The sequence below is a fragment of the Fundulus heteroclitus genome, chromosome 9, assembly GCF_011125445.2.
Source record: "Fundulus heteroclitus isolate FHET01 chromosome 9, MU-UCD_Fhet_4.1, whole genome shotgun sequence".
Classification (NCBI taxonomy): domain Eukaryota; kingdom Metazoa; phylum Chordata; class Actinopteri; order Cyprinodontiformes; family Fundulidae; genus Fundulus; species Fundulus heteroclitus.
Genome location: NC_046369.1, coordinates 20,594,489 through 20,666,577, shown reverse-complemented (window position 1 = coordinate 20,666,577; position 72,089 = coordinate 20,594,489). Strand labels below are relative to the sequence as shown.

The 72,089-nt window shown below is 39.6% G+C and overlaps 1 protein-coding gene and 1 long non-coding RNA gene across 2 annotated transcripts; one reads left to right on the top strand and one right to left on the bottom strand.

Moving 5' to 3' along the window:
- Nucleotides 1-12,825: 12,825 nt before the first annotated feature.
- LOC105936852 (acyl-CoA-binding domain-containing protein 6) lies at nt 12,826-54,136 on the bottom strand. Its single transcript, XM_012877856.3, has 8 exons — nt 53,677-54,136; nt 52,237-52,301; nt 51,780-51,876; nt 48,551-48,624; nt 42,518-42,623; nt 38,124-38,213; nt 17,644-17,674; nt 12,826-13,510 (listed from the first exon to the last, which is right to left on the bottom strand). The coding sequence occupies exons 1-8, from the start codon at nt 53,953-53,955 to the stop codon at nt 13,356-13,358; spliced, it is 897 nt and encodes a 298-aa protein (XP_012733310.1). The 5' UTR covers nt 53,956-54,136; the 3' UTR covers nt 12,826-13,355.
- Nucleotides 54,137-54,155: 19 nt separating this feature from the next.
- Nucleotides 54,156-66,630, top strand: LOC118564158. The gene is made up of 3 exons (XR_004931681.1): nt 54,156-54,230; nt 61,206-61,835; nt 66,561-66,630. It is a non-coding gene; the product is annotated as an uncharacterized LOC118564158 (long non-coding RNA).
- The last annotated feature ends 5,459 nt before the right edge of the window (nt 66,631-72,089 follow it).

Here is a 72,089-nt window from a genome sequence, read left to right as displayed (position 1 = left end):
TGAACCTAGAGACATGCTCGTGTTTTTTTTTTAAACGTATTACTGACAAAGTGTTGTGGGGGAGTTGGGTTGATCTGCTGACCTTTGCGTCCCCTGTCTGTTGCAGCGGCTCTTTTGGGTGAGGGTGTTTGTGACCCAGCAGGTCTCCGGTCATATTTACAGGCTTTTAGTCTTTGTAAAAGATGCTTCAGAGAAGAAACCTGTCAGTATTTAAAAAAAAAAAAAAAAAAAATACTTTTACATCAGGAATTCCAACTTTCAGTATAGATCATACGTCTGAGTTAATTTATTCTTGAGATGCAAAGATGTGAAACGTACAGTTTTCGGAACAGCTAAACCCGACTTGTACAAAACACCGATAAGTTTTAAGAGGAACCCCCCCCCAGGATAATCTCCTCAGTCAGCAGCAGCCTCAGCTTCGCCTGCTGTCAGCCTACTTCCCCCAACTCCAGATGTGCAGTCGGCCTGTTGTCCAGCTGCCCGGCCCTTTGTACCAGAGGGATTAACACAGTCTGCCACGTTCAGAGCTGATAATTCAGCGTCCGAGCTGGATCGGCTGCGGAGATCAGTCACTATCGCCTCCGGCTTCACAAATTATTCGCCGCAAGGAGAAAATATCTTGGTAAATCCTTTCTGAGCTACATTAAGTTGTAAAGGCGTCTAAGAGTTTCACGCATTTGTTTTCCATTAAACACATACACCCCCCCCCTTCAAATCTCATCTCTACCCCTGAAGAGAAACCAGTCCACGTGAGCACCTTTTTTGGAGAATGAAAAACCATGTCGTCTTTTTTCATCTTTTATCCCACTGCAAATCAAATAACAGACTCTGATACAGTTAAGGAAAAAAAAAAAAGATTACAGCCCACAAATTACTGTGTAATTACCTCCTAAATCACACGATTCGTTTATCTTTTATACCCATGTAGGTGAAATGGACAAGACAAGAAAGGGGGGGGGGGGTTATTTCTTAATGTGCTTATTTATGCATAATTTGTTATGACTTATTTGAAATAAATATTTATTAATAATTATCCCTTTAAATCTTATTTATAAGCATGAGTTAGAAAAAGGAGAAATGCCGGGTAATAATCTATTTTAACGATGCCTGGTAATCCTAATTTGTTTATGCCAGGTAAATTAAAAGCATGATCCCTCCAATTAGAGACGTTTCAAAGCCTTATTCCATGCACAAGCCAGCAGATAAGCAGTAAATGCTATGCTGCTCACCACCTATTTATAAAGGCAGAGTAACTTGTTGGCTGCAATCTGGGATTTTTAGAGGAAAACAACACAGAAACCCATCGGCAGTTTTGTTCAGTCTGTTTTGCCTCACAAGTTTGCATCCTATTGTTGTAAATTTTGTACAGTTTGAAAACGTGTAGACCGTCCTGTTTCATGAGCGCTATTTATTACTCTTGCCATGTGTCTTTGAAAAAGATGTAAAAGAGAGCACTGAGTTTATTCATTTATGCCTTCTGTGTAATGGTACGAACCGTGTACAGTTAAATCTATATGAGGAAAATAAAGCTGAATTGTCTTTGGGTACCCCTCCAGTGAGTTTTATTCTTCTTTTTTCGCAGAGCAGGCTCGCGGTGACAAATGTGAGCGCTAAGATTGTCAGCCCGGCTTTATTTATGACGCGTCCAAAGAAAAATACGTCCTGTTGGTGTTTTTATTATTTTGCCTTATCGAAACGCTCTTAGAGCCAGTTAACCCACAAATTCATTTACCCATTGAGAGCATTTACCACACACTTAGGCCTCTATTCAATTGTGGAGATCCATTTAGTACCTCCAACAGGCACTGGTCAGTCATTTAACAGTGATCGATGCTGTTTTCCTCCCTCGCTCCCGGAGAGTGGGGGTGACAAGAAAGATGCATGGAAAGAAACTATAAGGGAGGACAGAGGGGAGGGGAATAAAACATGCACACAAACAGATGCCTTGCTGGCTGTTTCTCTGATCCTATCAGTGCTAAAGAGACACTGGAGCAGATTGCAGCACAGTCAAATCTACCCTTAATCCCTGGACTGTTAACTAATCGTAGAGTGATTTGTGAAATATGGCTGAACATGCTTTGTAGTCCATCAAAAAGAAAACATGCCTCTTCTTCTCTTTGAAAAAGGCAGTTATCTTGACAGAATGCCAAGCTCATAAATGCATATCATATTAACGCACAGTGTTGATTTTTAAAGTACAATGTTGCGGGGAATTCCTCAAAGCTGATAAAAACTATTTTCATTTACTGGTGCATTGTTAGGCATGAATCGATTTATTTTCTCAAGGTTTTTGTGGCGTTTGTGGCCTTTATTTGCAAAATTCAGACATGAAGTGGGCAGAAAGAGAGAGAAGAGGTGTCCTGTACGCAAAGGTTCCTATAGGTTGGGAATCAAACCCGGGACGGCTGCATCAAGGATGTATATGTGGGCGCCTGTATATGGGGTGCTTGCTCTACCTCTACACCATATGCTGCCACAGACATAACTATTTAATTTATAGCGACGTACACATTTGAAAGGTTTTCGTACTTCTTGAATTTGTTCAAGTATTATCATATGACAAGCAAACTGCTCTATGTATTTTGTAACGATCTGACATGTTGGAGTTAAATAAGAAATTCCTTTATTGTCCGAACAACAACAACATGATGATGACCAAGAAAAGTTTAAAGTTGGATTGTTGTCCACTTAAACTGATGAGATCATTAATCCGAAGAGCAGTCAGCAAGGCCATGGTTAATCTAGAGGAGATGCAGAAGTCTCCTTGTCAGGTGGGGGAATCTTTCAACAGGACAACTGTCAGTAATGCGCTCAACAAATCTGGCCTTTATGAAAGGAGTGAGCCGTTGTTGGGGACACAGAACGGTGAAAGAAGGCGCTCTGGTTGCAGAAGGCCAAAATGAAATGTTGGGCTTGCATGAAGAGCACCATGTGTTGAGGGAAACTATGACTCTATCATCTCTACAGTGAAACGTCGTGGTAGCAGCATGGTGCCGTGAGAGGCCTTTTCTTCAGCAGAAACTGGGAAGCTGGTCGGGATCTGCAAGAGACTCGATACAGTAGCGGAGGTTCACCTTCCAGCAGAACAACAATCAAGAACGTGTCGCCAGAGCTACAATGGAAGGACGTTGATCACCGCGTACTCATGTGTTTGAATGTCCCATCAAAGTTCAGACCTAAATCTGTGGTAAGACTTGACAATTAATCACTGATGTTTCATCAGCTGATTTGTTAATTGCTGTTTAAAATTGTAAAATCCTTTTGGGATCAATAAAGTATATTTTAATTGCATTGAATTGCATTGAATTGAATTGAATTGAATTGAATTGAATTGAATTGAATTGAATTTAATTGGATTGAATTGAATTGGAAAGCCAATTGTTTAGGAATCTCTCTGGTGGTCTAAATCTTGATTTCAAGGGAACTTTGGAAAAGATAGGTAGAGGAATTTTAACAGAGGACCACCTGGAGATTCAGCAGGTGTCTGACTTCTGACCATGCAAAGGTAAAATTTCATTGTATAAACAAATTTTTTTGTGGCACAAGGAGCCTTAATTTGAAACTACAACGACAAGAAATGTGGTTGAGAGAGGTGTGGAAAAAGGTCCACACGCCAGGACGCAAACCCAGAACAACTGCATCAAGGACTGACGGGTCGTGTGCTCCCCCCCTGCGCTGCCAACTCATATAAAACGGTAAAAACTAATTTCCAGTCTGTAAAAACATAAGCTTTGTGAAAGAACAAAACACAAAAAGCTTTGGTGAATAAAAACATTGCAACCATATTTTAACTTTAATGCTGATCCAAGTTTGACTTCTTCTGTGCTGCTGCTGGTTCTGTGACTGACTACCATGGTCCGTCCATTATCGTCGTCAGGCTTTCTTCTTCCTTCTCCAAATCAGCATTGAGCGCTCCCAGAAATGAGGAGGCACTGAGGAGTTTACAGCTCCTGTCTTCACTATTTTACCATCCACAACAAAGACGTTACCAGCCGGAGCTGGAGAAGTCAAAGACTGAGACTTGTCCTGAAACATTACAACAGCTCACTGAGTTTTAAACAAGACTATTATTTGGCAGATATTGATGCCGGTTTATCTGAATAAACAGTTTATCATAACTTCTTCCTAGCTATAATAATTGGATGTGGACATGGTTTAACAATGATCATCCTCTATGGCAGAGGTTCCCAAAGTTTTCAACTTGCAACCCCAAGAATAACAGTGCCAGAGACTGATGGCCCCGTTTCAGTGGGTGGGATTTCCCCCCCCCCACACTTTTTTTTATTTATTTTTTGTTGGGGGGAGGGAATTAGAATAGAGTTATAATATTACAACAACAAGGTCATACAATTATGAGTATAAAGTAGCATTTTTATGAGAACTCTTACAAGAAACAGTGCAACCCTCCACCTGCGTCAAATGAGGAGCGTTGAGCACCTTGTAAAGTTGTACTTTGGAACCAGTTTGACAAATAAAAGAATAAAAATCGTTTTGGCACATCAGCATCAAATCATCTCACGACCCCCCAGCGAATCCTGACCCCCACTTTGGGAACCCCTGCTCTGTGGAACAGTAGATGATTTCAGCTCAGTGCTGTGTCATGATGAACACGTGTTAGTCAGAGTGGCAGAAATAATGCTACACATCCATCTTCCATGCTCTCCCCCTGATCAGCAGGTAGGTGGTGGTGCTAAAGCCTCTTTCTTTGGATCAAAGGGCACATCCCAGGCTGGTTACCAGTCCATCACATGATCCTCATAAATCATCTAAAATTGTAAAGCAAAAGCCAAACTATGGCTGGTGTGTCATCAGTTGTGGTTATTGACCTGGTCATTCATGGACATTTTCCCTCAACCTGTTTAGACTTATGTGTTATGTGATGATTCTAAATTTATAATAGATGTGAGTTTGCATGGTGGTTTGCTTCATTGCTATTTTAAGCTGCCTCTGTTCTTTAGATAAAAACCCTCTTAGCGTGGTGGAGAGGGTTATTAATCCCCTTGATTCATGGTGGACAGTTCTCCAGGGCTTTGGCTCCTGATTGGTGAGCCCAGCCTAAAATATATGAAGATTGGAGCACCTTCCTGATGCCTGACCTGAGTGGAGACCTTGTAGAACAGCCTTGGGTCCTGGAGCTCAGATTGGCTCTGAAACAGCAATAGCAGGCCCCTCTCATGTTGTACGTCCACCTGTGGGAATGGACATTAAAGGAATATTGAATGCCAGACATGTGGCAGGTGAGAACTGGGATGAGGAGCACCATCATCGAGGGGGAACTTGAAGCAGAGCTCCTGCGGCACCTCCACACAGGATGAGCTGAAGGGTGGAAAGTCAGATGTTTTGGTACCCCACAACACCCGATAAATAATCTTGGATACGAGAAATAAATCAATGGACGGACGGATGGATGGACGCATGGGTATGCAGCCTATCCAGCGTGTCTTCCACTCCTCATCTGGTTGCTTGGACAGTGTCCAGCCCCTCTGCAACACTGATCAGGATGAAGTGGATGTGAAGGATGAATGAATTATGATCTTGACTAAGCATGTTTATTAGAATTAAAATAATTAGAAAGAAATGAAATGTGTTATAATGAAATTACACCACAGCGTACATCTGTATGAAACTCATTTCTGTGTAGGAATGCGGAGCATTTGTCTGAAAGCGGGCCAGTGTAACCCAAACATAAGTGCTATCGATTGCTCTGTTTTAGCTATTCTTTGAGCATTATAAAAACAAAAAGGCAAACACTCATTCTGGTTGGAGTTTGCACGTTTGCATAAAATGCAACAAATCGAGCTGATTTTTATTTAAGCATTGATTGGATGGGCTATGGGCATTAATGGATAGGGTCTAATAGAACCAGCTTACAAAGATAAAGAGCCGCACAGACAGTTAGGATAATTTACACGCCACTTACAGCACTAGTATACATATAAATCTGAGGAAACTCCACCACTGTTGCTTTTGCAAAGATGACAAACACAAGCGTAAATGCCATTATCATCGATCGCAAGGCTTTTATTACAAACTTCCTAAAGGAAACTGCGTGTTTTTTTTTTCTTGCATGAAGCAAAAAGGAATAAATTAACATGCAGAACAGAGAGGATTTGTTTTAGACCGAAAGTCAATCTCAGAGCATTGAGAAAGGACATTTTTCTCCTCAAGTGATTTCAATCTAGCCCTGCAGTAAACAATGATCTGCATGATGGCTGAGTTGGCTGGAGTCAAGCAGCAGTCTTTTAATGACACATTCAAGGTTGTTTTAGAGGAAAACTGTGACTTTTCCACCAAATAGCTGCCGGAGCTGCAGAAATAAGGAAGAGGACGGTTGCCTCTAGGCATAAATGGGCAAGAAGTTTTCAATCTTTTCATGCAATTTATTTTTAGTGTTGATGTATTTAAGTGACACAGATATAATGCAAAGAATCCTACAGAGTAGCTAGTTGTCATGTCAAAATCTGGAAACTGTTTATTGTTCTGGGACAGCAGAAACACCTTCTTCATCGTCTGAACTCCACAAAGACTAATCCGCTATGATCTGAACCACAGTGGCTCTGGCTGCATGTTTAGGGTGGTTGTCCTGCTGGAAGGTGGATCTCTGCTCCAACCTCAGGCCTTTTGCAGCCTGTGAAATGTTTTCTTCTAGAATTGGCCTATACATCCATCTTTACATCAATTCTCACCAGCTTCCATGTCCCTGATAAAGAAAAGCATCCCCAGAGCATGATGCTGCCACCACCATGCTTTGAGGGCAATACTTTCAGGGTGATGTGTAATGTTGGTTTTCCTTCCCAACCTGTTTAGCTTTGGTCTCATCTGGGTACCTTATTGGGTACCTTGACAGAGCAGACTGCACGTTTTGAGGAAGCTAAGATCCTTCAAGGTTTGCTGCAAGATACTGTTTATCTATCTAAGTCTGTTATTGAGAGTGTCATCTCCTCTGCCATCACGTTGGGGCAGCAGCATCAGAACCAGGGACCTAAAAAGGCTCAACAACCTGATAAAGAGGGCTTTTTCTGTTCTGGGGACGATAGTGGAACCTCTGGAGACAATGATGTAAAGAAGAATTTTGCATAAAATCAACAAAATTATGGACAATCCTGAACATCCCCTTCATGACTTTGGGAAAACAGAGTCTCTTCAGTCAAAAGCTTCTTCAGATTGGTTGTAAAATGGACCACCACAGGAGATCTTTCCTGCCCAACATCTATCATAACTCCTTGACAAAAGGAATTACATCAACATTTAATTTCCCTTTGGGATTAAATAAATTATTTTTCAATTTGAATTTGTATTCTCAGTTGTTAGCACTGCCAAACGGCAAACAGCACTTGCCACAGCTTTATGTCCACACCAGCTTTCCTTTTACTACTCGCTCATAAAGCAAAGAGTATTGCAGTGTAGGATTAATAGTTGAACTGTAAACAAGATCATTCTTAACTTTGCAAGATATTTAACGTGATATGTTGTACAATTTAACATTAAATAAATGTGCTAGGTTTTATTTTTAAGTATGTTAAAAAACTTAGCTACAGTAACATCATTGCATCGGTGACTAGAAGCTAATAGTTTCTGGAAGTGCCTTGATTCAATTACAGCATTCAGTCATGTTTTAAAAACAGGAAATGCACATTAAAACAATCTTTTCAGTCGCCCTACACACCTCAAAGGTTATTTTAGGAAATGCCTCTGATGGCCGTGCCGTTTAGTAAAAACAGTTATTATTTCATTATGTGTTATTATCATCATTGATAGAAAAGGTTTGATTCTCTATCGATGATGATCTCTGAATTTCTGCTTTAACCTCATACCTTCTGTAGCATGTAACATATTTTCCAGGATTTCCCTGTATTTAGCTACATCCATATTAACATCAATTCTTACCACTTTTACCTGCCTCCATGTCCCTGATGAAGAAAAACACCCTCAGAGCATGATGCTGCCACCACCATGCTTGGAGGATGATATTTTATTATAAGTGTTATTATCATCATTGATAGAGAAGGTTTGATTCTCCTCCAAATCCATAACACTTTGGATTAAATTAGCTACATGGAAAAAATTACTTAAAATAATAACTCACACACATCTTGGACATCATCGCGTTTAATTTCACATATTTTATGTTACACTCTTTTGTGTCTTTGTTTTGGACTTCAGGCAAACTCTGAAGAAGATCGAAAAAGCCTCATGAAGCTCTAAAGTGAAGTACATGCACCTAAAAATGCTCTTAATACTACTTTATTCCTTTTCACCTGTATAGAAAGCAGCATAAATATTCAGAAGGGCTTCTTACGATGAGACTGTGGTGCATGTGAGTCTGAGGCTTGCAGAGGGAGGGAGCTGCAGTGTCACAAGTGAGAAGCTCAAAGGAAAATTGAAGCTACATAATGGAAGCATAATGGGCTTAGCGTCAGAGTCTTGCAGACAACACGGGAGGAAAGTATGACTGCTGTCAGCCTCTCTTACCTCTATCCATTGTTAACAGGGCTCAGGAAACAACAAGGAGACAACATTGGGACCAAAACAAGCTTCAGAGGAACACCAACAGCCTAATGGCTGCATGTGGATGGAATTTATAACAGTGAAATGGTCTCCTCTCCTTTTTGTGGGATTGTAGATCATCACATCTCAGACTTGCTTTGAATAGCCAAAAGCTTCGTTCTCAGCTTGTGTCGGGCTCAGGAAAAAATCCTGAGCACAGACATAAAAAATCTTTTATGATAGGGTGAACTTACTTTGGTTGGCTTTCACAAATTCAGACAATGATACAATCAGGAAAAACAACAGCTGGTCTAAGATCTTTCATTCTCTCAGTAAAAGAGGGAGCTTGTGTGTTTGAATAGAAGTATAATGAAAAGTATGTTTTTTAATAAAAATGGGTCTTATACAGAGAAAGTAAACAGTTTAAAACAGTGGCAGTGTTTTTTTCTGTAGTTTACTACTTCTTCACAGGTGCTGGAGGAGAGACTGGTCAAGGGCATTTCTATGAGAACTGCAACTGGGTCCATAACACAATGAAAATATAAAAGATTTTAATAGTTGGAGCCCAATCAAGAAGAGTTTCATGTAAATATTTAGATTGGTCTTTAATGCTTTTTGAAAGTTTTGACTCTTTTTCAGTCTGCTATTTGACTTTGTTCAGATGAAATCACTTAAATCCAAAATTGGAAATTATTTATTCATAAAAAGGCTCCTAAACTCAGGAGATGAACCAGACACTATTTCTGTAGCTTAAAAATATCTGAACATTAGCAAGCGGTTAGCAAAAATACTGATACCCCTTGAACTTTCCCAGGTAATGTCACATTAAATTGCCTTTTGTTAGGAGTTTATGTTTTAGACCCTACACAAAAAAATATTCTTTTTTTGCTCAAAGGTGAGGCTATCATGATGTGTAGGTTTGTGAAGGATCCAAATGCAGACAGAATGGTGAACATAGGATTTTAATAAATAAATAATTATAAAACAACTTAAAACAGACCGAGACTAACCATGAGGAAATATGACGAAGAAGAAACCGGCTACGAGCAGTGAAAACCAGGGAGCTGATATACAGAGGGAGGAGTGGAGAAAGGCATGGGAGCAACAGGTAACGGCAATCAAGTGAAGATGAGGAACAGCTGATAATAATGAAGAAAGAGGAGCTGATGAAACGAGAGAGAATGAGCTTGAGCTGAATATAAAAAAACACAGGGAAGAATCTTACACAAAATGTACACACAGCACAAGAATAAACTGAATGGGAGCAACCAGAGAACATAAACAACAGGGAAGAAACAGAGACATAAAGAAATCCAAAAGCACAAACACCTACGGACCATGACAACGACGTTGTGAACAGTGCTTTTCACATTTGTGCCATTTAACATGCTTTCATCTAAAGTAAGCATTGTAGCTCTTGCTGCCTGATGCACTGCTGTAGAGTGAACCATCGCGTTTTCTTCCAGGATTGCTCTCCAGTCATCTTCATTCGCCATCAACTTCTGTCAGTTTCACTGTCCCTGCTGAAAAACTGTGATCTGCCACCACCATGTTTCATCATTTCACTGCCAGGATGGTGTGTTTAGGGTGACTTGTAGCGTTAGCTTTCTGCTACACAGAGCCTTTTTACAAGTAGGCTACAAACTCTTTCTTCCACAGGTTCTCTGTATCTCGCATGAAATCACAGTAAAATACAATGCAGGCAGAGACAGCTATGTTACAAAATTAATGCTTTTACAAAGTACTGTAACAGAGTAATATGAAATAGTATTTCAGATGATTCTTTTTCTTTCTTCGAACATTTATTTCATCCTTTAAACTTTGCTATTTTTAATAGCTCTACATTAACCAACACCAAGACTAGACAGAAAAGTTCAAAAGACCTTCAGATCTTCAGTGTCAAAGATTACAAGAACATCAGGCTCCTTGAAAGCAAAGTTATATAAAAAAAAAAAAAACAGGCAGTAGATTAAATTTTTGCAATCCAGTTTAAATTTATACAATCCTGTTTATTTGGAGGCTGAGGGAATGGCAGCCTCCCACCAGACATGTTGACAGTTATCTAACACCTTGAGGCGGAGCAGATTTTCAGTGTGACACTGGGCAGAGAGGGGGGTTGAGAATAGGGTCAGAGTGAACTTGTGCGTTAGATAGTAAAGGATTAAGCTTTGTCTCAACTGCTGTGCAGAAAATCTGCTCTGAGATCTTCATGAATGTGTAGTTAAAAATCCGGGTCAAGGTTTAGTGTATTTTCAGCCGTCTGTAATATGAGTGTGTGTTTGAGCTGAGGCTTGACGACAAGTAAAGCAGATTTAGACTCCGAGCGTGTGTTGGTTATGTTTGGAGAACCTCCAGTTACGCTCATCTATGACATCAGTCCACAAGCAGGGTGTGTATGAGTTGGTTAGCTTTAAACCTGTGCAACATATCACAGCTGTAGACGAACATAAAACATTAAAACGCTTCATATAACATATCAAGCAGCATACACATGTCTTTGAGAGCTACGAGAGCTCAAAAGTGTTGAAGTTATTCAACATTTAATGTGACATTTATCCTGCACAACTAAAAGAAACAAGAGTGCAATAACTGGAGTGTATCTTTAAATGAATACTGAATTTCTGTTGTCACAACACTCTTTATTTCACTAATATTTTGGCAAACTTAATTCTGAACTCTGGCTCCTCTATTCGTTTTCTTCTCATAAAGTTTTTCATTTGTTGATTCTGTTGTATGGCTGGAAACAAACAGTGATGCTGATGCTAAAATTATAGAAAATTGCTGAAGGTTTTGGGCTAAAAACCTCATTTAGCATTTCTACAAAAATACTTGTTCCATATAAAGAAAAAGTAATCCCAGAACATGATGCTGCCACCACCGTGTTTCACTGGACATGATGTTGATGAGTGGTGATGTTTTAAGCATGAATCATAAGCATTTTTCTCTTGGATTGGACAAGATATATGGCACAATATACGTATATGGAAAAACTTCTCAGTCTATTTATCAAAGTCCAATTTTTTTCCCCGTATTTCAGTTCTCATTTAAGCCTAAAAGTCAAGACAAACATGAAGGCAAGATTACCCTAACTCTTGTCTGATCAGTCATTATAGCCTCCACACTGTGACCCTGAACAGCATGAAATTCATTAAATAATAATAAAACTAAATTCAAATTCTAAGTTTCTTATGAAATAAACCATAAACTTTCAACCTCTGGCGAGTCCCACCTGTGTAGTAATCCTTGCTGGGCTGTTTTGCACTTATAAAATGAAATATCTTAGTAGATTCAGTCCATAGATAAATCTCTAACTTTGGGATTTACATATGATTTGCTTGTTTAAGCCCTTCCACACAGTGTGTTACAGATTCTGCACTCCTCAAACCTAAATGTTAATAAAACCGCAAAGATTCCTTTTAGGCCTAAAAAGCATGTTTTTTCCCTCCAGAAATCTATTTTTGCACAAAAGTCTTTCGCAAAACCAAGTCAGAAGAAATGTCTCCTTGCAAACCAGCAAACCGCTGCAGTTCTGAGTTCAGTCTAAGAACTCCATGTCATTTACATTTTTCATAACTTTTTGGTTCTGCAACAACGTATGGTCCTATAAAAAGTTTGTTTTATCTATAGGTAAATACGATATTTGGATCCAAGTGTTGCTTAGATTGAGCATTTGTGGTCATTTCTACTCATATAGCCCAGCTTCTGTAATTGTAATAAATGTAACTTTAACATCTTCTAAGGACCCTTTTCACTTTCTGAGAGAAAACCCCTGTTTAACCTCGTGTGCACTTTTACATTTTCCTCCCTGTGACGGCGGATAAAACGTGCAAATCCAAGGCCGAGTCATCTCTACAGCAGCTAGTATGAAACAGATGCCGCACATCTTAAATAGAAAAAAAATTATAACAAATACATGAGATTTTCTGCAAAAGTTTAGTATCTTTGTATTCTAATTTTCTGGACATTATTGCAAGACAGAAATCAATTAGCTGACCGCTCTTTCTAATGGGGGGTGGAGGGGGGATTCATTTCCCGACACTTTTAAGCAACCCGATAAAAAAGCAGACACAGGTTTACTGAAGACTTTAATGATGGAAACGTTCAAATGAATTAAGCATTCATTGCTATGTAACAGGACTGAATGGTGAACAAACCATCAGAGAGGACCAACTCAGAACAAAAGCCTGTGAGGTTGTCAGACCTCAGCAGGGGGAGTGGCTGACATGGAGTGTTTGCATGGTACAGTACATCATGACAATAAATTATGTGATATTGTGAATTTCTCTGAATTGATAAGTACGTTTAGAAGATCAACATTTTTAATCTGTTTCCCCCCCCCCCCCCAAGTGACAGCTGATACATCCAGATGTGCCACATCAAAATTATGGAAAAGTCTTTTTAGTAAAATGTTGCCAGGATGTTATCCAGTTTATTTATTTGTCATACAGTCCACATGGATGCTTGTTTAACAAGAGGTATTCTGGGAACAGTTTCCTTGGTACAGCAAAAATTATTTTCAACAGGTCTTTACTGTCTTGCAGTAACTATCATGTTACATCAAGCTCTACTGTACAATCAATTTACAGTTTTACAAAGAACTGAAAACAAATGCGGTGCCCTTTATTATTTTTTTTATTATCTTATCAAATGGGACGCGCGATCACAGATGAACTCCAAAAGAGCTAAATCTGATATCAGACTCACCTTCAGAACTAAACAACAACAAAACAACGTATCTGCATTCATGGCCACCAAACCGCAGAGCCTACAGAGTCTCTCCTAGGGTCAAGGAGGAATAATGGGAATGCTGGACAAATGAGTGGAGTAGAGACCAGAGAAGACTTGCATAGTACTATTGAAGGGGCGATCTAGCCTTTCGGAGCGGTGTACTGCCGCAGGAGTGAGGAAATTGCGCTGGATTCAGTGACCTCCTCGGGTAGAGAGCCCTCCATGTCTTTGATGGATGGGTCAGCGCCGCTGTTGAGGAGGAGCTCTACGATGTCAGCAAACTCACAGGCAGACGCTGGGAAACATACAGGAAGTAATGAAGCAGAGGTTAGGAGCAGAAACCATGAGGAAGAGGAAAAATAAAACAATTAAAACGACATACAGTGAATTAGTTCAGAGGGCTGGTCATGCTGTGCAAGAACAGAGAAATGTGTTCTCTCTCTCTCTCCCAGGGCTGCTAAAGAAAAATGACTTAATTGTGTCCTTGCAGGCCTGGTTTGGGAGTTGTTGCAGCTTGATGTTCACACATCATCTGGGCAGAACAGTCTGCAGTCTGACAACTATACAAACTCTGCAGAGGGAAACACCTGTGAGGACTTCCTAAGATTGATGCAATTTAGTTTTTGTGAAACATAAAATGTCCTAACAAGAAACACCTTTGTTCTTGCCCCCAATATATATTTTTGCTCATTTTGAGCATGTATTGGCCCTAACTTTAGACCCAAAAATATTCAAAGCAGTGATTTAACTTACAGAGGTGGAAAGTATTACTTCTTCGAAAAAAAAATGTAGGATGGGGGTGGAACAATTTAACTTAAAACAATCCTAAGCAGTCACACAGTCTGGTGTTTTCCTCCATATGCCATAAAGAAAAGTTATGCTTCAGCATGTCATCAGTAGAACTGTTACAGAACTGAAATATAAAAGAAAATCACTCCTATGTGGATGAAAAAAGAATTAAAGGGGAAGTCCGGTCAACAAGGAAAAATCAGGGTATCATTAGCTATAACTAAAACTAATACGTTTGTGGTTATTTAATGAACTTATCTTTAATCAATAAGAAAATAAAAACATAAATTGTCGTCTGAATCACTGTGTATGGGGGCTGACATTACTGCCCATATTTGGGCAGTAAGGGGCGTTTGACATCACATCCTGGGGCGTGGAAAAGCGGAAGCGGCGACAGCATTTCTCTCCGCTTTCCATGCAAAGTCAATAGGAGCCGTTCTACACAGCTGCAATCATCAATAATTTTTTCGGATTTCCAGAGGACTTCACCGCTGACATTCCCACGAGCAATTGCTAAAGGAACAATGCCCACGTACATGGCCATCGGATGTTCCAACACAACTGGTAAAAGTGGAAAAAACATTGCTTATTTCAACACAGTCACTTCAGCGATCTCTCCTCCGCTGTGTGTGTGTGTGTGTGTGTGTGTGTGTGTGTGTGTGTGTGTGTGTGTGTGTGTGTGTGTTTGTGTGCGCGCTCCACAGCTCAAAGCCGTGCTGCGCGGAGCGCGCACATACACACACACACACACACACACACACACAGGCGTGTATAGATATATTCTGTAGGACCCGACTGAGTTTGCAATGGAAAAAGGTGCGCTGGATTCCGTCAAAAGTCCGGTTTCTGTCAAGAAACTCTTCTAAAACATCCATATCGCTATCAGATGATGATGACTCCACAGAACTCTCATCACTGTCACTAAGTACTTCATCACTCTCTGCTTCGTACAGAGCACCAGCCCTCGCCATCTTGGAAAATAGTGCGCGTGACAAACAGAGCGTTGAAACTTGCTCAACAGCGGGTCCGCCGAGTGACGTCAAAAAATGGGAGGTGACAGTACTATTCTTGACCAAGATGGATTCCTCCAAATAAACATGATTAAATGAGAATTATTATTAATTAAAAAAACTTATAATTTTTTGCACAGTATGTAGTAGTTTTATATTTAAAGTACTTTCAGCAGTTTGAATTCTGATTTTGACCGGACTTCTCCTTTAAACAGACTGAATAACTTACACAACTCTTGACAAAAATGTGAGGAAAAAAAGATTTTATATGTCTCACCACAGAGCCTTTTAGTGAATAGTTAGTAAACACGTGTTTAAATAAACAGGAAGTCTTGAAATTAGTGAACCAGTAATTGCCTTAATCAATTTCCGTTGCAATAAGGAACAAGAGAATATTGATTGGGACATCTTTACACGTAAGAAATATCTAGAGACGTCTGCGTGGAGTCTTAATTTCCCAGAAAAAACCTTTTCCTGTATATTTTGTCAATACACGGCCAACAGGAAACTCACTGAGAAACGTTACAAGGAGAAATATCAACAAGTCATATAACAACAGAGCATAAACATGCTAACATTAGACTAGCGCTACAGCAGAGAGATCCAGGTGAAATCATCGCCAGCAGGCTTGAGTTTATTCAAGACGGCAGCTGTATTTGTCATGCCAGATGTATTCTTGAAAATAGATAATAAAGACATGCAAGTTTTAGGGTTGCATCTGAACTTGACCTAGATAACACTGTGTTTAGGGTCACATTGGACTCTGTCGGGAGAAAATACTTTTTGCAGTCAAGTAAGACTAACATCCTGAACAAAAGTGTGTTGGTTGAAACAGCATTTTATTAACTGGAATCTAGTATTGCACTAAGACTCTTGCCACATTTATTTTGTTCTTGGAAGTTTGGCTGGAATAACGGCGAGCACGAAAGATAAAAAGGCTCTCTAAATCAAACAGGGGTATGAATCATTTTATTTTTAGATACATTTTCTGAAACTGCAATAGTTATGAAGTTAGACTTTGCACTCGTTTTAAGCTGTAGTGGTGGTAGGTTTCCTGCTTTAAGTAAACATGCCAAACACCTTTTTCTATGGTTTAATACAGAACATGTGCGGCTGTGCAGTTAATGAAAAGCCCATCTGCAGACCCTGCACTGCCACAGACCTGGACCTGAGCCTCCTTGCAACACTTCATTTCTGCCCCATTGGCAATTTGTGGCCCGCTAAAAGGGTCTTCTCTTCTCTCTCTCTCCCTGTTTCAATGCAGAATAAAGGGGAGAAGGGACAGCTTGCACTTTCTTAACCCAGTTAGTGAATCCCTTCATTCCTGATGCACCTCTATACCCTGTGGCACCCCCCCCCCCCCACCTCCACCCCCACCACAACCACCTCATCTCCTCTCTCCCTTTCTTGTTGTGAGTGCTCTTCTCTGTCGGTATCAATCGCAGGCCCCTTTTAAAAAAAGCAGACTTTGTGCTGTGCCACGTTGCTGATGTCAGCAGCTGCGGTGATTGACAGCCAGGCCTTTTAACCTGCAGCCCAGAGGTGGCTGACGGGCCTGGATGCTGGTGGGCGTCCAAGAGCACGAGATGTGATGATACATCGGAATGCATGCGGGCGCGCAGGAAAATGGGAGTGCGCGCTCGCATCGCATTTGCGAATAAGGCGGTGTGCGAAGTGCTAAAAGCCGCCGATCCAGACTAACGAAAGCGGGCTGTTTGTCGTTTTTTTTTTTAACATTTTTATCAGCTATGCTTACAGCCCTCCTCTATAGTCGCTCTAAACTGTATTTTATCTGGCCTGCCGCGTGTGCGCGTGGCGGGTGTCTCGGCTGGGCCTTGAGCCGTAAAAAGTGGCCAGCCCTCGGGGGAGCAGTAGAGGAGGAGAACAATTTATGGTGAGCAGTAAACCCTCAATTAATCACTTGCCAGCCACTGTTGCCCTGTGCAAAGAGAGGTAGGAATGAATTTTCATTCTCTGCTATTTGTCTCTTTGAGTTCATCGCTTATGTTTATTAGTCATCTTTTTATACCATATCCTCAGGGGCTGCTCTGATGAGTGCATGTATAGATGTGTGTGTGTGTGTAGCTCGCTGGTAGGTGATGCAACATGCCCACTCCAACGCCACAAAGCTGGAGGACAGATGGCGCAGCAGGACATGCACACATATATATATACGCTCATAAAGAGGCTCAGAGGACGTGAGCACCGCCCATCGGGGACACGTGTGTTGGGGCATGAGAGGGTCAGGGGAGTCTAAGGACCACTGCTGATTTCCTCTGGGAGGTCTGGCGATTATTACACGCACACAGGACGGCGTACACACACGCAGCCAGGGAGGCACAGGCGCGCATACACACCAAAAGGACACATGCGACCACGAGAATGAAACGGGGAAGAATCCCACAGACTCGGTGGGGTGAAAGAAAAAAAAAAGGTGTGGAAAATTAAGATGACGAATAGAGCGGAGAGAGTTGGAGGAAAAGATGATAAATCTGGGACAGAGGCAGACAAAGAGTGGGTGTGTGCGGAAAACAAGCTGCTGTACATAAAGGGAGGACACATGCAGACAACATAATCATGACAATGTACTTTTTTCAATCGCTGAGATGAATAGAAGGGGCCTTCTTACCATAATGTAGTGCTGTCTGTCCTTCATTATCCTGAAAAAGGCAACAAAAAAACAACAACAAGTTTTTACTTCAGCAGACCCATGACAGAGGAGCAATAAAATACTCCAGAGTGAGCAAATTTAGAGAATAATCAGGGAGAGATGCCAAAGCTGCATATTTGCATGACATATAGTAAAAAATTTGGAGCAGTCGATGTCTATACAGACGTTTTAGTTCATGATGCAAATGTCTTGCCCTTCTTTTAAGCCAAGGCATAAAGCTTTCTTTTTTGAGTGGCTTACGTTACCCTATGGTATCTCTGTAGTTATGTTCATATGCCCCAAGGAGGCTGGAGGACGTACTGACCACCTTATTTCACTTTATTTTCTCCTGCAATGCTCCTCTTATTCGTTATTGCCGCCATTGACTTTAGATTCTTATTTTGTTTTACTCTCCCACGGACAGGGATGTCCAACTACCACCCTTAGAGGTCGGTGCTTTGCAAGTTTTAGACATGTCCCTGCATGAACACTTCCTCAGTGTGTCACAAACTTCTGCAGAGTTTGGGTTTTGAACCATTGATTGGATTCAAGTGCGCTTAACCAAGGAAAAATCCAAATGCAGGACACCAGCCTTCAGGAATGGTCATAGATCATTGCAATAGAAAGTACTCCACGCTCAGTGCTTCTGCATTTAGCCAGAAATTAGGTGTCTTAGAGTCTCTTTCCTGGGCAAAATCATTAATTTAGCTGTTGTTGACATTAATTCTGTGCAGGTCTGGGTGATATAACGCATATTTAAAGTGTAATGCACTTTGTGCCGTATGTGATGTCTAAATTGACAATATTGTGAGTATTTGAGTATCAATTTCCATAGCAACCACCACCTGTCTGCATCTAACTGATACATCCAGTATCAGATGTTGGATTAATAGGCAGGCACCATCTTTGTGAATAAAAAACAGAGAGGTGATAGAAAAAACGGGATAGAAAACGGGACTTTTAGGGTAAGAGAGATTTTAGCTTGTCTCCATCAAAACTGCTTAGGTTTAAGGAAAGCAGATGAAATGAGAAAAAGATGATAAAATGTACAGTGCAACCTGAAATAAGTACTTCCTCTGTTTAAAAGGATGGTCATCCAGATTAAAATTCCTGAAAATTGGTCAGAATTTGTATTTATGCTCTTGGCTGTTTTCAGAGTTTATCTGTGTTTGACAGGTAATAGTCAGATCCTGTCTCAGGTTAGCAACTCAGTGGCCTGATTATTGATCAGAGGGATCTATATTTGATCTTAGGTCATGACTTATGGCTCGCTTTTGCAGACACGTTCATCAGTCTGATGTACTTTTTTCACAATGAGGAGACAAAGCGCAGCTTTGTTTTGGAGCTGAATTTTTTAAAGATCACATCTAATGCTCGGTTGAGTGGAAAAAAAAATGCTGCAAATTTTGTTGCCTCTGTCCTGCTATTAAATGGACATCTGAGAGTCTAACTTACCGTTTGCATCTGCATTAGAAAATTGCACATTATATACATCACATGAAATGCGTGTATGTATATATATATATATATATATATATATATATATATATATATATATATATATATATATAAGGCCATGTTGCCTGGCACTAATTCAGTGTAGTCTTTGTTTTTCTGTATAATATATAACACTCCCAAACCAGCGCCTCGCTTTTTGCATCTTATTTCTGTTTGTCTGCAGGTTTCTTCCTGTTAAAAGAGCTAGACTCAATGCCAGAAGGTATGCAGAATGTATGGAACTGTCTCGCGGCAATGGTGCTGTGCCTTTAAAACAATACAAATGGCTCTTGTGGTCAAAAGTTCAGAGGTGGCGATATAATTCTCGTATAAATTGTTTGACTGGGGACAGGGATGGGGAAATATGTTTGTGCACAGGTGTAAAGAGACAGAATATACAAGAGGCATCATAATCAACAGATTCAATTCTTAATCGCCGCTTCAGATTAAATGGTGTTCAATGGATCAAACTGTTGCCACTTGGTTCGAGAAATGAAGCCCTTCTAGAGTGTTTTCGGATCGGGGGGAGGGGGGGGTGTCAAGTAGTGATCGTTTGCTGTGATGGAGTGGACATGGCATACAGTCTTGCTTCTCTCAGTTTAATGTAATATACTTGCACCTCACACTTATTTCTCTTTGTTTTGAGGTTTCTTTAACTTTCAACTGGTCAGGCTTTTCTGTGAGACCATGCATATCTACCATGAAAACCAAATGTTATTAAGAGTCCGCTGTAGGCCCTGTGATAACATCTTCTCCAACAGTTTTTGGAGACTTCTCTTAGCATCTTGCGGCCTGCTTTCACGGTGAACTCGCTTGGATAGCCACTCCTGGGAATAGAGGAAGTTGCTTTGAATGTCATCCACCTCTCCACATTTTCTATACAGTGGAAAAGCTGATTTCAGTTTCTTTTGACACCTCTTTCAATTCCTCAACAGACATAAACTGCTAGAATCTTCTTTCTGAAGGTCTCAGAAAGCTCGTTTGATCTCACTAAGGTGCTTGCCCTTTGGTTTAATCAGTGCGAACCGTTCTCAGAAAACCGAAGATGTTCTAAACATGTACACCTAATCTGATGCACCTTCAATGCACCTTCAATTATTCCTTACCAGAAATCACACTTTACAGAAATTCTGCAAGATATTTTTACGTTATTATTATTACTTCAGTTTCTTAGCATTGTTAAATTTGATATTAAATGCCAATTTCTAAAAAAACTGTTTCAGAAATACTCAAGAGCTGTCGTAAACTGTCCTCTTTTATTCATTTATTTACAGGACTGTGTTCCTTCTACTTTCCCCCCCTTTTCTTTAACCCAAACATCCTCCTTTCTCACTCTCGTTCTTTCAGTCTTCTCTTTAGTTTGGTGTCCTTCTTTTCCACCAGCTTTTTCCGACTGAGACTCCGCGCATAGTGATCCTATTGTTGTGCTTCTCCTCGTCTCTCAGGGACAGCACTTTGGGGACCTGCTGATTGGATTAGAGCTTGGTATTCCCTCTGGGTGGATTTCAAAACACAGATGTGAATCACCACCAACAAGGAAAGCGGTGCAGTGGTTTAACCCAGAACACAACGCTGTCTGTATGCAGGTAAAAAATAAATAAAAAATCACAACTTAAGATGATGTGCGCAAATAGTTCCTTTGCCCTTCTGTTAGGATACATTTAAAGCGGAGGAAAGTGCCTTAGAATGTCAGATTTTAAATAAATCTAACTGGCATGAAGTATTGGATATAAATGTAAAATTTCAGCAACAATAAAAAAAAAGTAGTCGTCAAAAACAAAGCTCAAACAGTGAGGTAGAAATTTAAAAGCTAAAAGGGGGCTAAGTCAAATAAACAGAAAGTTAAAAAAAAACACAACTTGTGATGTCTTAAAGACAAAACACACAGGACTTTTTTTAGCTTTTTCATACAAAAAATTAGTGATATTGAAGGATTGTGTTTACGCTTGCAAAGGACTATAATGTATGTTGAGCATGGTAGTGAAAGTGCAGCCTAAAGCCTTCTTGCATGCTTGTGAGGGTCATTCTCAGCAAACCCTAATGCCCCTGGATCCAGGAAGGAAGCTTGATGGAATCACAGGAAATTGGATTGTCTTCCATTTGCTTTGGAAGCAGACACTCCCCCTCCAACCCTCTTACCTGCAGTCAACATCCCCCACCCCTCGCTCTCCTGTCTCCGGTGCGCCCCTGTTCCCATCCCATTATGGGAGCATCCAGCACCAAACCTCTGCTTTTACATGTCATCCAAAGTTTCCTCGTGCAAAGCAGAAACGCCAGGCTGGATGTCAGCAGAGAGCTCAATAAAGTACAAAAGTGGCAGAGGAGACCCAGCCCAGACTGGTAGTGTGTCGCCCCAATGGGGAAGGAGGGGGGCGGGAGCAATATGCTTAGAAGCTGCATGGATCTATCAGTGTGATTACTGTTTTGCTGAATTCAGGTTCCACTAATCTATCATTTCTACCACTCAAATGATGTGAAGCAAGATGAATGTAAGGAAGAGAAAGTGAATTAATGGGATATAAAGAGAACCCATGCTGTTTTGTTCTTTAGCGGATAGAAAAAGGAATCCCTGTAACTAGTCCAAAGTTGTTTGAAGAAAGTGAGGAGCAAAGAGACCAAGTAATCATTTTAACTTCAAGGAATGTTTTCTGATGAGATTATTCTAAAAGAGCAAGAACAGCATTGCTTTTGTTTTTTTTGGGGTTTTGGAGATTTTTCACGGCTTTACTGGCTGGCTTTTTTTTAACACAGTAGGCTGAAAGGAAGGGGGGGTGGAAGAGGGGGAAGACATGCGGCAAAGGACCGCGGGTCGGAGTCAAACCCGGGTTGACCGCGTCGAGGACTTTACATGGGTACATATACATGCCTCCATACATGTTCATACAACTGTAACTTAGGCCAGCAGGATAAAAGTTTTAGAAATCTGTTCAGCTGTATAATTAGACACAAATATGCTGGCAAATATGTGATTTTTAATTAGAGTTATGATTGTGGCTTAAAATGTTTTGTTCATTCTTCCTTTTCATATTGAAATCATTCAGTTGTGGTCTATATAAAGTGGAAGGGCATTGGTCTGAATCCCTTGTTAATTTACCCCCAAATTCCCCCTTTTACATTTTTACTTGTCCACTTGTAGCTTTGGCATCCTTCAGCTTGGCCTATATAATCACTGACCTTGCTTAGCAGTTTCACAGCAAATACTGTGGCCTAAGTGTTAAAAAACGTAATAGAAAGCAAAGAAACTCAACAGCTTGAAAAATATGCCCCAAACAGAACATAGGTAGATATCTATGCAGCTCCTGGAAAGACTACATTCAGATTTCCTGCACTCCTGCAGACTCTTTTTTTTAACATATTGTAAAGCTTCACAGCACTATAACTTAGAAATGTTTGATGTAAATTGCACATAGTTGTCACTGCTATGAAACTGACTGAAATACTTTGCAAAAACCTCCGCAGTGACTCAGAAATAATTTTGCTCCATCAAATAGTACAACATGCAAACGCTCTATCTGCACTTATGAAAATAAACTTAATCTTGGCATGTTGAACGCTTGGACTGGCTGCCACGGTAGGACTGTCTGACCTAATAATTATTGTACCAAATGTTGGAACTCCAGACTCTTAAATATGGAGCTTTCATTGTACATTTTTAAAACTCATTTAAAAACGTACTTTTACACACTGGCCTTCAAACCAACTGAGATTTTACTTTACTTAATTTTTCCTGGTAAGATTTTTATCTGTATATGCATTTTTTATTGTGTTTTTTAGCAAGTTTCTAATTTATTATTTTGTGCTTAGTTTTTCCATTTTATGGAATCATTTTCTTGCTTTTGATGTTCAGCCCTTTGTGCCAGCTGTGACTGGTGGTAAAGTGCTTATAAATAGAGGTGATGATGGTTCAAATCTTAGCCCGAGATGTTCGATTATTAATTAGGCACATTTTACACTTCTCATCTGAATATTCAAGCACTACACAAAACAAAATTTGACGTTATATAAAATGTGGTTAATTTTTCCACATTTAGACCACAGACATGGCCAGAATTTCTGGCAGAAACATACGTTGGTAAGACGAGGGACATGACAGAGTGAAGACATTATCCAACATCAAACAGTGACATAACTTGATGATGAGTAAATAGATATACTTAAAAAGCAAAATCTGACTTAAACAGGTGTATAGACTCTCTCTTGTGTCCATGTTTGTCCAAAAAAAAATTAATACAGAGGTTATAAGTTGCACACAAAAGAAGGGTAAAGTGTGGAAAAAGGGTTCACAAGAAAGCAACTATAACAAAATATATTAGAAATCAAAATTGGTTTGAAAGTAATGTGAACAGTTTACACAAACAAAATAGCCTTTTTATAAGTTTATGAGACGTATTTAACACTGTGTGGCTTGTAATGCCTTTAAATGATAGCCAAGACAATACAAACTGCAGCCATTTTAAAACCTATGTTGGGATTTGAGTTTCTTGATGTTTTTTTCTGAAAGCATAAATAAGTAACAATAATAATAATAATAATAATAATAATAATAATAATAATAATAATAATAATAATAATTTAGATCATAATAATACAGACAAATGTTGGGACATTCAATAATCCTGATACATAAACATAATGAGTTTATCATTAAAATATTTTTTGTTACTTTGTAAGTTATTTATATGTTATTAAAATGCTACATAAATGTATTGCAGTAGCATAAAAATGGTGACACATATGACTTATGAGTAGAAAATGTATATGCTGCTTAAATTTGACATAAATATCTGAACTAATTTAGAGAATGACTAATACATTTAACTGAACCTGTAGGCTGTCTAATGGGAGAGTTGTTTTTATATTGTTTAGAGGAAAAAAACAAAGATTTGGTTCATAGTTAGTGTTATAAAAATAACAAATAAAATGTTTTTTTTTTAGGTACTAACTAACAAGGTGGAATGGCGGCACACATACACGCCTATCTAAGTACAGTCATTTTTCCTGTAGCTCTCTTTTCTTAGCTCATTTTTCTTTGTCGCAGTAAACTTTCTTTGGTTTTCTTTTTTTCCTCCCTTCCTTACCCGCCTCCTCCTTTTCTCCTCCTGCTGCCCCTGACAGCAACATTAAACAAGTAGGGAAAAATGAACAAGCAATTATGATTTATGATCAATGCATGCAGCAGCTGCTGACTTTTATAATGACAGTGGTCGGGGGGAGGGAGGATGAATGTGTGCGCGGGGTGGATGAGGGGGAATCAATAGGGGACTGGGATCATTGGTATGCAGATTCCAGCAGATAGGGTTATGACGAGTAGGTGCCATTAATCAGAAAGCCGAACACAGATCGGGATGGAAGAGATGATACTCCTAAAGGGCATCACAAGTAAATCCACAGCAGCTACTATTGAACCAAAATCAAAACTCAGACACAATACGCATAAAATACAGAAATCTGAGCCAAATATACCATTTATGCATGTGGCCTCCAGTTTTTTTAATGATAATTTGTCTGATGAAGCTATTGTAGGCACATTTAGTGCTCTTTATTTTACCCTCTTATTTTTGTCAGTCTTTAAATTAGGCCGATGCTTTCAAGGGAAAAAGTGATTTAATTAACATTCACCTTTTTTTGCTAAGTCAGATTTTTACCAGTTTTATATGCTTTCTTCTTACGTTGTTTTCATCAAGAAAGTTTACTCTCCTAAAACTAACATTAGCTATATATGGTCGTCATTAAAAGCACAATTAGACTCAACAGATTTTGTGCTGATTGCAAGAAAGCCTTTAATTTTGATACCGGATCTTCTGTGCCTCACACTGAGGGTTTGAAAACACTTGGACATAAAAGAGACGCAAAAGGTTTTTTAAGGTCTGACATCAAATTTCAGATTTTGTCTGCTTCACCCCAGCTAGCTGAAAGATATCCCCACGCAAGGTTTATTCAAAGCAACAGGCTAAGGGCATGAAGCAGGAGAACAATTCCCATGCGTGTTTTGTCTGTGCACATTTAAATGGAACTGCATTAAAATAGGTTACGAGCTGCACTATCAATAAGTCACATCCAAACGTATAGTAAACCTGCCGATGCTAGCTAACAGTTCAGCGACCTTTCGAAAACACTGCCGACAAGTGCAAATCATCAGCCTGTTAAAGATTTTGTATTCCAGAAAATATGTTCAAAAGTAAAGAGAGCTTTGCACGTTTTGTGTGCTCCAAACTTTATAGTAGCTTTCTTAACTGCATTTACTTTTACTTTTGTCTTTGGCATTTCTAATGAAGCTCATTTTCTGTTGCTTTAGGACTAACTTTAGATTATATTAGCTTGTTTTTTCACTACTATAAACTGTGTGTAACACTGTCTGTGTATTTACCATTGTCATACCCAAATTTCAACATTGTGGGACAATAAGGGAATTTGTTCTCTTAGCATAGTTAACCTCCATGTTATGGCACATATTAAGGCTATCTTGCTGGAACTCAGATTGGGACAAAATTCACACACACACACACACACACACACACACATATACATATATATATATATATATATATATATATATATATATATATATATATACATATACACACACACATACATATATATATAGTTATATACACACACACATATTATATATATATATATATATATATATATATATATATATATATATATATATATATATATATATATATATATATATATAGTACTGATCTGAAAGAAAACTTTTGATCGGGACATCTCAACCCTAACCACAACTTTTACTGGAATAATGTTACGCACCTACAATGCGATTGCGAAAGTAGGTTTGGCATTTTCTTGCGCATGAATTTACCCTTTGTATTTGTCTGCAGTTATCCTGCTGGTGAGCGTCTGAAAGACCCCCCCTCTTAAAAGGATCTGGGGCCAGCTGTAATCAGATTTAGGCATCTGTCTGTGTGCAGGGAGAGGTGAGTTTACCATTCAGCATGTGAGCACTGCCACCCACGGCCAGATTAGCCTGACACCAACTCCCTGCCCTTCACGTGTTCAGTAAGTGTCCTTCATTTGCCTGGAAGTTCGCCCTGCCCCCTCTGACCCAAAGCAGCGGTGAGAAACACAACTTCTAGGAATAAAACAGTAATATTCTGTTGGATGTTTAGGATACTTTCAGTGTCTTGATGGAAAATGCCTCACACTAAAACCTCTGTCCGTCTAGGACAATAGCAATGGCTTATTTAGGGCAGATTCATCGAGAATACCTTGTACACGCCATTAGGTTTGGACCAAACAAAAGGAACTGCTTATTTAAAAATCAGATTTCTAGCTCTGTTTTTCCTTCATGCACATCGTCTCCCCCCACATGTTTCTCTTCCCCCTCCATGTCACTGAGCTTGCTTATCCTCATGGGACACCTTAGCCTCCATTAAAGCCATCAAAAGAGGAGGATAGGGCTGAGGCTCAGAATTAACCCCACCAGAGGCCCCGTCTGTCCTCCTGCGGCTCATCGATGATGTTTAAAAAGAAATATATGAAATAAATAAATACATAAAAGAGTGTAATATGAAAATCAATGCCAGCAGCGGGGGCTGTGGCTGAGGCATTTGGAGTGAGGGACTCATAAAGCTGAGTACTGCAGGAGACTGATGGAAGGCAAAACACTTACTTTGTTTATTCTCTCTGCTCGGCCCCATCCCCTCCCCTGGCTGTCTGAATCCAGCTCGCACTCCCTCACTCTGCCCCCTCTCTCTGTCTGAAACAGTCGAGGACAGCTTTAATGCTCCTGACAATTTATGTGGATGGTTAAGAACGATGGAAATCAAATAGTTGAGTGTAGGGAAGGCCCAGTGAGTGGCCAATAAGAAAGAAACAACAGCTGATGATGGCAAAGAGGACTGTTACCTGCTAGAATGGCTCTTTAGGCTGCACTATTACTGTCAAGTTGCTGGCTCTTTTCTGAGTGCTCATATTATAGATTCATAACTGTTTCTGTGTCTGATAGGCGCTTTTAACACAGCTTGGCAACAGCTTTTTCATTTCATCGAGTTGGACTAATGTGCAGCAAGTACTAAATATGAATCCCATAAGAGCAGCTTATAGTGTGACTTATAAAATGTCAAAGGCGGTGTGAGGTGGAAGCTGTGCCTTTTGTGTGTCTGTATGAACTTCTACAGAGGTATGTTTTCATTCCTACCTGCTAGGAAAGACTCGTCTTAATCATTTTCCAAGTGGAAGAGCCTGTAAAAGTAATATCGCCTGGAAACCAGGATAGGAAATGGGATTTGCTTGCAGAACTGCAGGCAATCTTTGAAAATAAATACGACAGTCAACCAAAAAGAGAGTATAGATGGACAATTTGGACTGAACACAATAATTTCTGAAATTTATTGTGAAGTTGATTTAAAAAAATAAAATTAAAAAGAATTTGCTTTATTTGCTCTAGCTCCATCTTTAATGGAGTTAGCTCCATCTTTAATGGAGTTAGAGCCTCACAAATTCCAATATTAGTCTAAAAATAGGTGTCTTTCCAAAATAAGTTACATCAAGTAGTGTTACTAAACAATAGTTAAATAATTTGAAAATTATAGCATTAGTTATGCACTCATGGATCAAAGTACCTAAATCATAGTTTATGGTTTAAACCTTGCAAATCTCCTCATTTAAATATTACAGTGACTATCAAACAATAAGTAATAACGCAAATCTTTTATTTTTCTCTGTATACAACAAACAATATTATTTTGCCAATCCCCCAAAAAAAATTATTTCTTGAAATGTTGCCAAAAGGCTGTGAAAACTAAAGCAGGGTCCCCTTCACAATTACCCATATTCCATACTTCTATACTTCTCCACACTTTTGGTCCTTTTTAGCCCAGTCTTACAGTATAAATCGCCTGACGGGTGGATGATTGACACACAGATGGATAGATGGATAAACAGACGGATTGATAAAAGGATAAATGGATGGAGGGGCTGACTGATGGCTGGACAGATGACTGACGAACGGATGGAGCGATGGATGAATAAACAGAGGGCTGGATAGAGGGATAAATTCGACACAAGGGTAGATGGATGGCCAGGGTGACTGAGGGGTGGATTGACAAACAAACAAAAGTACGGGCAGACGGACGGATAAATCAACAGATGGCTCGATGAATAAACATCTTAATCCAAAATAGTTCATGTTTGGTTTTATTTCATTTCCTGATGCAACAAAACCACATTTGATGTTTGCATTATCTCAAGAAAGATGAGATGTTAGCTTCAATTACTTTGTCATGGGGTCGCACAGATATGACTTCATCCACTTGAAGACAGTGGTGCTGAGTTTTTGCAGAGGCTCCCTCCTCTATATCATTATTATTATTTATTTTATTTTATTTTTTAGAACCAGGACATTTCTAAACTTCTACATTTCAGGAGAGGAGCCTCTTGGCATCGCCTGCCGCCTACCAGCCAATGAGAGCACAAAATGTCTATTAAGATCCCTCCATAACACTGTGTTCTCTTTGTACTCTGTGTAGGGATGTCTTGTACTGATTCTTTTGAAGACTGGACTGGCTCACACAAATCCAGCAGTACTAAGTTTTCACAAAGTGGTGAGCAGATGACTTTTCCACTTTTTTACAACATAAAATTTACTGTTTTGTACTATTACAACTGACTACTGAATGGGCTTTTCTAAAAAAATTTCAGCAAAGATAAAGAAAGAAGTATTGTGCTTAAAAGTAGTCACTGCTTAGTCTGCATTTAAATAAGCTGTTATGGATTTTATTTATCTTTCCATGGATCCGTCACATTATTGTGTAGATATTGGCAGATCAATATGCATCAGATTTTTTTTTATTATAATGTTATGGAGAATCTGCAAAGACCAAACAGAGACTTAAACAGAAACACAACTTTTCCAGCCTTAGGTTCCCGCCTACCTACCTTTCTTCTCTTGACCCTTTACATTGGAGAAGATGGGCTGCACTGTTGCTCACACACAAACACACATGCACACACAAACACAATTATGACGAATCTGGCTGGATATTTGTTATGACTGGGCTGACTGAGCCATTAGTTATAGGAGGCAGTGCTGGGAAAGGGGAGGGATACGAATGTGTAATAATGCCTCAGCCGTAGAATTTTAATCAGCCCCCTCGGTGTGTGTTGTGCCGATTTTATCACGCAAACAGTTGACACCAAAGAAGAGGACACGGATGAGAGGATTAGGTCATCTCTGTTTGCAAAGAAACAGGCCGAGGGTTAACGGAACAGCTCATTTGCAAATCAGACACCAGATCAATTTGAAAAAGTAAAAAAAAAAAAAACATATCTTTCAAACATTTTTTAATTAAACATCAAATCGAATTGACTTAATATCGACCAACTTTATTGGAACAATAAAACAAATGTTGATGATCTGATATGATTGTATTCAAACCAAAACAATATGACTTAACACCTAAAATGACAACTTAGTAAATAAGAAGCAGTGGGTCTGATAAGGGCTGGCCGTCTTGCTTGGTTAGTGTGCAATTGTGTGTTTTTGAGACAACATGGTCAAAAACGGCACATCGCTTTATCCTAAAGCCTCCAATATCGGGCGTGCTGCTGTGGTGCAGTGGTTAGCGCGCACAACCCATGTACGGAGGCCTTAGTTCTCGACACTGCCGACCCAGGTTCGGCTCGGACCTGTGGTCCTTTGCCGCATGTCTCTACCCCTCTCTCGTACGCCCTTTCCTGTCAGCCCACTATACGAAAAACGAGCCACTAGTGCCGTAAAAACCACACAAAAATAAAATAAAAAAATAAAGCCTCTGGGTGTATTTGTATATTTAGTTATGTTTGTTTTTGCATTGTGAGTCCTTTGGCATTATCATCTTTGATATGTGGCTATTAGGAACTAAGATAAACAAATAAACTATATCGCCAGACGTATTTGCTTGCCCAGACAAATAATCAAAATCAGGTGCTACAATCCCATCCATGGCCACAGGGGTGTAAAATCAAGCACCTATGCATACGCAGTCTGTTTCTTCAAACATTTGTGAAAGAACGGGTCGCTCTCAGGGGCTGAGGGGATTCCAGGGGGATTCTGTGATAGGACGACCTGTGCACCAAAGTCCAGTCATCAAATATTCCACAGTCAATTGTCAGTGGTATTTTATCAAAGTGGAAGTGATAGGTAATGACAGCAAGTCAGCCACGAAGTGGTCGGCCATGAACATGGCAGTTCATGGATGCTGAGCTGCGCAGTGAGAAGGTTGCCAACTCTCTGCAGTTGCTACAGACCTCCAAACTTCATGATGCCTTCAGATTAGCTCAAGAAGAACATAGAGAGCTTCATGGAATGAGTTTCCATGGCCAAGAAGCTGGATCCCAACCACACATCCCCAAATGATGCACAGCATCGATGCAGTGGTGTAAAGCACGCTGCCACTGGACTCTAGAGCAGCGGAGGCGCGTTCTCTGGCGTGACGAATCACACATCCCCATCTGGCAATCTGCACTGCAAAAAGGGAACTAAAAGTAAGTACAATTTTCTAGAAATTAGTCTATTTTTCATTGATTTGAGCAGGTAAATAAGGCTATTTGCCAATGGGATTAGTAGTTCCACCCCTAAAATAAGATAATTAGATATTCTGCACTTGAAAAATGATGATGGAGATGAATTGTTCCTACTTTAAGGGCAAATAATCTTATTTACCTGCTCAAATCAAGAAGAAATGCACTAATTTCAAGAAAATTTTACTTAATTTTGGTTCCCTTTTTGCAGTGGGTTTAGAGGTTTCCAGGGGAATGGTACTTGTCTGACTGTATTGTGCCAAATATAATGTTTGGTAGATGGGATGTTTTGGTGTGGGGATGTTTTTCGGGTGCTGGGTTTGGCCCTTTAGGTCCAGTAAAAGCTGGATGCTAAAACTCTGAATGCTTCAGCATACCAAGAGATTTTGGATATTTCCATGCTCTCAGCTTTGTGGGAACAGTTTGGAGATGACCCCTTCCTTTTCCAACATGACTGCGCACCAGGGCACAAAACAAGGTCCAAAAATAATTGGATGACCTTGACTGGCCTGCGCTCAATCATGACATAAACCTGACAGAACACATTTGGGATAAACTAAGAGTTGAGACTAAGAGCCAGGCCTTCTCGTCTAACATCAGTGTATGATCGAGCAAATGCAGTCAAACATTTCAATAAAAACACTCCAGAACCTTGTGGACAGCATTCTCAGAGGAGCTGAAGCTGTTCTAGCTGTTCAGGGTGGACTAACATCATATTGAAACATATGGATTAGGAATGGGATGCCACTTCAGTTTATATGCAAGTCAAGGCAGGTAAGTTAAGATTTTTGGTGTGTAAATCTGTAATAGTTTACACAGTCGTCATTTTAGGACATCTTTAAACATTAAGTAGTTTTATTTTTATCTGCTGAAATGCTTTCAATAATTGTTTGGTTATGTTTGAGCAACAAAACTACAGGATGAGTATTTTCCCAAGATGTCAAGATGAAAGTGCCTCAGCAGTCGCCGATCTACAGGTGAAATGGCTAAAGGCCAACTGCTCTATTAAATAGGAAGGATCCCAGTAAGTAGATGCTCTGACTTATCCCCTTTGTCTTGTGTAACTTCTCAGTTCTGAAGGGCCTGGTCGGTTGCTAGATGAAAACATTTCCATCAATTTGACAAGCGGAGAAACTGAATGGACTGATGAGTCTGAAAGTGGATCGTATGCTGGAGTATTCACAGGTAACAGATCTGTACCTTGTAAAAGCCTGTTTTTCCTACACAAAGCACTCTTGACTAAGTGCTTCTGTGCTTAGCCTTGTTTCTACCTGGAAAAACTCATTCATAGAGATGTTGATGTTAATTAACTACGTGTAGCCTCTGTATTCCTGCCCTGTAGAAAGTACCCCTGACTCAACCCTCTGTGTTTAGCTGTGTTTTTTCCTGTCCTTTAATCCCCTAACTGGTTGAGGCAGATCGCTGTTCATACTTCTTTAGATACATACATTTCCCCCCCAAATCAATACCATAAAATAATTTGGATTGAATTGGACTTTATGTAATGGGAATCTGACTATTTCATTGGATCGCCCAAGTTGGAAACATCAAATGAGGGAACTTTATAAAGGGCAATCTTTCAACATTCATGCACAGATTCATAGAGAAAAAGCAGGGCTATAAGGTGTGGTATGGCCCCACACCTTACAATCACATTTAAAGGCTTCTTTTTTTTTTGTTTGTTTGTCGAAAGATTAATGATATACACAGCTTTTTAAAATGCAATGATAAAAATCTGGAAAGACCCATTTGATACACATACAAACCATTAAACTGTCCACATTTCTGTCTGGGGTTCAAGTGCAAACTGTGTGCACGGGACTTGTTGTGTATTCTCCAGCCACCAACCGAAGGCCACCCAGTCAGATATTTATTACTATTGATCCAGCTGGTCCTGGCTGGAGACTTTTGTTCGGCCGGCTTGAGGCTCTGACCTCAATTAAGTTATGAATTTCTATCTGATAGACTGAGAGTGCTTGGGGCCTGCCGTGGCCGAGCCACCACGCTGGATTAATTAGAATTAGCGGTGCTGTGAGTGGCTCTCCCCGCCTCATGGATCATGTTGTTTTAATACAAAGCAGGGGCAAAGGCAGGGGAGGGTTGCACTGAAGGGAACTGGGGGTGCGGGGGGGGCAGGGGAGAGTTATGAAGAGTGGAGAGACAGAAATGTGCAAAATGCAACCAACCAAAAAAAAAAAAGACAGAAAAATACCGGAACAAGTCAGGTGAAAGCATGTGAAACACAGACATGTGCTTAACAGCGGAACTGCCTATTCTACCCATCAGCTCCCCTTACGTCAAGCCTTAATATTTCCTTCCTTCCTGGCATTGGGTTTCTGTTGGGTTAACCTGTGTCTCACCTGTCTATCCTCTTTGTCAGCCTAATCCCCCCCTCTGTCACACAGCCTCTCTGTAATCACAGACTAACTCACACATTGTGGATGTCTACTGCGGCCCATCGTTGTTATCACCTCCAGCGCCGCTGCGGTGCCTTTTTAACCCCCGTTTCATATTAATTGGCATGTGAGATCTGCATATTTCCATAGCAACCCAGAGGCTTGGTGGTAAGGTTAGAAGATGGGTTGGGATTTCCAACTCTAAAACAAAAGCGTGTGTCTGTGTGTGCGTGTTTGTGAGAAAGTTGAGGATTACAGCATCTGGACAGCATCGACCACCAGCAGAGCGGACCCACACACACTTTTGTTTTGGAGTCCCTCCACTGACAGAAAGCATTTCCAAGCCTCTTGCCTTCGCCTTTTACCATTACATTTATAGAACTAATTATTTAACCCCAGATCTAATTGTTACACTCATCTAATCGGTAGCCTTACCCTAAAACCAATCCTTAACATGAAGTTAAAGAAAATCTAAAATGTTTTAAACCTGATCATGAAAAAAATAAAATAAATGCACAAACAAATCCAATTAAATATCCTTTAATCCTAAATTATAAACTATTTACTACCGAAAGCAAACTTCAGCCATGCTGCCTGGTAATGAGTTTTCTTGCATTTACAGCTGGTTTGATTCCAGCAAAGTTAAAATTAACTCTGATCATAAGTGTTTTCCTTGTCCACATTACTTCTTCTCAAAAGAATCGGTTTACTCAACTCTTTTCAGATTGTACTGATGCACCAAACAGCTTTTAACCCACATCGCTCTACTTTTAGGAATCGACTGAGTATTTTTGTTTGCTTAATATTTTTTATCCAAAGCAGCATCTTCTCCACTACATTAAGCTGTGTATTTCTACATGGTTGTTTAGTCTCATAAAAAGCCTCTCATCACATCATACAGTGTTAACTGAATTGTTGCTGGTGCAGTTTTATTTTAGTTTTACGTTTGCTTTTGTTAAATATAGGCTTTATCAAGCCTCCATAGGAATTTAACACTGGTAATTATTTCACAAGAAATGGGAAAATACGATTACCATAATGATTTTAGATCTACTGTAGTTTACTTCTTAATTATATAATTTAATCAGAACCACCTTTGGTTAATGACATGTTTATATATCAGCATAGCTGAAGCCAGAACACTACATATTTGCCCGCATTAACTTCTTTTATTTACCTAAACTTAATATAATAAAAGCTAATGACATAACAGAGAGGGGCCAAACACCTACAATTTCAAAACAGCAATTTAGCAAAAAGTCTGCGTCTAGCTGAATGAAGGGCACACCTGGTAAATATGTGTAAAAACGTTTACACAAAGCGACTAATCCAAGCTCGTCAGGTTGATAATTATAAAGAATAAAAAGCTGGACCAGTGAACAAGGCTCGGACCAGGATCCCAGCTGGCCTTGCCGCCTTACACAGTTAAATGTGCAAAGCTCGCTGTTAGACAACTGCACCAGACTCTGGACTTTGAGAACATGCTGCTGCTATTTAAAGGCTTTTTATACACATTTAACCACAGGAGCGAAGCAGCATGCAGTCCATTATAGGAGTTTTAAGGATTTTTGGCCTGTATGTAGGCACACCTGCAAAAATGCTGCAGTTGGATGGCTGGAAAAGGACCATACCAACACAAACGTTATAAAACCCTAATTACTGATGATTTTTATGCTGCTTGGATCAAGATTTCCCTGTTGCTATGCAATGATAGCACATACACTCTACTCTACATTATTTTGCTTCTGTCTAGTCTAGGCTGAACAGCAGGTGAACTATTTACATTTTAGTTTACAGGATTTTATGAAATGAGGTTTTACCGCCCTTTTTTCCCACCAGTCGAGGCTGCCTGCCCCACTTTTTCAGGGGAGTATTAGCTGCGGGAACATGGTGAGGTTTAATGTGCCGTACAAACACCAGGGCCAGCTCTACAGTTGGCAGGTGGCAGATCTGTGATCTGCATATTCAAACTCTCGCAGCTACCTATTGTGGTCCCTTGATCCTGGATTAACTATCAAACAAGCCCTTAATGCAGGTTACCAGGGTTTGGGAACAATTCGCTAAAAACAATCAGTTGATTACTTTTCAACGATTTCCCTCTTCTGCCAAGCAAATAATAATACTTTTTGTTTTAACTCTTAAGCCCCCTCCACCCCGTTTTAATCAACAAATTAAGCATAAATCATGTTTGATCTTTATTTACTGGTTGCTCAGCAGTTGGTAGAGGTCAAGGGAGATTACTGGATGCTTTAATAGCCCGAAAACGAGCCACACATTCCTCTGTTCCTCTCATGAACACATACAAACTTAAAGTCTCCTTGTGTCATGTAAGGGGCTTTGGGGAAAAGGACAGATTTATAAAAGGCTTTATTAATTTTTTTTCCTCTTCCCAGTCTCCATTGCTTTATTTCCTCGTCAATTTGTTTCAAAGTAGAGGATGTTCAAACATGTTCTAATGAGAAGTGTATTGTTCAGTAAGCTTTATGCACTGAAATAATTTGGCATCTTGACAGAATGGTTTGATTTAGCTGACGGTATTTTGCTCTCTGCCTCCTCATTAATCTGTTCCCAGTAACTCCAGTGGAAATCACCAGTTTCTTTAATATTCACTCTCCCTCCACTGAATGGTTCCTCAGAAACCTGAGATAGCCGCAGGTAGAAAGCTTCCAATGACCTGAATTTATGAGCCGAGCTAATGTCTGTGGTACGTAGTCTCACCTCCTAAAGAAACTGCTGAAGTTTTCCACAAATGGATAAATTCAAAATACAGAATAGGGTCACTAAGATTATGAACTAGAAAAAGGAAACAAGCATATATGTGCTGATAGTAGGTAAGTTACCTGGAAGGTTCCTTAAATATAGACATGGAAAAAACACAGGAACCACAAAAGCAGGATTAATGTTTTAAGTTATCTCTTATTAAAGAGGACATATCAAGCAAACTCCACTGTTTTGGCCCATAAATACATTTTGTTGGGTACTTATAGTCTTTAAAAGTACATAAGATATCTTTAGATTCTGTTTGGGTTATTTTTTTTAGCTGTTCAGTTTTTTTCTATGTATTTTGAAGAAATACGTCACAGTATTTGCCGCCACACAGCTAAAGAAGGTCATGAACTTCCAGTTTCGTGAATCCACCACTTTAATATTTTGAGTGAGTGATTTTGTAGTCCAAGCTGAGGGACACCGAAGCTCAAGCAGATAAGTGAAAATGTTTGGTTGTATGCCGCCACCCAGCATACTACAAAAATGGCGGAAGGGAAATGTCTGCGATCTGGAGGGGGGCGGGCTTTGAAGGTCCTCCTTTAGATTTAAAGAGACAGCACCAAAACGAGACACACCTCAGAACACGCGTAAAATGGGGGGATGTGAGGATAAATTAACGAGGAATTCAGACCAAAGCATTGCAGTTCTACTTTATATAGACCAAGACTGAATGGTTTCAATGTAATAAGGAAAAACTGAATAGCATATGATGTCCTCTTTAAAACACAATTTATTTTTAGGCAAAGACTGCGTTTTAAAGGTGTACAAAAAAAGTTATGGTTTCTTTACCTCTCCAAAAATGTACTCGTACCATTTCTATACAATTTAAAGTCCTTTTAAGGCAGAATAAGAAAAAATGCCAGAGTGACTGCGTTTTCTCTTGCTGTCTGGAACAAAATAATGAATCACTGCTAGAGTAAACTCTAGTCACTGCCCCTCCTCCACCTGTTGCTGTGCATTTCTGGTCAGTGGGCTCAAAGCAAGGTTCATTGCTCGTTCTGCTTTTTTGAGACATATTTCGATTAAGATTGAACCCCTCTTTTCCTTTCTTTCATCACAATGTCCCTCATAATACGCATAAATATACATAAGCTGTGTCCATCAAGAGCAGTGAAAGTCTATCCAACAGACCAAAAGCCTTTTACTGACAAGCAGAATGTGCATGCAAGGCGCTTGAGACATATTGTATATATTCTACAAAATATTGCATCCGAGCAGTCCTTTGTGATGTCAGTAGTGGTCACATTAATACTGCCATAATGATTGGATGTGATTTGATGTTTTGCACAGGTGCATTGTTAAGCTGCCTTTTAACTACATAACAAACAAATTGAGATTATTAGAAAGTTAAAACAATTTTAGTGGTGGTAATATTAAACATTGCATTTATGTCTTAGATAAAAGCAATTATAAGATGTAAGCATTTCCCCCATTAACTGTTGCTGAAAGTATTGTGAAACGGTGGTATTTCTACTCAAAAGTTATAATGTGAGACTCCCACACCGACCAAAGTAAATGTGTTACAACTTGAAAAGAAGAATGGGGGAAAAAAAGCCTCCAGTTATACACAGACCCAACTGTGCTTGCATTATCTTGGTGCGGCTTTAAATCATTGGTGAATTGTTTTGTACTTATTCCGCTGTTAAGTCCACCCCCCTCTCTGGGAGCATTCACAAACAAAAGGGGCCACGCATGACCACAAAAGACAAAGTCATTTGTGAAATGTCCTGATTATGTGGGTTGTGCAACGTAAAAACAATTTGCCTGATTACTTCCAATTGATTTGTCCTCGCAGTTAAAACCTCAGCGAGCAGCCCGGTGAGCCGCGCCGTGCCGCGCCGGTGCAAGAGGAGTAATTTCTCGGATGTGCAGCTGAGCCAGCTTACTGCCTAAGCTAAAGCCCGCTGGATGCTGCTAAACCTCTGAGAGTCTAAACACCAGGCAAGCTACCAGCTAACTGTGTCTGCTAAAGCCCTGAGGGATTTATGTGTGGCACAAAGTGAATTAAAGGTGACCTTCTGAAAGGGATGGAGAGACAAAAGGGAAGGGTGATGGGGAGGCTTGGGGTTTCACAGGTTGCTCACGCTTTACCTGAGCAGATGTGAAAAAACCTGCGCTCCACGAATGGAAAAAAAAACCTCGCCACTTTCCCATCATCTCTGGCATCTTGTAAGTTTTTTATCCAAGTCCGCATCGAATAGCTTTACAAAATTAAAACAAAAGCAACTAAAACAAGCTTTAGACTCAACAAGAGGGAGGATTTCTGCTCACCTGACTGTTGATGTCTGCTTTGTGCTGCAGTAGCACAGATACCAGCTCCTTGTGTCCTCTGTCGCAGGCCCAGTGCAGGAGAGCCCGGCCCTGCAGACGCAAGCACACAAATCACTGCACTGTACACACAATTCACAATAAAAACACAAAGCATCCAGCTCCTCAACATTTTAAACTTAAAACTGATGGATAGTATACGTTATTTGGATCTTGATTTGTTCAATAGCTACGTTCAGTATAAAAAGTCATACAGAGCAGAGGTATGGGACTTGTAGTTCCTTCCAAAAGTATTCCCACCCCTGGAACTGTTTCACTTTTCTTTTTTTACAACTAACCTTAATACATTATGTTGGGATTGTGGTAATATATGCAAAGAGCTGCATAGATGTTAAGCGGGATATAGATTAAATACTTTTACAAATAAAAATCTGAAAAGAACACCCAGGACTTATATTCACAGCCCTTGAGTCGATACCTCTTGGAATCACCTTTTACCGCAATTACACCTGTGAGTCTTTTGGGGCGAGCCACTACACTGCAAAAAGGGAACTAAAAGTAAGTCAAATTTTCTTGAAATTAATATATTTTTCCTTGATTTAAGCAAGTAAATACAACTATTTGCCAATGGAATAAGATTTTTGCACTTAAAATAGGAACAGTTCATCTCTATCATCTTATTTCAAGGGCAGGATGTCTCATTATCTTATTTTAGGGGTAGATCTACTAATCCCATTGGCAAATAGTCTTATTTACCTGCTTAAATCAAGAAAAAACACATTCATTCCAAGAAAATTTGACTTACTTTTACTTCTCTTTTTGTAGTGTACCAGCTTTACATGACCAGTGACTAACGATTTTGTTCATTCCTCTTCGCAAAGTTGTTCAAGTTCAGTCAGATTGAACTGGGGGTGTAAAAGTCTAGCCACAGATTTTTCAACAAAATTTAGTGTTGGACTTTTTCAGTGGCCAATCTAATACATCAAGAGTCCATTTGCAAATTATGCAACTTTGAAGGCAGTTAATTAAACTTCATTTTTATTAGGGATAAAAGACAAAAAAGTGCTGAATGCATGCTGGACTTTACAGAATTGTTTTTTTTTTTTTTTTTTTTAAAAGAAAAGTTAAATCGATGTATCCATACCGCCTTTCTTTCTAAGGCGCCGTGTGTTTGGTTTGTGTGTGGAGAGGTTTAGGTTAAAGAGCGCAAGTTTAAAAACTGCAGAATCCAGCACACGTTCGGTAAAGAGCCCCCTGTTACACAGTCGCATACACACACTCACACAACCCTTTCCTTGGGTCTAAGATCCTTGTTCTAATAAAACCTCAAGAGCTCATTTTTCAGGGAGGCCAATTAGGTAAAGCAAACTCTGCAAGTCCAACTCTGTTGCTTAAATCATATTGATCACCAAGGCTGCATGTTAAAATGGCTACTTATGAGTCAGGTCAGAATACCAATGTCGCCTTCTCTCACTGGTTCAGGTGCTCTGCTGCAGACTGCTGCATTCAGGTTCGCTGCACATCAGAGTTGTTGCGGTTCAAACAGGAGAACACATAAAGTAATAACTTAGCTTTGAGGTCCAGCAGTGATAAAACCTTAATTATGTCATGTAGAAGACTGAACTGGTGAAATAGATTGCAGTAAATCATGGCTGAATTGGTGCTCTTCAGACCACAGGCAGGGTTTTTTTTTTCTAGCACTGTCTGATTAAGTAAGAAAAACTTCTTTATCTTAATGCAAAGAGTTGGACAAGTTCCAGGAAAGAAGCACATCTCCACAAGAGGATTAGCAGCTAATAAAGCTGGCAAAGGGTAGAACACCTGAAAAGGAAAACAAAGCAGAAGCAAAGCTTTCGCTGCTATTGGGTACAAAATGCATGCAAAGGTTAGAAACAGGGGTTGGCAAAGTGGAGTAAAAATGTTAAGCACAATATTTTTGCCCTGTAATTGGAATAAAAATACAAGTGATAAATATATATTTTTTTAAACAACACAATCGTTTAGGCAATGAATCAGTTAGTGAATAAAGTCAAGAGCATCACAAACAAAAATGTTGCTCTGTAAACTTTCTTTCTTTTAAGCAGGAATCAATAATGGCTGTTTTTCCCCCCTATTTTGAAATCAGACACCAGAGTTTCCGATGCTTTATTGAAATAGCGAGGGAAACAGTCCCAACCTTAAAATATATTTTTTGGGAATTTGCAAAGGTCACCAATTAATAGTTTTTAGTTAACACTGCAGGGTTACTAATTGCTATCACAGCCCTTTATCCCCATCATTGTATGGTAAGCAACTTAAGTCCCTATTATGCAACTTCTTTTCAGTCGGTTTCTTCTAAACCTATTCAGCTCATTTAGGAAATTTACATTTGAAGATTTACATTGTATTATTACTATTATTGCAAATGTTTACATGAACTTTATTACATACTTACATACTTTTATTTAAAACAGCTTGTTAGCTTAATTGTTGAGCTTTCCAACTGTAGAAACAGCATCACCTTTAAAAAATATGGGTGCTGCTCCTTTAGTTTAAGTCATACCTTCCCATGGTATTTGTGATGAGAAATGTTTCCAAACAACACAATAAGTCTTTGTATAAGGAACGTGCAGCAGCCTTTCTCAGCTAGCTGACCAGCGGTGCACAGCAACAGGCAGGGGAGGGGCTGCGCTGTGTTATTCTATGCTCCATACAGCCAGAGAAGACTCAAGACACTCCAGAACTTTCTCTGGTGCATCATTTAAAGGGCTTTATGGAGCAGGGACGGTACGACCGAAGGTTTTATTGACTATAATAGGGTAACTTCCAAAAACCTCACTTTACCGTTTACAGTCACTAAACAATAAACTGAAAATATCCAGTGAGGAACAAGGGATGTTTCTATTGTGATTAAAATTATGACAATGCTTTAGAAAGCAAAGTGTTTTTTTTTAAACGTTTTGTTGCTTGTTTTACTATTTTCTTGTCTTAAATATAATTGTAACATTTCACTTCTTACAGTATTTTTTCTCACCGTTTTAATAAATCTCCCACGCATTTTGTTTGACTGACTGCGCCGACAGCAGCCGGTACACTGCAAAAACCGAACTAAAAATAAGTAATTTTTTCTTAAAATTTGTGTATTTGTCCTTGATTTGAGCAGGTAAATAAGATGATCTGCCAATGGAATAAGATAGTTTTATTTAAAATAGGAAAAATGCATCTCCATCATCTTATTTCAAGTGCAGTATATCTAATTACCTTATTTTAGGGGTCAAAATACTCATTCCATTGGTAGATGATCTTATTTAACTGCTCACATCTAGGACAGAAACACTAATTCTTTAGAACATTTTACTTATTTTTACATCTGTTTTTGCAGTGTAACAACAAATCCGGCTCAGGTGAAAGGCAAAGTTGAGCCACTTGCCAGCTTGTGCTGAAATTATACCACAAACTTCAACATTAATATTCACAGAACTAATCAAACCCAGGTGATGTCTTGAGTCCATACCCAGAGAAGGAGTGGCGAGGCAGAGCCTCCTTATGAACCTGCAGACCCTATTTGAGCCGTGTAGAACGTCGCCACTGCCCTCTGCTGTTGAGCGAGCAGAACGGCGAGCTGCGGCCAGACAAAAAACCCTTTCAGCGGGGACGACTCAACCATCTGGCCTTTGACTGTGAACCCAGCGGCTGAATGCCTGTTTATTGTGAAGAGTGGCGGTGATTGAAGGAAGGGCAGGGGGCCAGTTGGCTCGGCTGATAATGAATCGGAGGCAGATGGATCGATTTCAGGAAGCACCTGACCACTGTAGGGGCAGCTTCTGCACTTTTAGAAATTTTAGCCAAAACCATTGCATGTGTACATGTGACTACAGGAACCATCATGTATGAACTGCAAAAGAAACTGTATTATCTACCACCCAGTGCCCAGCATATATCTGCACACACTGCAAAAGAGGGAGCTAAAAGTAAGTAAGATTTTCATAAAATTTGTATATTTTCCCTTGATTTGAGCAGCTAAATAAGACTATTTGCCAATGGAATGAGAATGTCTACCCCTAAAATAAGATAATTAGACATCCTGCACTTGAAATAAGATGATTCAGATGAATTGTTCTTATTTTAAGTGCAAATATCTTATTCTACTGGCAAATAGTCTGATTTCTCAGCTCAAATCAATGAAAAATACACTAATTTCAAGAGGAGTTTACCTACTTTTAGTTCCCTTTTCGCATTGCAAACAAGATGTCAGACACATACAGTACATGTAACATATTGGTAAAAGAGGCTTCAGGTGCACCACTGTATACCAAAATAGCAATCTAATCATGGGAATAATCTCTTGGGGTGGGTCTATTTAAAGCAACTATCACATTCAAACCACTTGAGTCTTAAGATATTTTTTGGCACGTCACCTCTTCGTCTTTGGTATTGACATCCACTTTCTGAGAGCTGATGGCATTCCTGATGTGCTCGATGTTATTTTCTCTGCAGTAGTCAAAGATGTTCTTATCCTCTTCCCTGAGAGCAAGAGAGGGAAAAATAAAAATTAAGTAAAGTCATTTTAATCACAACAAGACAGGAAACAGCAACAACACTGCAAAAAGAGAACTAGAAATAAGTAAACATTTTCTTGAAATTAATGTATTTGTCCTTGATTTGAGCAGGTAAATAAGTTTATTTGCCAATGGAATTAGTATTTTTACCCCTAAAATAAGATAATTAGATATACTTCACTTGAAATAAGATAATGGAGTTGTTCCTATTTTAAGTTCAAAAATCTTATTCCATTGGCAAATAATCTTATTTACCTGCTCAAATTAAGGAAAAATTCTCTCATTTCAAGAAATAATTTCTTATTTTGAGTTCTATTTTTGCAGTGAACTGTGCATTGGCTCAGCTCTTTGTAGGTTAAGTAACTGTCCGATACGTGTCTTTGCTTCACGTTGCAAGGATTCGTCGTTTCTGGCTGCAAACATTTAGCAAATATCGCATCTGTAGAAACTGGCCGCCTCCAAGTTATCGCCTTGCTCAAAATACCCTTCAACATATTTCCTTTCACAAGTTGAGCTTCCTTCCTGCTTTGTACGCCATGCGGACGTACGCCACACAAGTAGCAATGAGGCCAGTGTTGAATCATCGTACGTGGAACACTGTAAACTCGCGCTACCGAACCATCTGATATCAGAGCGGCAGCCGCACGTGCCACATCCCCTGAGGGACAGAGGCATGCGCAGCGGCACCGTCCCACCTCTAATTATATCTCTGTCTCTAATCACCTTCTCGCACTGGGGGACAGGAATGAGTGCCGTGGGGGTGTGGTGATGGTGGGAGAGATGTTTGGTAAAAGGGTGGGAGGGCGAGAGGCAAAATCTCATTTAGAGCTTTACACTTTCCCCTCCCATCTTACCCATCCGAGCCATTCAGATTAATTGAATTTATGGCTCTATTGTCCGGAAGAAAACCTGCATATTGGACACTTCTGCCGCTCCCGCCGTCACTCAGTCAACCCCGAATCCAAACCCCACAGTTCCTGTGTCTGAAGCTGTCATCCGGTGCCACCTAGGGTTTGTAGAGCTCCAGAGAGGCCAGCTGGCTCGAGCCACACGTGAGCCGCTGCTCGTGTCTGCATGAAGGCTGAGCGTAGTGTTCAGCTCAACTGAACCCTCTCAGGGTAACTCACTTAAGCCCCAAATTATTAATACGGCCGGCAGATCTGGGTTTAAAAATGTCTTTTATTCAGTTGAGAAGCTTGTTTCTGATAGGAAGTGAGATGGGTAAACAAATAAAAGTATCAATTTTGAGGAAATCAAAGTGTTTTCAGACTGTTTTACCTGCAGAAAATTCAGAGTACACTGCAAGAAGGGAACTAAAAGTAAGTGCAATTTACTTGAAATTAGTATATTTTTCTTTGATTTGAGCAGGTAAATGAGACTATTTGCCAATGGAATAAGATTTTTGCACTTAAAATAAAAACAGTTCAACTCCATCGTCTTATTTCAAGTGCAGGATGTCTAATTATCTTATTTTAGGGGTAAAAACACTCATTCCACTGGCAAATAGTCTTATTTAGCTGTTCAAATCAAGGAAAAATTTACTAATTTCAAGAAAACGTCACTTACTTATAGTTCCCTTTTTGCAGTGTACGAAATGATCAGAACTGCAAACGTGTGACACTGCAAAGCAGAGAAATGGCAAGCCACCGTTTGAAAGGTGAAAGGGGGAATCTACACTTTCAGCTCTAGTTTTATGCTGCTTGCTAGTGCCAGGCTCTGTGAGCACAGAGGACCGCTTCATCCCCCCCTCTTTAAAAGAGTTTCCTCTTTTTTTTTTCCAGTTTCTCCCATTTTAATGAATGGGGTTTAGGGCTTACTTTTACCAATGTAACTTTTCCAGTTCAATGTATACATATATACATTTTTTGAGGTTGTCCCATTTCATTCTTATTTGTTGGATCAGAGTCAAGTCCCGGTCAAGCTTGTTGAAGACTCAAGCTGCTTATATCTTTACACCGTAAACAAATTATAGAGCAAAGCATGTTGTCAGAACATTACGGTAGCCTGGTTACCCAGGTTGCAGCATTTTATGCCGCAAACTGAAGCTGTCCTGCATAAACTTTTGTTGGGAGAAGAAAAATGGAAACTGCGCAGTCCAGAATGTAATTTGGTGAGTAAGCTAAGGCCACAATCACAATACTACTGTAGTGTGCTGTTTAACTTTAAAGTTTTCTACTTTTATTCTATTAACTTTATTGAAGCACCAGACTGGGACCCAGTTTCAGCAAGTAGTAGTAGCAAGTAGTGAGAAAATATCATGTAAATCCTAAAAGGTAAAGTAAGATAATACAAAAAAAAAAAAAAGAAAAAAAAAAATTAACCCTACTTTATCAGACCAACAGAGCTTCACTTCTTGATTTGCACAATATCTTGAACTGCAATTACCATCACAAGATCACCATTGGCAATATCGTGAATATTATTTTACACATTTTTTATATTCCATGTGTCGTGAATTAAAACTCTGCTTAATGATATCCTTTACCCAGTTGGATGTGCTTAAATTGTGCTGCATGCACGCACACACAATCGGCATCTTACCAACGGCGATGCAAGAGCAAATTGTTGGATCAGTGGTTCTGAAAAAAAAAGAGTAACCTACTTTGGAAAATGTATGTTAATCATAATTATTGTTATTACAAAATTAAGAAATAATATTGTACAATCAGGGTTTTCTAGTCTGAGCTTAGCTAAGCACTATACAGAAGAGAGATTAAGTTTGGACTATAAGAAAAGCACATTACTCTTTTCTAGTTCCTTCTCTACGTTACTCTTTTCTGGTTCCTTCTCTTTGGTGTTCCATGTTTATTTTTTCTTGGGCTTCTCAGTCACATCCTCTCTCCTTTTCCTTGGCTCTCTCTCCGTCATCTGCTCACGGTTAACGATGAATAACTCATCACGCTTTTATCAGAGCAAGGTTATGTATCCGCACATTCATTTGCATACTCCTGATTACTGCAGCTATGTTTATTCATGCCGGGCCACGCCCACTTCCTTGTCTGATGGCCATCATGACCCCGAAGCCCGCATGATGCCTGGCCACCATCCGTCTCCCCCGGCAACTAATCAATAGGCCGAGTCATCAGTCTTTAGTTGATGGTTGGACAGGGCTGGCATGACACATATATATGAATGACGAGCTGGAGCACGCACACACATACAAACACACACACATCCTTGTTTTAAACACTTACTGAGGACTTTGCCTTGACTTCGATTCATTTCCAACCCTTACTATAGCCTAACCCGACCCCTAAACCTAACCTATACCAGTACATACCTAACCCTAGCCTAAACCTAATTGACACTGGAGTCCTAAATCTAAACCCTAGCCCAAAAACAAATCAATGTCCTCACTTTGGTGGTAAAAAAAGAAGAAATATGTTCTCGCACAGCTGCAAATACAAGTATACACACACACACACACACACGCGCACACACACATGCACACACACACAGCAAGGAGCTTTAGGGTTATGGAATAAACAAAAAAAATTATCTCACAAATGAAGGCACACGCAAACAATTGTTTGGCCAATCACTTTAGCACAATAGAAGGACAAATGGATCCAAACACACAGACGCAAACCGACAGGCCATATATACAAACAAATGATTAATGTCGGCCTTATAAACAACGTGACATCCACGACACTGCAAAGCATGCTGGGAAGGTCACAGGTTACTCTGTCATCACGACAGCACCAAGGTTTTTAGTGTTTGTGTATCCAGTGGGTGCGCGTGCGGGGAACGGCATGTGCTCACACACGTGTGTACGTCTGGTGTGGTGTACTGGCAGATATGTCCTTCATCCATCAGGCCAAACTGGTCACACTGGTAAAGGAACACTCATCTACCTGGCCTGAGTTTCCAGTGATCAGCAACACGGCCACACAATCCATCAAGGGCACGCGTACACCCACACAATCTCTCTCATCCCGCTCCCTCGTAAGACCCCGACCAAGGCTGAGCTCAGTTTCGAAGCACCCGAAACAATGAGAGCCGAAATAACAAAGGCTTTGGCTTCCGGCAAAGAGCTCGCCCCACAAAGCATCCAGCTTTTATCGGAATTCATCTCGGAGGTGCTTGGCGATTTGCAAATGCGGCCTTTCGAACCCTCCGATCAGCTCAGCGGTCGAGGGATATTGCTAATCAATCCTGCTTTCATCTAGAAATGCGCCCCACACACACACACACACACACACACACACACACACGAGCGGAGGCCGAGTGAGCAGAGCAATTAAATCTGCCTGGTTAACAGGTGTTCGGCTGTTTAATATGGACGGCGTTTCTGCGTGAGGAGGAGGAGGAGGAGGAAATTGAAGAGCAGCAGAGCAGTGAGTTCATCACGTCTGGGAGGTTATGCATGACTTCGAAAGATAATCACGCCGACATTTAGCGTGAAGTGTATGATTCTGTCTGCTCAGGTGTGTTGGTGTCATGTTAATGCCATCCTTGTGACAGGTTCCCTATGAGAGCGCATATCGCCGGGGGAGCGTCGCTCTGGGAAGCCTTCTGTAACAACTTGGCTCCGCTGTGCTCGGCGCATCTCCATAGGCCCTGGCCGTTTGATGCCGTGATTTAAAAAAAATAAAAGGGAGGACTCTGGTTGCCTCTTACAGATAATATGCATACTAATCATGTACAGCCATTTAGGAGGAAAGCTGCAGGATTCACACATCTCATTTTCATCTCCAAAAAAAAAAAAGCTCCTTTTGCATTGAAATGAAGACGGGGGATTCCAAGCTCCAGTGAGTCTGCCAGGCAGGAGTAAATGGCGAATGGATTTCATTAACATAAATCAGAACTGCGTGACATTTCCAGACCCACGAATGCAGCTACCGTCTGTTGAAGATAATCGAATACAGCGTCAGGTCTAGTGGTTAACAATGCCAAGCTGACTACGTTGACCTGAGAATTAAAAAAAAAAAGGGATACAGCTCCACGAAAACCTATCAAGCACTTACACACAAGGCGATACAGGTCTATATGCAATGAAAACAATTTTTCTCTGCACATCAGATAGAACAAGCAGGTTCTGGTGTGATATTATTTGCAGAGATACACCGATCAGTCCGATTTCTGATGTGTGCTTTTCTAATTTTTCTTTAAATTGATAATATCAGAGGTTATGTGAACACACTTCCTGTCATGAGGTACATTTATAACGTATACTGTATATGGGGAGCAGAAGCGACGTCACACTGAGTGAAGGTGAAGAGTATTCTCTATAAAACAGAGATTTCCCGAGCTCACGGCAATTTTCTTGGTAATTTTAGGCATTTGCACCCGTTTTAGCTTCTATTGGGTGTTTGCTTGTACAATCATGCATTTTTAAATATTATTTCTCACACGGTTCTGTAAATCAGTGCCGTCTTTCCTCTATTTCACTTGAACGCTGCATTTGTTTTATCTGAATATGTTGTAGCATCACTTGATAATTGCACAATATTTAATTTTTCCCCCTTTCTGATTCATTTTTTTGCTCTAGAATTCAACTTTAAAATAGCTTGTTATTCATATTGCTTAATCTAGTTTGTATCTCTATGTGTTTTTGCCGCTGTCATGCCCATATTTCCACATTGCGGGACAGTAAAGGTAGTTCTATACTATTCTAAAAACCGAGCTGATAGCATAAATAGCTATCTTTGAGTCTTTCTTCGCTTAGAAACAGCACCCGCAATCAGAAACAATGATGACCACAGTGTCTTAGTGCTTAAGCATGGTGCATTCACGGACTGAGAGAGAGAGAGAGAGAGAAAGAGAGCACGAAGAAAGAAGAAGGATAGCTATTTTAACCCTGTTAAAACCACCAGAGGTGCGCCAGGAAGTCACTAGTCGACTTCCTGGTGCACCTCTGCTTGCATGTGTTAACTCGGATTTAAATACCTTATCGTCTCTTCCTGGTATAGAGAGCTGACTGCTGCTCCGCCGAAACCCGTTCTCCTTTCTGCTCCTCGTTGCTGGGAGAACAATGCAGAGAAGTCAGAATTCAGGTTAGACTCAGTTTTTAGTCAAATCTAGCATTTAAGACACAGATGTAAGAGACAATTACCAAACTGCAGTGCAGTGAAGACCATTTGAGTTTGGCTTAGACCTAATGTCAAAGTCTCTACCCTCTTTTAAAAAGAGGTCTTGGTCTCAATGCTCCCTATTGACTCAATACAAAAGGTCAGACATGTCTATTCACCATGAATGCCTCCACATGTCGCCTCTCACTAAAAACAGTCTGAGCGTTCTAGATTGTCTGTGCAGTTTTTGTGAACATACAGAAACTCCCCTGTGATTTGGGTATGACTCCATTCCCAATAAATGAGCACCAAGTTGAACGCAAACATGATAACATGCATTACCTGCCACTTTGTGATCCCTGTTAATCATCCGGATTTTCATATCGTTCCATTGTGCAGCCGGTTCAGTAAAGACTTTACTAGCCAGACTATTCTTCGCTAACCAACCTTGACTCACAAAAGAAGCTGCGCAAATCGGATTTGGGAGAAGGGGAAGAGAGGGAGCAGAACAACTATGCGTGCACTTTTGGGACAAACTAATTCACTTCAGAAACTCGGAATATTCGCTGATGCACCGGCCCCGCTCCTCTGCCTTATAATGTAATATAAAGCCAGTGTCTGCTCAACAATTGAGAGGGGAACAGAGGTCAAATTGCGGCTATTATTCTCTCCCCTGCTCCTCTGTCTATGCACTCCTACTTACACCATTTAACTGTGCCTCCAAGAGAATAGCTCCCGCCATGCCATGACGCTTTGTTAACACTAATGCAATCAGGTTCTTTTTCTTTTTTGGAAGCGTGGGTGGTATGTGCTTTTTGCTGGGCTGTCCTCTGTTAGGCCGAGTCAGCAAGTATTTTCCCAGCACAGAATGGCTGAAGAGAAATGTGACGGGGTTTCAATTGTGGTGGACAGCGATACCGTGGAGAAAAAAAGAAAAAAAGAAAGGGGGACATAAAAGGAGAAAAGAATGAAAAACGGTGAGGGACGTGGAGGAAAAGGGCGAAGGGGCTCAAAATGAAAGGATGATCAGAGGGCACAGCAGACACAGAGTGCTCACGGACAATGAAAAGAAAAAACACAACAGTAGGTCAAAAAGAACATGTGAGAAGAATCCTCTCTTCCTTCCATTTAAAAAAAGAAGAAGAAAAACAACATGTGTCCATCCATCCAGAGCTTACATTTGTAACTTTAGATCTACTCCTGCTGTTCACAGCCATAACGACGCCTAAGGGATCTCAAAACCATTTTATTAACTGCATTATTTTAAATTTCCAAAGCGTGACAAACAGGTAATGAGTAGAGACGTTTTTTTTTACTGTCATAATAATATAATAATAATAGTAATATCATCTTTTTTTTTGTAATTGAAACATACATTGAAACATACATTACAACCAAATTTGTTCTCTGCTTTTAACCCATCACCCTTGGGGAGCAGTGGGCTGCCACTGTGCGACGCCCGGGAACCGTTTAACTGCAACATGTACAAAAGTAAAATTTAAGATAACTATGGACCAATCTGTCATGTCCACGTTTCATGACTTGATTTCTAAAAAATTAGCAGCATATGATGCAGCACCATATAAAAAGGCAGTGGAAGGGTCAAAGACTGGAGACTTGGAGTTGGTAATCTTGCCAAAAACTAAACAAAACAAAAAAATCTCAGTTAAATTCAACATAATCATTCTGCCCAACTGTTTTATGATGTTTCTTGAGGATCACACCATTTTGATGCAGAAAGGCAGTGACTGGCAGTACACGTCCTGGCTGTGCAAAGACTACAGAGAATCGGGTGTTCTTTTTGACATATCCCTGCCACCTCATTGACTTTACTTTAACCGAACATGGTTAGTTTGAAATTAACATGCAGAAAACAACTTTTAAGGGAGCATCAAGTAAATGCATGGCTGTTTAAAGACGTGTAAAGCTTTGCTCCAGGGACAGAAAAAGGGAATGACTGCCGGGAGGCGTAACATTTTGAGGTTGTGACAAAAGACAAAGGTGATATTTGTAAAACTTATCTATAATGAGAATGAAACTGATGTCATCTCCATCACTACGCGTGTGTTTGGTATTTGCTTCATTTGACAGTATTACAGGTCAACCAAACTATACTAAGAACCAAGGTGATGTTGAATATCTCCTAGAGGTAGATAACCTGTGAATTATTTAAACTTGAATCCAATTAAGATGCTTTGGTGTGACCTTGTGCTAAAACAAAAAAAACTTTAATGAGACAGAAGTATATAGATATATACAAGAGTGAGTCAAGATTCCTCCAATACAAAGCAAAAGACTTATTGGGAGTTAGATGAAGAATAAAACAAACTACTCATGTTTAGGGAGGTATTACTTTTTCATGTAGGGCCTGATTGGTTTTGATCCCCCCGAAGATAAAAATCAGTTAGATGATCTAAAAAAATGTAAGGGTGACAAAGAAGCATAAACAGAATACATCTGTTAGAGGAAAAGAGCTTTTCCACAGCTCTGTACTCTTTCTATGTGATTATTTTCAGCACTTTATCCTAACAATCATAAACTGATAGGCATATGGAGGTTTTAATGATCAAACCTGTTGTTGTTGTTTTTACTAGGTATGTATTCTACTGTCCTGTGGCAGCACAACTCTTCTGACAGTCAAATGACATGACGAAGTATGAAGCAAGGAAACACATTCAAGCTGACTGACAAGTTTTATTAAATTTATGTTATAAGGTTACTGATAAAAATAAAAGTATTTCAGAATTATATATTTATGCTGCATGTATAAAAGACATGGGTCACTAAAAGCTTGATCAAAAAACTATAATCTGACAGTGACATCTGCTGGCAAAGACCCTACACTACACCCACTCTGCACGTTTTACACAAAACAAGGTTAACAATGTTGTAATGAAGGATCGGGAGAGGTTTACACAAAGGCAATACATTAAACCAGACAGCTTTAAACACTGAAAATGTAAAAGTCGCACAAAAAGATTGGTTTTGCTCTTAGAATACAAAACATGTCCAGATACCTTGATGAGTTAAAATTTTCTCACAGCATGTTAAGAGCCAGAAAGCTGTAAATTATCACATCTGGATGCTGAGAGGTGCTCGTTTTTTACCTTTGTGGCGCCCTCAGGGTCTAACACGTTGACAAGGGAAATGTATTCTCGCATTGCCTGCTCCGGCTCCATGTCTCCAAGCTGCTTCCAGGCTTGCCTGTCATGATAACACAGTTCGGCTCACAATTCGGGACAGTTCCACTTTATGGGGTTAAATCTGGAACTGGGCTTGGTGCTTTGACAAAAAAGACACAACGTTAAAGAAAATCTTACAACATAAGTTACAACAATAAAACCAGAAAAAGGTTTTATCTATGAGAAAAGAATGTAAAAAGAGCTTGTTACACCAAATGTTATTTAATTTCGACACAATAGCACTTACTCTACTTTTTTTCCTCTACTATAATACACAAATGCAAACTTATATATAAACTTCATTTTTCAGAAAAATTATTACTGCATGTTGAACTGAAACAAAGCTAGAGTTGTTAACTGCTCAAATATTTAGGCAACATACCATTTTCGCTGTCCTTCAAAATCAAAGAAGCCAGGCTTTGATGTATTGCACTTTCCCACTTTGATCTGTTAATAGACGTGGTAAACAATTAGCCGCCATAATATTTAATGAACCATAAAGAAAAGCTAAAACATGTGTGCCTATGTGGTGCATTCCATTTATCCTCGGTAGTCGAAGTCCTCGACAGCCGGGTCGGCAAATTGAACTTGAACCTAGAGGCGGTATTACGAGTCCGAACGCTGGTGCAACACCCGACTTAGTACTCTCTATTATTTATGTAACATTTAGTCAGTCATACAGGTGCTGCCTTTCAGTGTTAATCACACAGGATGTTTCAGCTCTGTTTATTTGCACAAAGTACCAACCAGAACAGTGTTATAGTAATTTTTATTGTTTTAACAACAGTGCGAGCGTCCATGTTTTTTCCCTACTGTCTGACAAGAGGGAAACTGGAATGCAAAAAGGCCGCGATAATGTAACCTGCGACTCGCTAGTGCCGACCTCCGAGGCAAAAGGAACGCACCACTAGTTCATGTACAAACCTCCAAAAAACTGGGAACTGTTAATGGCATGTACTCTACGTCCCAATAGTAATTATTGTCCTTAAAGTCTTACACGTTCTTTCATGTAGCAATTGCAAATGCCGATTTATTTTATTTTTACTTTGTGAAATAGACCAGCAAAAAAAAGCGCATGTTTTAAGAAAAACTAAGAAAAAGAATCTAGGGTCTACATTTAGTTTTTACAAATAAAAATCTTAGACATGTGGCCATGACTTCCATCTGAACAGTGAAGGAGGGTATCAATCTGTGAAGCATCGGCTCATCACAACTCTGGAGGAGCTGCAGACATCCGCAGCTAACTTGGCAAAATTATAAGTTGTGTATTGCACAAATTTGAACTTTAAGGCAGAGTGGCAAGATCAAAACCCATACTTAAAAGAAGGCCATAAAAATACCACAAGCCATTTAGGGAGCACAGCAAATGTGGAATAAGACACTGTGGTCATATGAAATATGATTTATATATCTTTTTGGCCTGTGTGAAAATTACCAAGTGTTGAGGAAAATTGACATTGCATGCCAGCCTGAACAATCCATCCCCCACAGTGAAACATGGTGGCGGCTGCATCATGCTGTGGGGAGGCTGTCATTCAGCAGGGATAGGAAAGGTGGTTGGAGCTCAATGGGACGCTGGCTGAAACTAAATACAGGGAAAGCCTGGAACAAAAGCTGTCAGAGGCTGATATTGAGTTGAGACTTGGGACGAAATATCTGTTTTCACAGATCCCTAGAACTTGGGGAGGAAATAGCATGTTTGAATACTATTGGATGGCACCGAAGCACACGTTTGCCATTTTGCCTGAAGCCACACGGTGTCACTACCGAAATCCAACACACTCCTTTCTGTGGGACTGAAATTTTGATTTAAGTCGCTCACCTGCTTGTAGCGGGCATACAGGTACAGCAGCTGGTCCCTGCTGGCTGTCTGGATCAGATCCTTCACACGGTCGGCTGCGGACTCAAACTCCAGCTCCAGCTCGTCCCCCTCTATCTGGTCCCCCATCTCCATGGCGCCGCAGTCAAACTTACTCAAACCCAAGTCCGAATCAGAGTCCGAGCCGGCCCCGCCGAGAGGCTCCCCCGTGTCGGGCCGGGCTGGATCCGTACCGGAGCCCGTCGCAGTGTCCGGAGAGGACGACGGGGAACCAGAGGCCATTGTTATTGTTTACAACGAACCGCCTCCGACGACTAAGACCGCTGATCCGTGCGATGAACGTCAACAACAGACGCGCTGCAAGTGCAAAACATAAAGCAGCGAAATATTGCAACGATTGTTTAAAATTCGGTCCGCCAAGATTCCTTATCAGTCGGATTTGTTTCGGCCGTTGGTCCGTCTCTGGTACGGTCGTCAAAAGGCGCCGGTCTAACTGACGGCTGCTGAGATTAGTTCTGGGCTCCATGGTTCCGCTTCCTCCGAGAAACGTTCAGTTGGTAAGAAAATAAACGTTAGAAAAATAATATAATGATTAAGAAAAAATACATTTCATTAATAGCATTTACATAACATGAAATCACCCTGTGGGATCTTTACTGTTTTTTTAGGGAGATGTTAAGTTGAAAAGATGAAATGTGTACAAAAACAATATTTAAATCTAACTTCTTTTCTTTTCTTTCTTTTTTTACATTTTTACAAACTACATTAGCAATCTGTTTTCTAGTCTGAACAGCTTCACTGCTATAAAAATTTTGTAAGATGGAGTTAAAACAGTATATTATATTTTATTAGAGCACAATGCGTTGCAGATTGTATTTGTTCATATCACCTAGCTAGCTAACTAATAAGCCGTTAGCCAGACTCAACTGTTGAGTGTTCAAATGCCGGAGTTTTAAGTTAGACAAATCAACCAGTAACGACATTTTTTTTTTTTTTTAAATAAAGATTTTATTCAACAGAAAATGTTCAAGTCAGAACTATTATCGGGTGCTATTACAAAATGGGAAAATGTAATTTATTAAAACTTGATTTAAAAGTGTGTTGTGAATTGGCGCTATATAAATAAAACTGAATTGAATTGAAAAGTTATTACTCTTCACCGGGTCTTATGGTGAATAAAACATTATGGAACGTGTAAATGAATAAATAGTATATTAAAATATAATATAATAATGTAATTATGAAATAACTAAATGCATATAAAGTTCTAAGCTTAATATTATGAAATATTTTTTATTATCCTTAAAAAAAAAAGTCTTCATCGTGTTTTTCAAATAGTGGGGATAAAATGCATTGGCATCATATGTCCAGGAGAGGGTGCTATTGGAACAAGCACGTCCTACTAATTAGCTATTTTGGAACAACAACCATCCCTGTCTGGGTTGTTGATTCAATTTAGGTCAAACTATTAAATGTTCTCTGGTTGCTCTCTGTACATGTAAAAAAAAAAAAAAAAAAAAGTAAACGCAATTGAATTCATATTGTACTTCCATAATAAATAGTTAGCTTAGTAGATTCTGCAAATGCATAAAATGTCTGTAGGTATGAGATTCTTATGTTATCATAATCTTAAGAAAAAATCTCAAATTTTCCAGTATCAGGGTATGAACACAAGGATGCAAATCAAAAATGGATAACATATCATCTAATTGCTTTTATTTTAAAACAGAAAAGTATAAATTTTACCTACTGCTGTAATCGTTGATTATTACTGTTTTTATTAGCAGCATCTAAAGTACATTTTTTTGATACATAAAATAAGGTGAAATATTCGTTTTTAAGTACATATTGTTCAGAATGTTAAACCTTTTTGTTTTTCTGCTATCAATAAAGTGAAACAAATTCAGCTAGAGTCTGCAGTCAGCCACATATCAGACTTGCTGTTCGGAGCTCGGCAGCTGTAGTTTTAAAACGATGTTACCTTAATGAAAGTAAAATCTTTCCCTGTTGAAAAGTGATTTTAACTGGCATTGCTCAGCAACATTTGCGGGATGGGTAATCTAAAATGATTCTGTTTTTTATAATGATGCAGAAAACTGATTACTTAAGAAGTGTGTCTGGTATCTTGGTAAAAGACTTTTAAACTACAGGGAAGAAATAAAGGAACTTTTTAGCTGTGTTGAAGCTGTAATGTTTTATAACTTTATTATATTCTGAAGTAGGTCTGTGCACAATTGTCAGTAAGAAAATTCATATTTTAAGTGTTCTTTCTAAGTTAAAAAAGTTAATAAAATAGCAAAATACCATGAATGGTAAAAAAAAAACTATTTCAGCGTGTGTTAACCTGGTTTTATTTACATTATACGACGCATTGAGGATTGCCAAAATTCAAGTTCAACAGCTAAAAGATATCAAAATAAAAAAATATAAAAAAAATTTTAGAGATGTAAGTGTGTTGGCCAAAATTGGGTGACTTTGCTCATCCACTTGAATAAGAAAAGTTTTATCAGTCAAAATGCAAAGGTTGTATCAACATTCTTCTTCCTTGATTTGACTATGTTAATCCTTTCTAGTTTCTCATCTGTACAATTTTAAGGTAGGTAGGTAAGTGGGCGGGCAGTAGCTTGGTTCTGATTTTTGAATTGTTTATGTGTGTTGTTCAGAAAAAGACCATGAGTAAATTATGTTATCTTACTCTCACAAACATTATGAGAGTGGCAAATAGTAAACTGCTCTGATTTGATTCTGTAACATTAAGTTTGATGAGCTTAGTCAGTCATTAGAGGCAGAAAACCCAAAACTAGGATGTAAAGTTATTTCACATCCACCTAACTGATGACCCAAACTTTCTTTTTTTATCCTAAACGTACATTTGGCCTTGTTCAGTACATTAGTCTTTTGCTCCTCATATTAAATTTTTTTCCGTTTAAAAATAAATCTTATTTTGTTTTAAAATTATGATTGCATTTACAAAGAAAAAACAGCGATCTAAAACAACCAGGTCCTATTTGAAAAACATAAGTGCTCTCCTTGTTAAATAATAAATTGTTATTGATGAACAACATTTTTTGAGGGGGAGGGGACATCTTCAATAGCGACATGTAGGTCAGATTTCTACCAGACACGTAGAATTATGAAATTGCTTCAGAATGGACTGAAATGGACTCAATATCTCAAAAACGTCTGCCACTTTGTGACCTGGCAGTCTGTTCCAGCAGCTCCCGCTCAACTCTGACTTTGTCTTCGTTAAATCTATGTTTAGATGTGTTGTGGGTTTCTGTTTTTCTGTCTCGCTTTTACACACATTATGGAGCTGACCGTCTTGTGGACTGAGTGGCAACGCTTCAATTGTTTGCACCAGAGCTGCTAGCTCTCAGTAGTTCCTTGTGCCACCTCCGATCGAGCGACCCAATATTAGGGCTGAACAATTAATCACATTTTCAATATCATCGCGATTTAAAAAAACGCAATTTCCAAATCGCAGAGTCTGCAATTTTTGGCTATGTAACAATTAGTGAATCAGACGCGTCCTTTAGGTGTCGGTAAAATGTTTAAAGTGGGTTTGCCTCCACATGGAAGGGAAGACAGTTGCAGCAGTGAGATAATCTAATTGTATTACTTGTTTTAGAGTTTATATAATCATACATAGCATTAAGTACAGGTCAATCAGTTTAATACAAAGACTTGCTTGTTGGTTGCACTTTATGTTCAACAAGGATTGATGTCCCAATCAATTAAAAGCTGTTCTCTTGAACAATATTCTGATTAATAGAAACATTAAAAGTTCTTGTTTTAAATAGTCCTTGTTTACAAACATCTTTATTTGAGGTCATTTTTGTTGCTTGTGGTTAATGCAGAGAAAAGTTAAAATTGCAGTTTTGGTTGAAATATATTGTAGTCAGAACGCAATCATTACTGCTCTGAGTTTAGATGCTGCGGGTCTTTTAGCAACTAATCCGCACAGCGAAGAAACAGATTGATTTGTTGTTTGTATATGTTTAAAAAGACATGATAAATTAAACTGGGGGAAAAAAATCACATTAAATCGCAATATTAAGAAAAAAAATCGCAATTAGATTATTTTCCAAAATCGTTCAGCCCTACCCAATATTCCCAGCGAGCTGAGGAGGAGGAGAGATTTTAATCGTGTTTCCCCGTCCTCCTTTCTCCCCACCTTCCTCAGAAATATTACCTGCTGCACCAGAGACAATAAAACGCTGGACTTCTTGTACGCCAACACTAGGAAAAGGAGGTTCACATCCTGGTCCTCTGATGTGTTCAGGAGTTGAAACTTTAGACAAGAGACACAATTATTCTGGACTAGCTTTTAAAAGAGCTGTTGTTGAGAAGGTTCTCAGTGGCATTGTCAGGCACTGCTGGTGAGAGGTCCGTCTCCAAGGCCAGGTGGGATGGTTGGTTCAAGAGAGCCTTTAGATCAGGAAGCAAGGAGGAGATGAGAGCAGTGCAGAGATAACTGAAAAGGAAGATCAGGGATGGAAAAAAACATCTACAGGAAGAAGATGGAGGACTCACTGCAGCAGGACAACGTGAGTTGGGTTTGGAAGAGCCTAAAAAAGTATTTCCGGTCACTTACCAAACCCTGAGGCCGTAGGAGATTTAGGGTGGCTGAATAATCTGAATTAAGTCATCAGCTGGTTCGATCAGTTTCCCGTGCTGGAAACCCCGCTTCTCACCACCATCCTGTCCTGTTCAACAGTTTAGATGAGAAATAAGCCACGGAAGATCTCCAAAAAGCTGCAGGTCCAGTCAGCATCAGCTCAAGGCTCCTCAGGTGCTGCGCCGATCAACCGTGTGGCATCATGGGATACATGTTCAACGTGATTCTGAAGCTTGAGAAGTTACCACAGCTTTGGAAGAACCCCTGTGTGGTACCAATGCTAAAGACCACAGATCCAAAGGAGGTCAGCAGTTACAGGCCTGTAGCGCTGACCTCGCATCTGATGAAGACCCTCGAGAGGTTGGTCCTCAACCATCTTTGCCCCCTGGTAAGTTCTTCTTTGGATCCGCTTCAGTTTGCTTACCAGCCTGGTGCTGGGGTGGGTGATGCCATCATCTACCTCTTGCACTGAGCTCTGGCCCACCTGAAGAACCCTGGATGCACTTTGAGGATCATGTTATTTCATTTCTCCATCGCCTTTAATGCCGTCTAGTCAGGTTTTCTGAGGGACAAGGTAGAGCTGTGAGGACAGGACCACCACCTGTTCCAGTGGATGCTTGACCACCTCAATGGGCCCCTACAACATGTGAGGATGCAGGACTGTGTCTCTGATCGGCTGTTCTGCAGTCCCTGAGGACCGCAGGAAGCTGTGCTGCCACCATTCCCGTACACCCTTTACGTCTCCATATACTCAGGTTCCCGTTCTTAGAAGTTTACAGATGACTCTGCCAGAGTCAGCCTCAAAAAGGAGAAAACGACTCAGACTCAGTACAGACAGGACTTTGTGGACTAGGGCCGATGGAACCATCTCCTGATCAATGCGGGGACCAAGGAGCTGCTGGTGGATTTCTGGAAGTGTAGACCCACCTCACTGATGCTGGTGAACATTTAGGGAATTGAGATTGTGGATTCTTTGAAGTACCTCAATGTTTAACTGAACAATAAGCTAGACTGGATACTCTGTTGCTCTTTACAGGAAGGGTCAGAGCAGTCTTCACCTTCTAAGAAATGTTGTAAATTTGCCCTTGCTGTATTCTTATTTATTTATTTTTTTTACTTTTATGTTTTATACCCACGTGTGTGTATCCAAATGCTTCCATTTGTGCTTCGCTTTGCTGCTGGTAGAGGGGAATTTCCCCTCTTTGGGAAAATAAAGGATATGTCTATACTAAAAGCAACACATCGGGTCTTGATTTACATAAAATCAAGAATAAATTAACATCTTTCAATCTAGAAAGAGTTAAAAAAGCCTTTTCTAATGCCTTTATTGAACCGGAATGAAAGCTATTATCAACAGACAGAGTAAACATGGACTAGCAGTGAATCTTCATAAGAGAATGGCTCACACTCCTCAGTTAAGGTCTGTGTTTATAGCTTCACAAAGGGCCTGCTGATGGCTCCCCATACTAAAATGAAAACTAGAAGAGACAGCTTCCTTCTGTTCAGTGGCCCCCAGACTCTGAAATTCTCTTCATTTGGACTTGATATCAGTGGACTCTGTGGTCTCTTTAAAAAAACAATTAGAAACATATCAATTTAAATGAGCTTTATATCAAATTTTCTTGTTTTTTATGTATTGTTGGCTCTTGTGAAGCATTTTGTGATTTAATATCATGAAAGATACTATATATAAATAAAAATTTTACTTACTTTGCAATTTACAATAAGAAATAGATTGGCCAAAAAGGACACCCTTAAGGCAATTCAGAGGCAAAACCCACTTGAAACTAAGAAAATCATAACAGCAATCAAATGTGGTGGTAGAGTGATGCTCTGGGGCTGTTTTGCTGATTCAGAACCTGGACATCTTGATTTTATTGATTAAATACAGCTCTTCTGGAGAGCAGAATTCAAAGGTTCCCTTTGACTGATATTAAAATTTGTTTGTCATTCTGAAGCATTTACGTATGATAGAAAAGAAAAACAGAATCCTATCCTATCCTAAATAAGAGCTTTTTCGTGTCACTAAATCTGAGAAACTTCTTATTCAATAAAATCGATTTATATGGCATTATAATTGAACGTCCTCATTTTCAGGTCAGTAGGAATATGAATTTACATGTTGAAGCCCACCCTCCTTCATACAATTTTTCTTTACGGACCACCTTTTCCTAAACCAAAGCCAAAGTTAAGAAATACTAGAACAAAGGTTTAAATCTGAGCATATAATAAAACTGAAACAAAACATGTTTTTGTGCAGAATCATAAACCAACTATTTTATGGTCGCCGACTTTATTGTTCAGTTTCAACTCTGATTAAAGTGTTTTTTTTTTTTTGCTTCAAAAGCCTGTTTTGCAGCATGATGAAAAGCTTTTAGAAGGATAAAAGTAAACTTTGCTTGTTATCCTGTTCTTTAAGGACTTCACAATGAGCTACAAACAAAACGGTAACTCGAACATCCAATTTGTTGCTGCAGATAAAATTGGACAGACTAAGTCCAACTTTGCCCTTACGTTCTTATCCGTAAGAATTATTTTAATCACAGTAAAAAAAAGACAATTAGATTATCAGTCAGATAGGAAAAAGAGTCTGCAACTCTCTGTTAGTTCATGCGTAGAGTTGCATGTATTTAAAGGAAAATATAAGCCACTTCTCTAATTTTATCTGTGAAGTTTGGGATCAAATACCCTTTGTTTAGTTATTTTGTTAAGAGTACAGGCTTAGGTCAATGCGGTTTATTGAACTGGCTTTAATGTCTATTGAATTAGTTATAATAATTCACATGCTTAGGCTCTATCTATAACAGAGACCCTAGCCCTTTTTTCTGGGCATCTGTTGGAGAAGAAAATAAAACTAGTCCAGCTGTAAAGTGTAGCTTCATTTCTGTTTTTTATTTATTTATTTTTATTGCAGACATAAATCAACGAGCTCTTCAGACTGCAAAGCCTATGTAGGGAAGCTGCTATTACCGAAGAAAGGAGCGGATTTCTGGAGCAGCAACAGTTATCAGGAGGTCCCAGCAGCGCGCGGCGCGACGCGGCGCCAGAGCGCGCCCTGCTGACGCAACCACGTCAGTGCTGCTCAGTTGCATGGCCGTCAGCAATGTCCCCAGAACGGCCCAGGGAGGGACCGAGCAAAGTCACGGAGCCACCCTCTCTCTCTCGCATTGTGCCGCCGGCCGGACCACCTGTTAAAGAGCAGCCGCTGCCGTCGCCTCGGTGCCGGCCGTAAAGTAGCATGCGGGACGGGATCTGCTCGGAGCGCACTGAGCGGGACGAGCCCAAAGTGAAGTGAGAAGGAGCGGAGAGAGCCGCGCTTCCGCACCGCACGTTCAGCCAGCAGCAAGTTGCCCGGCTGAACCACACGCGCGCGCGCACACACAGAGACGCACAAAAAAAAGTCGCGTCGACGGGAAAGGGGACAGACGCTCTCGGATTTAACGGAGCTTTTCAGGGGACATTGGTTTCAGCAAACATGAAATTCGCCGAGCACCTTGCGTCCCACATCACCCCAGAGTGGAGGAAGCAGTATCTTCTCTATGAGGTACAGTCAAATTCGTCCTGTAGGCTGTTAACAAATAAATGAGTGCTGGATGTGGACGTATAGGCGAAGAAGGATTATGTTTTCATGTCTTCAAAAGAAACGCAAAGATAACAGATATTATTATAAAATCCCTTTTTTTTAAAGGGCACCTTAAATCATTTTTTAGAAATATGTTTACTTTTGAAGTTTAGCCTTCTCTTGAGAGCAATAAAAGACGCGAAAGATAAGAGATGCCCCATTGTTTATGGAGGTGGAATTGACTGCGGTTTAAAGCCAAAGGGAGCATTCAGGGTTTATTGTTGGTAGCTGAATTTAAAACACCTGAAATTAACCATTTAGCTTCTTTACCAGCTGTAAATCCTGAATATTTTTCTTTATTTTAGTCATTCCCAATATTGTATTTGCATAAGCAGTAGAAAAATAAAAATGAAAAATTTTCTTCTTTTATTTTTTGCCAAGTAAGTATTGTCTTCTGTTTTATTTCTGATTTTTTTTTTCTCTTTTTTATTAGTTTTCTGTCTTTGAGTGGCTTTCCCCGTTTCTTTCAGTTTCACCATCATGCAGTTGAGGTTGCATAGATATAATGCAGGAAAAATGGTTTCATTGTGGAAGGTCATAATTGCAGCAGACATCCAACATACTAGGAATTAATGTTTGATGTTTATGTTTCTGTATTTGTTTAAGGTAATCCAAATTGTATTGTAATTTGTTGCAAATTTAGACATTTATATTTCCCTTTTCCCCCCAATTTAAAGATAATAGCAAGGCATGTTTTTTTTCTTTATTATTAAGATAGACATAATTAATATTTGTCACATTTAACAGTAATGGCTGCCTGTAATATTCACCCAGCAGTATTTTGATCAACAGGGTAAGGTGTCTTGTCAGCGATGTTTGCAGATATGGAGCGGTAGATCTTTGTTTATGCACATGCTCTTTGTTGAGGGATGTGCAGGACTTGAGGAGCATGTTATTTTTCACAACCTACATCTTACTGGAGGAGCTGTGGCGCAGACATGCTGCCCAGTTCCATTTAGTTCAATGAATTATAGACAAAGACCCTGTTCTCGTCACCCTGTGCAACCTACACCCCAGACCTAGCAGAAACTCTCTGCGGCGGTGTTATTTTGGTAACGGGCTCTGGATATTAATATTAAGTTTGAAAGTCACCTAGGTAGGCATGGAGAGCTCTCCATCTTGAGGCAAACAATCTGCTGCCATTTTTGTGGAATGAACATACTTTTATTTATATATATATATATATATATATATATATATATATATATATATATATATATATATATATATATATATATATATATATATACATATATATATATGTATATATATATATATATATACACATATATATATATATGTGTGTATATATGTATATATATATACACATATATATATATATATGTGTGTGTGTGTCTGTGGCTGTGCGGTGTCTCTACATGTTTGTAGAGGAGCAGATTGATCTTGGGGACAGATGCATGGCCATACCAGCCATTTTACACCTCCAGTGTTTGCCAGAGCACTCACTGACCTGAGATGGATGATGATAGATTTTATTTCTGTCTTCATTGTATAGGTTTAAATGTTTGTAAGTGGTTAGAATTTTATGTTTGCATTTATAGTTTGTTGTATTTTGGCTAAACGTGTCCATATACTATAAGAAATTAAACGTGTTAAACGTCTAATGTAACGGCTCAGGTACTCTACAAATACTACATCATTCAAACAGAGCCGAAGTCCGTATGTCATGCTTTTCGTCAGCAAACGCAGTCTCTATAAACACTTTAGTGTTGAATTTCATTGACTATTTAGCTGTTTTCTTTGTAAATAGTTAAATCGCAGAGTTGCCCGCCTGTTGATATGCTTTCTCCAGCCAAAGAGAAAGACTGTGGATGTGTTTGTGCCTCCGAAAGGAGCCTCCAGTCTTTGTCTGACCTGTAAACACTATCAGCACCTGAGTGGGCGGAACCGCTCAATAACCGCTGCTGTGGACTGATCATGGACATCTTAATTAAAGAATTCGATGCCCCCGGAAAGTCAATATATAAGTTCAAACAAGTGGATTAAAGACATAAATTGAGTCATCTTTAATCATGCAGCGAATATGGTTTAATGTTTACAAAGCAGATATCTGTTTTATATATGATATGATATATACATTTGTATACTCATGCAGAAAACAACTGCAGCAGTGTAATCCGGTTATCAGCATTAAATGAAGCATTAACGTATTGTCTAAACATAACAGGTGTTTTATACCAGCTCACAATGCAGAAAATGGACGCTTGTTTACATCGCCGTGTCTTCGGTTGGGTGGGAACGTTACAGCCGTTCAAGTCTAAATTGAATATAGTTTTAGATGATAAACTGTCTTTTGTGCGCTATTATTAATTAGCCCACTGGCCAGTTTTCCCTCTTCTCCTTTTCTTTTTGCGTGCTGTATTGTGTGTGGGGAAAAAAAGTTGCCACCCGGGTAGATTGGTCAGCCCGTTTCTATGCAGATTAGAAAAATGCGGCAAAGTGAGTGTTCGGGCAAACAATGGCTTTAGTCGGCGAGGCACTTCATTCAAACCTGGAAACATCGACAAGGCGATTGAGCGACGGAATAATTAGGTGTGTGCTTTATCCTGTGGGATTGTAGGTATAAACCCTATATGCTAAAGAGCTGTTTGTTATGTAGGTGCATGTCCTTCCATCACCAGAGGCTTGTCCAGGAGGACGGTAGATGTATAAGGATGAGAAGATTTTTTTTTTCATTTGGATGTAAAACTTATACTAATACAGTTTATTAAATCTCCTCAACAGTTTTTGGATCTCTTTTTGCATTTTAAGTCCAACATGGAAGTGAATAAACGTGTGAAACCTGTTCAGCGCTGATGTGTTTTGTCTGGCTGTGCGGAACAGTCTGCAGAAAGCCTGAGAGATAAAGATGTAGGTATATTGGTGTGTGGGCGAGAGAACAAGGTCTACTTTTGCATTTTATCTGTTCACTCATGTCATTTCTGAAAACCCGACGAGGAGGAGGAGAGTGCGCGACTCCCGTTTCCAATTTAAAAACCAAATTACCGTCTTGATTCAAACTAAACGTGGATGTGATTTCAGTGGCTTGTTGTGCGTTCAAAGGTCAAACGTTGTACCTTGTCTTTATCTTAATTAGCCTGAGTGTTGTAGTGTGGGCATTGTAACAACTACATAAATCATTTGTACCAAGCAGTAGACGTGCTATTCATATGCAAAGTACTACAGTATCACCATTATGTATACAACAGGCATGGCACAGCAACTGCTGAGAGGCCCCCCCTTTCTATACCTCCCTCCTCCTTTCCATCCACACCTCGTCGTTCCTCCCCCACTGGGAAGACATCTGGTCCCTTACCAGACCTGCCCTCTGCACTCCTCCTCCCCCCTCTTCCAGCCTCTCCTCCCATCCTCTCCACTCCTCTTAATGTACAGATCCACTTAGACGGAGCTGCCGTTTTGAGTGATCCATTGGCTTTCTGTTTGAGCCGCAGATCTCTTCATGCCTCGGAAGGGTCACTCGCTTGTGATTACATATAGCTCTCTGGCACCGAGATGCGTCGGTCAGTTTAAATTCAGCACATTGTGGCTTTTGAAAGGATTTGTCCCTGGGAGAACATTTTTTGAGGAAGTGCATCTTCACTACTTTGTTGTAAAAAAGCAAGAAGAACCAATTTTCCTAGACAGAGCTGAGAACAGATACACCTTCAAAACAGCAAAACATATTTCTTATACTGTAAACCCGTCTGTACATGTGCATCACATAATCAAGGGTTAATTAAATGCTCCACACAACATTAATCTCAAAGGGCTTGTATAAGTTGTTTTCTTCCCCTCTTAAAATCAGTGTAGTTTTTAGCCAAGTACTAAAGATTATGATGTGGATGTGCATGTTTTAAGGTATTCCTAATATGAAGTGGTGCTTGCTTGCAGGAGTGTATCGTTCATCACTGGTTTTCAAAGATTTAGATTTCAAAAGTCAAGATGAGCAAAGCTTCCCATTTGCCAGGCGTTTTAGTTGGTGTTTGTTGCAGGTTTTATGTTATCTGTCATAAGCACCCTTAAAAATGTGCCGAGACTTACTGCTTGTTCGTACATGCTCCTCACAGGTGCAGTATTTCCAGTTGAGATGTCTTAGCTGGAAATACTCCTGAGTTCTCTGTGGACAGCCCGTACAGTGATAGTGCTTTTGGTTACAACCGATATGCTGTTCATAGTGAGGATTGTTTTTGTCTTTATAGAAATTGTAAACATGTACTAAGGCAAATCTGTATTAATAATGGGCGAGTAGAATCTCAGACAGAACTGCTGAATGGGACATCTGCAAATGAGATTGAAAACTTTTCTACCAATAGTTTGTGCAATGGTTTTCCTGTGCATCTGGCTTTCTCCCATGGTCCATAAAAACGACTTAGTGTAATTAGTCTCTCTAAAATTATTAAAGGATCACCTGAAAGTGTCCATATAACTTTAGTTTTTCGATAGGCTGGATGTAATGGGATTTGAATCTAACTGTATGATTAAATTGTATTAAAATGACCCAAACTGAATTAAAACTCAATCTAGACAGAACTGGATTCCTTGTAAATTGATCTAAATTGGACTTGTGTGTATTGTATAATAGCCCTGAGATCATATTTTTAATGAATGGGTCAATGGCATTCATTCTTACTGTCATGTCTTCCCCAGGCCTTCAAGGACATGCTGTATGGGGCCCAGGACCAAGCCCCTGCCGTAGAAGGTAAGGACCCTCACTGTTTGGATAAACAAACCCAGGCACACAGACGCACAGAAACCCTCTCAGACACACTTAGATGCCCCCTGTTTGGGCATCCCCAGAATAACAACCCTTCATCTGCTAAAAATAGGTTCAAATTACTGCTAACCTGTTGCCACACTCTCCACAGTGTGACTCAACAAGTCCATAGTCAATTATTATATCATTACCGCTCCACTTCACTACCTTCGCTATGTCCACTGCTTAAATGAACAGATAGCAGCACAGGTGGAGAGAGGAAAAACAGCTAACAGGTTGTTTTGGATGTTTAATAAACGTTTATGAAATTCCAGTGTTGGTGAGAAACCGGAGGTGTCTGTGTGAAATGATTCCTCCTGTAGTTGTTAAACCATCCTAAACTGTCTGGAGCCACGTACCGAAGGCCCGAGTGGTGTAGCAGAACTCGGGGTTCTGTGCCAGCTTTGCTGTGTGCTGCTGCTAACAGAGCAAAGATAAGAAAGGGCACTGGCTATAATTACTCTGTGGCAGTAGACGGCAAGTGATGTGTACCGAGGGAAAGAATTCGGACCATTTGCTTTTTATTTCAGATGGAGGTAAACAACTTTCTTCAGTTGCAGGGCGGAAGTATATTTCATGACGCCGCGCTGCATCGCCAGTGACTGACGGCGTGTGTCCAGATCCAGTGGGGAAAAAAAATAGAACTTGACCTACATGTGGCGGCACAAACACGACTCCGTTATCTGCTTTAAACAAAAGTGTGTGGTGGGCTAGTTTTGTCAGTGATCCTCGTGGGCTGCAGCTCACAGGGTCTGGTGAGGATGGGAGACTGACGTGACTCCCTCCATGAGCAATGAAGATGTAACATACTCTCAGTGAGCACGTGTGGATGAGCGAGCTGTCTGTTTGTGCGAAGAACGGGAGCCAGCTTGATAAACTGAAATCCGTTTCATACATTTTCTCACTTGGTTTTAGCTTCCTGCAGATATGAAATAAAGCCGGTGGGATGTATGATGGAAATTACCAGATTGAAATCGGATTTATGCGTTTACATGGTTTTATTTTCTGTAGACAAACAAGTGCGTGTGTTTGCCGTTGTGTGACGTCTGCATTTTTAAATGACAGAACGGCATTTTATATCTTAGATTTAAAAAAAAAACACACGTTGTTTGATGATAACCTATGAGGCCTGTCTCTCCTTTGACTAGGGTCTTTAGGTGCTGCAGGGCAGGCCCAGTGTGTGTGATGAATTGTTTCCTGTCTCGTGTATAAACTGTAGTCGTAGGTCACTGCTGTGTCTCTGTCAGCCTAGCATGACATATGGGAACGTTTCGTTTGAGAAAAGACCGAATTGATCAATCAGCAGAGAAACATAATGTCTTATTCAAATGGGGTTATTATAACATTTCCAAATTTTACTGCTTAATCAAATTGATTCATATTCATATCACACTTTTGCACAGATTATATTTGCATAGACATTAATATTCTCAGTAGTATTTTTTTTTTGTGTTCAGTGCACTAAGAAGTATTTAAATCTTTTACCTCTGATTAGTATTAAGGATGAACTTACAATCTTTTGCACTTTATAAAATTCATCTATTTTATCTATTTTCCTTATCAGTTGGAATTATTTTATTAGTGTTAATCTATTTAATTCTTTTACAGATCCATTATAAGTCCTTATGTTGGAAAAAATAACTATTACTAAGCCGGATTAATGAAACAGAGCAGGGCGTAAACTTCAATCCTAAAATGACAAAATGAAAGTACAAATGGACTTATTGTAGAGGACTAATAGTGTTAGATAAAATACGTCTCCTAAGATATTCTACAGAGGTTCTTTGCTTTGGGATTGTCAGGGGAAACAGAGACTGCAATATAGGCAGCAGTAGAAACAAATAGCATTATTGAGCCCTGAGAAATACGTTCTCCTGTGCCCGGCTTTGTTTCTCCTTTGGAAGAGAAATAAGATCAGCAGCTGTTATTAAATATAGGCTGACTGCATTGCTTTCTCTTCATATCAGGTAAATTAGATTAAAGTAGGGCAAACCAGTCGATTTTATTAATACTTTCACTTTTTTTTTACTCATGTAGCAAACTAGTTTGTAATGAAGGCAGAAGGTCTGACATCAATGTCAAGATTCTGCAGAATATCAGGATCAGGACACCCCTAGTTGTGTAGTTTAGCCAACACAACCTGCTTAAACTGTTGTGTTAAATTTAAACATTTTCCACTGTTATGTTAGAGGTAGAAATAATCCAAACCAGTCACCTTTAAGTTTATGTCAATGAAGGCTGCTTGATAACAGGAAATATCCCATTCCCAGTTATTTTGGTCGATACTGAAAGAACAATTATTGAGCAAAATTGCTCATCAAGTTTGGAAACAAATTGCATTAAAAACCAAATAATTGAAATGTAAAGCAGAGCATTGTAAAAATCTTTTATTAATACAATTGTTTTGCCTATTGGATTGTTAGGAGCCAAAATTGAAATTAAATTAAAATTAAATGCAAATTTGTTTGCATGCACAGCCCTGTTTTTGATAACTCTATCTATCTATCTATCTATCTATCTATCTATCTATCTATCTATCTATCTATCTATCTATCTATCTATCTATCTATCTATCTATCTATCTATCTATCTATCTATCTATCTATCTATCCATCCATCCATCCATCCATCCATCCATCCATCCATCCATCCATCCATCCATCCATCCATCCATCCATCCATCCATCCATCCATCCATCCATCTATCTATCTATCTATCTATCTATCTATCTATCTATCTATCTATCTATCTATCTATCTATCTATCTATCTATCTATCTATCTATCTATCCATCCATCCATCCATTCAGATCCACTTATCGTAGCAGGATCGTGGGGAGGCAGGTGTCCACTTCAGCTATAGTGCAAGAAGCAGCCTGGCCGGTAATTGGAGGCGGGTTACACCCTGGACGTCTTGCTAGTCAAGACAACAAATAGATACACAGCATGCATGTGCAGCAACAACATAATGATGTATCTTTAACAAAGCATTATAAAATAAACACTTAAGCAAAAACATTCTTTAGAATAAAGTAACAATTATCATGTTTCTATTGCGTAATTATGAGGATTTGATTAGAGGCTGTCTTCCTGTTTTTTCTTTTTCTGTTTTCGGTCATTTCTCATGCTTCAACGGTTTGGTATTCAGAAAGTGTTTCGTTTGCCTGAGGGAGACAGTTTATTGAATTATAACAACTTGCTCACCCACAACGTTCCCTTACTGGCCTGCCTGCTGCACCTGATTAAGATGTGAGCCGTCCAGGAATGCTTTACCAGCACATTTCAAGGTCTCTGTCCAGGTTTCCATATTGTTAACAGAGTGCAAGACTAGGGCTGCACAACACTGGGGAACTAAGGAGCGCCGTCACTGTAATGAGCATGTGCAGGAATATAGGACACAAAATCAAATCCAAGTTACGTTCTTTTAACCACCGGATTTTAGAAAGATATATTTACATAATTAAGATACGGTATCTTTATTCAAACTTATATTGACCAGTACATGACCCTTGATCCCTGATGCCTTATTCTAAATCGCTCCCTTTTCTTTGGTCCATGTATAGCTGTAATTAAAGCACACCTGTCTGAGTGCTCTGAGTGACAGTGGAAAACAACAGAGAACAGCTGGTTCCTCGTTCTTTATCCATTGGAATGAGTTATGCCACTAGCTAATTCAATTAACTTTATTATTACACTGATAGAGGTCTTCTGAGATTAAATACGAAACATTGACACAGATCTGGGTTATGTAAAGGCGTGGAATAGTGTCTAGAACAATGCTCGTATGTGGAGAGATTTTTGTGTCCTTTTGTTTTGGAAGCCATTCATTCATTTGTTCATTCACCGAGTCTTTGTTTCTGCCACCACCCTGTTAATGGCCTGTCCATTGTTTTGATGTTATCTATGCAGGGCTGCGCTGCTTTGTTGAACAGTGGATTAGATTATTATTGATGGTACTGGTAAATGCACATAGAAAGTGAGCCCAAGCCTCAACGTTGAAACAGTGGGGTGCCACATTATTAACTTAAAAATCAGGGAAGAAGCTGGAGAATTTTCCTTTTACATCATAAGCTCTCGATATCAACGATGAATAAACTACACTACAGAGAAGCCAGGAACCCTGATTGGAGCACGGCTTATGTTAGACTATTATTTTCAATGTGGCGGAGGCTCTCACCACCTGTTCTCTGCGTGGCTGCCCTGGTTCTTGGTTATCAGTTGATGTGAGACTCAAAAGTCATGTTCTTCTTTGTTCTGTGGGAAATTTAACACCACAGGTGATATGTTATTTCCTGGGTACCCCATATATGCGTTTTATTGTCTTTAAACAGTGTTTTGATACTTGCATAAGGACCCCCACATACCAGTGGACTAAAGTACCAATACATTTATCCACCTTGCATACAATGTTTCCGCCGATGTGAGGCTGTGCATCCCATGACCATTGACCATGCAAGCCACAACCAGGACAATAAAACATCTGAACTTTTTTTGTATTTCATTTTAAGCCTTAAACATGTAATGAGCACACATTGCACGTCTGTGGATGTATATCTGTAACACAGGGATATTTATCAAGCAAACTTGAATTTGTTTGTTAAGTTTTTAAAGTATTGTTAGTGTCTCAAATCAGTGTCGAGGCAGGCAAGTCAAATATCTAAAGGCATAAAACAAACGGCAAGAAAGGTTCCCTCCCTGTGTGGGCAGATGGAAGTACAGATGAATCAAATCACTGATCAGATGAGAACAAACCTTTCATTGTTGCATCATGGACACCTGTTCCATCAAAGCCATCAAAGCTTCCTGCACTGCAGCTTGCAATGTCTTTGTTCGCTCAGCTCCTGTCACCGTGTGGCTCGCCGCTCTCTGGACTTGTTAAAGCTTTAAAGGCTCCCAAATAAACAAGGCACCAATGATAAACAATAAAACACTCACTTGGCACCGGGCATGGGTTAGTGTGAGATTGTCCAAGTATGATGATGTCAAGTAAAATTATCCTGGTATTACAACATTAACACAGTAATAAAAAAAACAACAGCCTTGAATCTAGAAAAAAAAAACAATTATTCCCAGTGTCGCAAAAACATAATGTATTCCTTATTATGGCAATAATGATGTTATCTGTAACATTTGTTCATCGTTAATTGGTTTTTAGGTAAAGTCTTAAGCAAAAACATTAAATAAACACCTTTTTGAAATGTAGTTTTCAAATGTTTTTTTTACATGGCCTAATCTACCTGTTTTTATCTGACCTTTGAGAAGGCCTGCAGTCAGCTGCTTAGTATCAGCTTCTGAAGAATGATGGGTGGAGTCCCTTTAATCTCCTTGCAATCACTCCATGTCATGACCAGAAATGTTTCTAAACAGTCAACCTCGCCTTTCTTGTAATAGAGGGAAGGGTTGTTTTAGCCAGTGACAGTGTG

Excerpts from the sequence above, each read along its gene's own strand:
- LOC105936852 (XM_012877856.3), bottom strand. The coding sequence starts at position 53,955 with ATGGCCTCTGGTTCCCCGTCGTCCTCTCCGGACACTGCGACGGGCTCC. Across the intron at positions 51,877-52,236 it reads TTTGAAGGACAGCGAAAATG|GCAAGCCTGGAAGCAGCTTG; the intron begins GTATGTTGCCTA and ends TTATCATGACAG. Across the intron at positions 38,214-42,517 it reads TCAATACCAAAGACGAAGAG|GGCCGGGCTCTCCTGCACTG; the intron begins GTGACGTGCCAA and ends TTGCGTCTGCAG.